This window comes from Cucumis sativus, chromosome 4, assembly GCF_000004075.3.
Source record: "Cucumis sativus cultivar 9930 chromosome 4, Cucumber_9930_V3, whole genome shotgun sequence".
NCBI classification, from domain to species: Eukaryota; Viridiplantae; Streptophyta; class Magnoliopsida; order Cucurbitales; family Cucurbitaceae; genus Cucumis; species Cucumis sativus.
Genome location: NC_026658.2, coordinates 1,395,833 through 1,447,884, shown reverse-complemented (window position 1 = coordinate 1,447,884; position 52,052 = coordinate 1,395,833). Strand labels below are relative to the sequence as shown.

Sequence of the window (52,052 nt, the reverse complement as noted above, 5' to 3'; positions counted from 1 at the left end):
AAAAGATATAAAGATTTGTCTCACATTTTAAAAATGATCCTTTACGTTGATATCAACACCAGACGAAATTAAATTATCAAAATGAAATGACATTCGCACAAATGCGGAATGACTAATCTCGTTCTTCACTTCATCCTCACTCTCACTTGTTTCTATCTTGTTTCCTTTTCTTCCTCTCACAAATTGCTCTTCTCTAACTTAGATCGCTCCTACTTTGTCTCATTGTCTCAACTCTTTTCTTTGGTTCGTTGTCTCGTCATTCTCCCCCTAGCCTTGGGCGTTTGCAAGTTGGTGCTAGTAAAAAAAGTCTTTTGTGCAACCTTTGGAGAAGAAGAGGAAGAAGAAGAAGAAAAGAAGGAACAACAAGGAAAAACCCTAATTTGCTTGGTCCACAATTGACAAAGAAGAAAAGAAAGAACAAGAGAAAAATTTGTAAATTCCCTCACCCGTGATATATCAACAAATTAAAAAGACAATGGCCAATCTTTTTAACAAAGATTATTGTATAATATTTTTCATTTTATGCCTTGAAAACAGGTCACTTGACCAATTTTCTCAACCTTATATAATGATAATCAAATCCAAACTAATAAGCTAAAAACATTAGAATTATGACCCAATTCAGACTTCCAAAATTATCATATAGAGATAAAAGTTGAAATTACTCACCAAATTTATAATTAATTTTTTAAAAATAAATCAAACTTCCTAAAACATAAAAAGAAAACATCCTTGATCCTAGTACACTAACATATTATAAAATATATGAAAATAATAAAGTCCAATGAAAAAAAGAAAACTTCTTTGTGAAAAAAAAAATCTCAAACTCCCACTAACGTAAGCACTCATTACTCCCATGAAAATTGCAGAGTACAAACCCCATGCATTTCTCTTACCCCAAAGGTTTCATCAGTGGATAAATAGAGATGCCATAAATTTTTAGATATATAAATATATAATAGAGAGAAAAATTACATATATATGTATGTATATTATACACAAACAAAATTTTAAAAATATTTATAAATATAGCATGATATACTTGCATAGGACAAATGCATATAATAGTGATCTATTTTAGTATATATAGCAGATAGATTTTGATAGTTTACTCACTATATATATCATTTTGTTTGTGCTAATTAATGGATGAGAAAGGGATGATGAAGGGATGACGATAGGGAATTTAGAAGCAACAATTGTTATAAAATAAAAAAGATTATTTATAATGTATATATAATCCCACTTTTGTTTTTCACTCAAAAAGAAGATGCGACTTTTAATATATGTGTAGTGGGAAGAGGCCATGCACAAATTCAATCCTTATCAATATATGATTTTGGTCCCTCACATTTCAATATCATTGTATATCTTTAGTGTATATATATATATATGTTATATGTACATACAAAATATACTTAGCTTGTATATGGTCATATTTTCTATATTCTATAATTTTTACAAACTATTTTAAAATAGAAATAGTTTGTACACTAATTGCAAAATTCTACTTATTAATCACTATGTGTGAGTTAATTAGAGATTGTTTTTATTATAATTAATTATAAATATTAAAATACACATAATGTTTGTTGATCACCTCTAAAGTTAAAAAATAAAATTGAAGATGAAAGAAAAAATTTGTAAATTGAAAGATGTGAGTATTCGACACACGTAAACATATACAAAATGATCTTACAATTTTCTTACCATTTTTATAAGATTAATGAATTACTTATTTGATTATCAATTAATTTTGAGAAAAGAGACTCCTGATAAAAAAACTAAAATAGAGATTTTAAATAGACTAAAAAAAATATTTAGAAATTTCAAATGGACTAAAATCGAAAAGTTTTCTTTTTGTCTCGGGGTATTTATGTAATCACACGTGAAGCCTTGAATATAAAAGTAAAAATATGAATAAAAGTTAAAAATAATTAAGATTAGTTTTCAACGTTTCAAAAACTTTACAGGTAAAAGTCAAAGCATTAATTTTTCTTGGCAAGTATGATTTTTTTGGATTAAATACTCGATCATTTCAATTTTATAGACTTTCTAATTAGATCGAGAAGACTAACCATTTTCTCACTAAATGTCGGTTTGAAGGTTCATGAACTCTTATACTATATATATATTGCATAAATATCGAGTTCCAACCATCTTAAACCTATTCAACAATTGAAAGACTAATACGTGTCTTATGAACACACATGTGAGAAGTTAATTTTCAAATTAATTCTGAAGTTAGAAATAAGAAACATATTAAATTAATTGGACAGAAAACAAAGCGTGAGGAGAGGGAGATGAAGAGAAAAAAAATTGGAGTCATGAGAAAGTTTTGGCAGAGAATGTTTTATGGTTCAGAAAAGAAAGATGGTCACAGCTTTAATTTTTTCAAGCATCCAATTGAGAACTGCAGCCATTCCATTGGCTTCGCAACTTCTTCTTCTTCTTATTATTATCATTCGAAAACATGGTTTCAGATATGTTTCTTTAAAAATAAGTCTTAGATAATTATGGTTTTGGGAACCAAAAATGTTGAAAAAGAGAGAGTGGGAAGCACATGGCAAATGAAGCCAACAAATGACAGAACTTTCTATATGTTTATATATATATATGACTCATTCAGAACAAAACACAATCATATAAACAAAACTATACACCCTTTGCTATCAATTAATTTATTCAAATGGTTAAAATATCATTTTAATGGTATGATTCAGTTCTGTGATGCATTTGTTCAATTTTTGTTCTTATAATGTTGATCTGTTCTTGATAAATTTTTTATAAGAGAAGTTGTCCTGTGTTGAAAATGTTAAAGATTTTGTATATGTAGTCTCCTCTTTGTATATCATTTTTTAAAAAATAAAATAAAATAGATTAAAAATTGAACGTTTGAAATATCAAAATTGAACTCGAACAAATTTTAAAATACATTGATATATAAACGAGATACTTTAATTTTATTATAAGTCAACTTCACCAACCTAAGTTTAATTTCTAACTTGTTTATGTTTATGACTTTTCTTCAGATTAAAAATTGGAGTCTTTCTTTAAGTTAAAACGGTCAAGCTTCTGTTTTTCTTTGATTGAAAATCTATTGTGATTGATCCAAAAATATTTACAAGATCCATCCATATATATCTAATTTATTAAGTTTAGTGGATATGAAGTGAGAATTGGATCAAATTTCAAGGTTTGAAGTTGATAATAAGCCTTTGTTGGTTGAATTTGAATTGAATCGTGTTGAAAAATAAAAAGAAAAACTCTATTTTCTATATTTTTGTATAATATTTTTCCTCTAATTAAATTTACTTCTGATTAACTATCGAATGCAATAAAATTTTAGGTTGGTTGTAAATATAAAACTAAAAGTATTATTTAGATCATATAACATACAAGGTAAAAGAATTTACAAATATAATAAAATTTCCTTCGTTCTAAAGTTTAAACTAAACTTAAAGATTTTGAAAGCTGTTGAATTGACAATATATGTTACTTATTTCGTATAAAATTACATTAATTACTCGAACATGGTTTGTTCTATTCGTTATATATATAAGTATGTATTTGAATTCTAAGAAGACAAGAAACAAAGAACTCGATAGTGTGAGATCAAATTCCAACATGATCGAGTTTAGTTCAATGGCTATAGATGATATCATTCTCGACAAGCTTCAACGCCTAGCTAGACTTCAAAGTCATTATCCAAAAAGATAAAAGAGAAAAAAAAGAGAAAAGTGACTTGCTAATAATTAAGTTAATTAGATTAATTAGTTTCATACTTAAAACAATAGCATATTAAAACAGGCAAATGATTTTCTGGAATTAAATTGTATATATATTTGTGTATAAAATATTAATTATATTTGACATATCAATCAATTGATATAGTTTAGTTAAAGAATATTTTATATATATGCAGATGATGATATATGGTGACTTTAATTGAGTTATTGATAATATATGTTAAAAAAAATTTATATTGATGATAAATTAATATTAAGTATCCATTTGATTTTAATTAATTATTAACTACAAATATATTATTTATATTTAATAAATTTCAACTCATACTTTACCATATTTCATGTTATCTTAATTACTTAATAAAAATTTTGTGGTTAATTATCAGCATTATTATATTCTAATTAATTTATTTTTAATTTAGAAAAATAGAAAAATTCTTATGAATAACGAAAAATTAAAATTATTTATAGAATATAGAAAAAAACTTAGATGAAATAGAAAATAGAACACCGAATAGAAATATTTATTTTATTAATTAAATATAACTATAAACTAATTAATGTTAAATTTTATTGATCTATTGCATTTAGAAAGGTATTGTTTAGTTGTTAGCTTATTATTAGTTGGTTTGATTAATCGATTTGGAAAGCATTTTGTAAAATGGTAAAGGAAACTTTGAAGTAGATAGTTTGTTTTTTTAATATATTATTTCAACTATATACATTGGATACACTAAAAAAAATATCATTTTTACTAATAATGGTCACAATAATTTATTTCTTTTCATATTCATAAATCATCATTCACTTTAACTTTTCAAAATTATAAACCGCCTTTAAACTTAATTCTAATTATCAGAACGAACCACACTAAAAAAATTATTCATATTTAAACTCACTTTTGATATCAACAAAAGCTAGTTGTCTCGAAAAATACAATTCACTTTATTCAAAAAGTAAGAAAAAAATCACTACTAGAAAAGTTTTTATCGAACAATATTGTTTTGACCAAGCTAGACAACAACCAAATTCTTTTTCTAAATTTTGAACTCGTTTGCAAGTTATGTAAAGTTGTATTTATTTTACTAAAATATTGGAAAAAAATTGGTATTTTTAATCTTAGAAAAGTCTTTTGGCTTTGAAAACTAACCTCATGCTAAAGTACTATTTTTCTGAAGTTTCTTTTTAAATTTTACTTTTATTTGTAGGACCCATTTGTGATGTTACAGAATTGCCCCTATGAAAAGAAAAAGAAAATTTGTTTTGGTTTCTATTATTTCTCTTTAATTTGTTGTTTTATTAGTTGAATTAAAGGAAATATAAATTGTTTTAAAAATGTTTGTGAAAGAGAAGAGGAGTGACAATTTGTGGAAGTCGAAAAAAAAAAATTCGAGAATTCGCTGAAATTCAGTTCAAAAACTAATAAGAATTCAACTTAAAACTAGAATTTCTTATAAAGAAATGAGGTTGAATCAATTTAATTGTATTAGGTCTATTTTTCCACAACATTTGTTACGTTTGAAATCTATCTAGAAATCACACAATAAACTCTCGGAATAAGAGTGATTTCATATTAGGTCAATAAACTCTCGGAATAAGAGTGATTTCATATTACTGACCTAAAAGCTAATTTATAAAGATGTTAATTCTAAAATATGAAAACTTTTTAACTTGGAAATAGTAATTACATTAAAACATCGTACTTATAACAATTTAATATTTATTTTTTTATTATATATTCCATTTAAAACCTCAAGACTATAAAGTATCTTTTTAACGAAGTGAGGATGAAGATGATGTAGGGGTGTCTACCCAGTAAAGATGTGCGGATAAACCAATTGATCTAACGTATATTTTTTTAAAAAAAAACCTTAATTTTTATTATTTTTTTTACTTAAAATAATAATAAGTTTAGAATTTGAATATTATAGATGAAACACAATCAACAATCACAATCACCTTAAATTCTTGATAATTAACCTTAATCAATTGTAGTTTAACCATCACAATTCAATTTTTAAGGATAATTAAAATGGACCATTAATTATTTGGTGATAAATAATAATGCAAAAGGGGAAAAGGCCTTTATGGTCATTTTCACAAAACAATTGGCATGAGACCCTTTGATCATTTATATATATTTTATGGAAAAACTTTTAATTATTTCCCTACTTAATTAATTTTCAAAATAAAAATATTAAGGAAGAAATTAAAAAAAAAAAAGAGAAAAAAAACTATTCAACTATCCTTATGATGTGGAAAGCTCAAATATTCAACTTATAAAATAAAACTTAAGAGCATATTTTATTTCTGACCCTTACCATCATTCATTTTTTAAAACCTTTATTTAATTAAGGGATAGATAAATTAAAACCTCAAACCCTTAGTTGGGAAATGTAGGTTTTAATTAATTAGTTAAATTATCGTGTTAAGATTCTATTACGACTAACTCCTCGGTTAATTGTGTTTGGATGAGAATAGTATCAAGTTGATTGACCACATGAAAGATTATTACAACGTTGTATCTAAAAAAGTTATTAGTTGCAATTATTGTTTTTCTTTATTTTCTTTGGTAACATTTATATTTGAATATTATTACACTGTACATAATATATATATATATATATATATATATATATATATATATATATATATATATATATATATATATATATATATATATGAAAAAAAATCACAAACGAGCCGTTTTGGTTGACTTTTAACTTTTTGAATATATATTACATCAATAATATAACTGTGAAGTATAAAACTAGTATCTTTGAGAAATATTTACAAAATATATATTCCGCTTATGGTTATAACAATTTACTTTGTTTTATAAAAAATATCGACGTACATTTCATTGAGAATAATGAATAATCGAATACTAAATTCAAATAAGTTCAGTACTCAAAGTAAACTAAAAAACAAGAGAACAAATGTTTCAATATCTCTTCCATCTCAATTTTTTAAAAAAAATTATAGACAAAATTGTTTGAAGACTGATTGGATCTTCAACTTGCTTTTAACCTACTCAATATTTGAGTCAAATTTCTAACTATTACAACTCACACTCTTAACTACAAAACCTTCATCGTCTATTATTTTGTGAACGTATCACTTAATTTTTCTTTTAATTTATAGTCGAGAGTAAAAGTAGTAAGCAAATTATAATAACATAGTTATAATTTATATATTTTTTTAAAAAATAGAGAAAGTAAATACATTTTTAAAGAAAAAGAAAACAATACATTCTCACAAACAACAAAAAGTTGGAAGTGCCAAAGTAGGAAACTATATATCTTTTTCAACCTATAAATTATATACACACACACACCACACCAACTGACCAATCTCTTTCTTTTTCTTTTTCTGCTTCTCTATCATCATAGAGAGAGAGAGAGAATAATTGATAATAATAAAATTAGGAAGAATAATTTGTAGGTGTGATTATTATTTAATTTTATACCTTCCTTCCCAATCCCCATAGACATGATTATATTCACACAAACTCCACAAACAAAAACCCTCATCATCTTTTTTCTCTTAATGGGTCTCTCTTTTTTTCTCCTCTCAAACAAACCCTTTGATCTCCTCTTCCATGGCTTCTCAAACTAACCATTTTTCTTCTCTTAATTCCTTCAATAATCTTATTCATTATCCTGTTCCATGGCTCTCCTCTCTCACTTTAAACACCTCCCCCTGATCAACCATACTACTCCTTCAACCACGGTCCCACCCGTTCCATTCCCGGGTTCTCCGATATGACAATGGTTGCTGCCCTAAACCACTTCTCCAAACACCATCACGGCGGCGCCGACCATCTCATGAATGGTGGTGCTCCACTTTGTAATCAATATTATTATTATTATTATTTAGGGTCTGATAATCCTTATCTAATTTCTCCTGATCCTCCCATGGCGGAAGGTGATTCCACTACTAATAGTCTTAATCATGATCAAGCCCCTTCTAATAGAGATGATGGTTGGCTTCAATTAAGTATTGGTGGCAGCGGCAGCGGTGGCAACGTTACCGGACTAAAACGCGATCAACGAGAGTCGATGACATCCGAGAGAAGCTCGGGTTTAGTGGAGCTAGATCTATTACCTGGTAGCGGACGAGATATCTCTATGAATTATTCTAGATGGGTTTCGGATTTCTCGAGCCCTGAGACTACTACGACGTCGAAAACGGAGACTGGGGCGGAGACAGGAATAGGGTTGCCTTTGTTTTTTGGAACTTCTAGTTCTTCCAACTTTGTACAGCAAGAGATTAATTGGGCATTTAGGCCGGTGACCGGTATCGGCACCGGTGTTCCTTCTTCTTCCTCCCCGTCGACATCGGCCGTGTCATCTTCTTATTCTCTACCGATGAGCGGCCGTCGGAGTTCTTACTTGGGAAGGCCATTAATCCAATTCCAGAGTCTTGGGGTCGACATGGCCACGGCAACGGCCGGGCCGAGTTCGGACGTCAGAATCATAAATCCTCCCCGCCGGCCCCATTCTGGTATATGGTTTACATTAAAAGCCTTAGAAAATCAGTAAGTGTAGAAAAAATTAAAATTTTAAAAAAGATGTATTTATATATATATATTCTTCTTCTTTAATTTCTTATATTAATTATTACATTTCATAATCAAATTATTCTCTAAAATTTTGATTTTGGTTTTGTTAATGCAGAGGAAAAGAGCCATTTTTGCCTCAAATATCAAAAAACTATCTGAGAATCAAGTGAGATTTTCTCTCTCTCTCTCTCTAATTAACCTAATTAAATTTCTCCTTTTTTATTTTTTATTTTTTACTTATTTATTTATTTGCCTTTGACTTTAATATCTCACTCTCTTCTTCTTCCCTTTTTCTTTCTCTTTTCCCCCTAATTTTGATTGAACTTTTAAAGTTGAAACCATAAAAGAATACTAAAACTTTTTGGATCAATCATCTTTTTTTTTGTTTTTTCTTTCGAAATGAATAGGGATGAAAAGATGACAGTTAGTTTGGTAATGAAGTACTTGGTTAATAAGCTTCATCTGGATAGCGAATCAGAGGTATTTATATACAATTAAACCCTTTTTTTTTTGGTTTAATTAATTTCATTTACTACCCTATGAACATTTTAGGCTTTTATTCATTAGATTTTAATTATGGTGGAATATGATTGATTAATTACCATTAATTAATTGCTTTGTAGTTAATATGATATTTTGCATTTAAAGGTATTATTTGGATTTATGGTTTGGTGTTACTAACTTGATGGAAACATCAAAACTAAAATAGGGCTTCATTTAGGCTGTTCTATATCTTCTATAGCTTCTAGGGAGGCTTCTAGGGAGGTTAATTAATTAGTTAATAGAAACCTTTTTCTTTCTTTCTTTTATACCATATAATATTTATATATGTGTTGTGTACAAAAACTAGCTTTTTAGTAGTTAATTAAAGTGGTTAGTTATTTATTATAATAATTAGATAAATAGAAAATTATACAAGCTTGGTTTTGCATGTTCTACAGTCTATGGTCTATGATTTGCAATATTTGCAAATCATATATATAGATAATTTTCTAACTTTATTGTTTAGTAAAGTTGGTAAATTTAAGTATACTTAGGATTACGTATTTTTTTTAATCGAGATTGGAGTATGTAATCTCTTGATCTTCGTGTATTATGTGTTGTTGAACTATTTGGTAGTATGTTTAGGGTTAATTAGGGTTAGTTTAAGAGGAAGTTTTATCTTGGGGTGAGGGAGACTTTAGTGTGTTTTATTGTATATATCCATATTCAGTAATGGATTCAAATGAAAGTCTTTTAGTAATTAAACAATTAAAATGTGTAAAGAAAACAACACCTTACAACCTATTTTCTATATTAGAAAACCTTAAAGTTAATTAAATGAATATTAATGGAGGAATATCACAGGCAGAAGGAAATGTTTATTAATTCTTAAATAATTTAGACAAAAACTTGCATCTCTATAGAACAAAAAGAATTATACTTAAAAAAACAAAGAAAGAAACAAAAGAGAGAATTAAATATTAACAAATCTTTAGATTTAAGAATGCTAGCTAGCTTGTCTCTTTTAATGTTAATTTCTTTTATGGTTTCTTTTTCTTTTTTGTTAGCATTTCTTGGACTAGAAGACTAATGTGTTTAACATATCATTAATATTTATGAAATAAAGAAAAAAAACATATAAACTCTTTTGTATATAATGCTTGACTCTCACTTGTTTTAATATTGCATGAAATTATTAAAAATTTTGAAGCTCAAACTAATTATATATATGGCCATCCTAATATTTCATAAAGTTTTTTTTTCTTTCATTTTTGTCAATTTTGGAAAATGATGTTTCTTTGCCAAAAGTTTCTTCTTTTAGTTCCAACTTTTCAAAAAGAAAATTCTTAAATCTTGATCAAATATAAAAATCCAAATAAAATTTGAAACTAAGTTCTATTATTATTATTATTTAAAAAAGAAAGAATAGACCCCTATTTTTTTTTTAGAATATATTTATAAGGTATTCTAGATGACTTAAGGAAGATCACATGGCCAAATGTCATAATTGTGCCCTAAAAAAACAAAAACAAATAAATAAATAATAAGGGAACTTCATAAGTTGGTAGCTTGTCATATGTCACATGTAGATGACCTTACATATTTTTTGTAATATTAATCTTTATTTCTATTTATACTATGGATTCTTGAATAATTAAAAAAAAACATATATATAAGGTACATCATTAGGTTAACCATTTTGTTAAAATAAAATCTTCAAATTTGTGTTAGATACAAACTTTTTAAAGAACAAATATATGGAGAAAAAAAAAAAAAAACTAGATGATGTCTATACATACACATGTAGCATTATTTAATAAATGAAAGTTTAAAGTACATATAAAAATTTTATAGACTATGATTGCTAACACATGTTTTTACCCCCACCCTCCATCCCTCTATAAAGAAAAAAAAAAAACTATCATTATTACTTTGCATTATAAAAAGTGTTGGTTAACATGGATGAATTAATAAGCAAAATTATTCATAGTAATAATATGGATATGTAATTTGATAAAAAGCATTTGTAACATTTATCATTATTATGCCTTTTGAGCTCACACTTAATTATGTAATATCAATGGTTCTTCGAACTAATAATTATTTAGAAAACAAAGATCACATAAAATATATATCCAAATGAAGAATTGAATGTTAAATCTTGAGGTTGATAACATGAGTTCATATCCATTCAAAGTTAAGTTATGATCATGCAAAAATATATATATATATATATTTTAAACGAAAATTCATACTTACTTTTCTGTTTTAAGTAAAAGTTAAAATTTTAGTATTGATTTAAACATAGAATAAAATATTCATAAACATACATTTTTTAAATATTTATAAACCATGGTCTTTTTTTTATTTGTGTCTTTGTGTTAAAAAAAAAAATCAAGGTCAATTTTTTAAGAACATAAAATATTTTGAATGCATGTGAAAGACAAAATATATTTAAATTTTCTTTTAAAAAGAATATGATGGATGGACATACACACGAACATCTATATTAGATATATACCTTCTTAACATATCTCATCATCTTTTATCTTTTTTTGTTGATCAAGATCTTACCATAAGTATTTGAATTTTAATTATTAGTTGATCAATCATTATCAATAATAATTACGATAATGTAGCTGCAAATTAAGATTTTACTCATTTGAGATAGAGTTCGTAAGAATGAAATTACCTAATTTATTTTTCAACTTACTTAATTTTAATAAAGAGTATAAATATTGGATAGCATGCATTAATTAAACAACTCTTACCATATTAAGAAAACTCTTTACGATAAAGTACATATAAATTTAACCCCTTATCTTGCAAAGTATGATTATAAGAATAATGATTAATAACTAGAGTTTAACTTTATAGTAATGAATTTTTTTGTTTTAATATTAATAAATGTAGTTCGATAAAACAAATAAGAAAATGCTAGAGACAATTAGCATTTAATTAAAATATTGGTTAAACCTTATTTCAACTATAATTAATTAAATTATAGTTGAGATAAATTATTATTAGTTAAACCCTATTAAAAAAGCAAATTAGAGTTCAACTTTAATTACTTCTAAACACCTAAAATTATTATAATTATTACTTCATTTAGTGCATTTCATACAATGCAATAAGCTTATTATATACAATAACTTTCATATATTATTAATACATGGGAGATGATATTGAACACACAAAAACAAAAATGCATGCTATTATTGTATCTATTTTGATCAAATATTAATTATTATACTTTCTTTTATCTGTTGTGTATGCATTCATATATTTTCTCTCTTTTCTTCTGCTTTTCTTCTAAAGTGCAATAATATATATATCTTTGTGGTGCATAGAGTTTCATATTGACTTGGATGCTTTTGTGTTTATGTGTATGAATGGAAAAAAAGGTAGAATTAGCTTAGCATGCACTCTTTTGAAGGCCCACTAACATACAATGGAAATAAATGATTGTATATTATGAAAAAAAATGATGTGTTAAATCGAGAAAGCGACACGTGGACCCGAAAAAATGAAGGTTTTTAGATATTAAGAACTATGGAATTTGTATTCGTCATGCTTTCGAGTGATTTAAGTCAGCCATGGAATTGTTAGAGGTTTTTTCTTTTTCTCTAATTGATTTAATTTTTGTGTTTCTTTTCTTAAAAATGATCACATTAGGTTGGAGGGTAGGGCCATATTTGATTGCACTTCAAATGTCTCATCAAAACCCCCCCTTTTCTTTTCTTTTAAGTGGTGCACTTTTGATGTTTACATGACCATACCACCAACCACACACATATTCCAACATATTTCAATCTTCTTTTTCTTTTTCAAGTTCAAGAAGATTGTAAGATATAGGGTTAGTAGAGGCATTATAATGTTACAACTAGGTTAACCAGACTATATGTAACAATCTTTTTTATTATTTAGATCCCATAAGTGTATGGATTCATAATCTTATTTATGATATAGAGACAAAATATTAGTGTGTTTTTGGAAATTTGTGTTAAGGACTAAAGTTATTAGCCTTTCCTTTTGGTTTTACACCTGTAGAGTGGCTACCTTTTCAAATAAATTTAGAATGGAGTTTTACATAAGTTTAGATTTATAATTATTTTTTTAAAAAATATCTTTTTCTTTATCTAATTTTGAAAATAATATATCTTTCTTATCTCTAAATATTAAAATGTTACACATTTAGGTTTAGGTTTTAAAGTTGATCTTACTTTAGCCCTTATGGTTTCCAAAATGTTAAAAATTTACCCTTACATATTGTTTCCATTTCATTTGGCCTTTAGGTTAATTTCGATTTTTTACTAAATATTCCTTTCAACCTTAGTTTTAATGTTTATTAATTAACTTTAAAAAATTATGTTTAAATTTAAAGTTTGATGAAAGATATTAACACTAAAGACAAAAGGCAAGTATTGCGTGAAAATTTAATCGTTTAAAATGAGAAAATATAGATATTAGAATTTCAAACATAAAAATTTTGACCAAAATAAAGAAAAAGAAAACATTACTAGAAAGTAAGAATCTTTGTTAAAACCCAAACTTTTTTTCTTTTTTTTTTTTCCTTCAATTTTTACTTGAAATAAATAAACAAAAAAAAAAAAAGTAATCAAATAGTTGTGCATGAAGATGAAAGGATAATGTGTAGAGCAGAATCATTTCAATTGGTTGAAAAAGAGCAAAAACTTAAGCATGAAAGGACAGATAAGAGCCTTTGACAATGATTGGATAGAGAGAGAGAGAGAGAGAATGAAAATTAAAAATTGTAAAAATAAATATTATGAAACTATAGAACATATATATATATATATAGGGCGGCTAGGTTGTTAATTAAAACTATATAATAAAAATAAACAAAGTATGTTGACCTTAATAAAATAGGGCTTCCATTCATGTAACGTGGGGGAGAAGTGCATGAAAAATTTATATCTTTTTACTTATCATAAGGTTTCTTTCTTCCCCTTAATCTTATTTATCGCCGTTCATTATGGGGTTTGGTTAGTTTTAGTTTAGGTTGATCATTTAGTTAGAATTATAATAATATATGTTTAGGGTGTGATTGGTATGATGAGATTTGGCTTAGGAGCAAAGTCTTGTTTGGGACCCAATAATAATTTAATTAACTTTTTTCCCTTTGGTTTCTTTGACATCATAGTGGAAGATATTGGCCACCCTATCCTATCCTTTCAATATATTGTATCTTTCCCACTACTACTTACAATTTTCTTTTTCTTATTATATCTCAACAGTACAACGTGACTAGCAGTTTTGCATCAGTGAATGTAGTAATGAAAAAAAAATCATGATTTCACCGTATAATCCGTATAATCTATAGTTTATATAAAGAAGTAGTGATAAATATATTGATATTTTTTTATAAACATAATCATATTTTTCACTTAAATTTGAGTCGTATTTTTTTTCTTCATCGTTTGACCTTCATTTAAAATTATAGTTTTAAATGGAGGGAGATTATGAAATTTATTTACTTGGCTAGTGTTTGTTTAATATTGATTTAAAGAAAGTAGCATGAGTGAGTTTTGAACGAGGTTTAATTTAAGAGAAGTGGCACTTTTTTTTAAAATATGATTTGCTTTAATTTATATGATGTTGATTCCTAGGCATAATGATTCTTTTCATTGTTTGATGTATTTTGTTTTATTTACTAGTGGATCAAAGTTGACTTCACTCATATAGGGATGGATACACACCTATCCCTAATAGAAGGATATGAAAATTTAGATAATCAAATAAATGGTTTAGATGTGGCTTAAAGGTGTTTTTCTTTTTTAATCTTTTGGATCCATCTTACCAAAGGTCATCTCCAGCATGGATTTTTTAAAAAGTGTTCGAGGTAAAGTTGATAGAACATAAAATTGACGTTTTTTTTTTGTTGTAGGTTTACAAACCTCTTGTTTTTTAACCTAATACGAGTAGAGCTACAAACTCCAACTCCAATTTTTTGATTCAAACACTATACTTATTAAGTATATTAGAGTGTGATTTTAGAGAGATTAATTTCAAACAATGAATCTAACGTGAATGTTTAAGATTATGAGAAGAGGTATTCTAATCAACTAATATATTTCGATTGTTTAGGAAAATATTATGCTTTAGAACAACTATTCCTAAAATTTATATATCCTCTCGTCAATCTAAATTTGGTTCAATTGTTTATAATTTTTCAAAAAAGTAATTTGGAATTACTGTTTGTGTTTTGTTTATAAGATTTAGTAATATTTAGATAGAAAAAAAAAAGATGAATTTCCAATTAATCTCTCCCACAAGAGAGATTATGAACCCTAATATTGTTTTTCTTTATCTTTTCTTTTTCCTTTTTAGGAGCATTCTTTCATTAAAGAGAGATTATGAGGTGAGAGAGAGAGAGAGATTATGAGGTGTATAAAAAAATGGAAAAAGATGTAATTATTAGAGCAAAATAATAAAACATGACTTCAATATTTGGAAGCAAATTTTCCCTTTAAAAAAACCTCCACTTGTTTGGGAATTTTTTAGGAATATTATTTCATTAGTGGGAGAAAATAAATCATAAAAATTATTCTCTTTTATCTCTCTACAGAAGGAAAAAAAAAAAAAAAGAAAAAAACTTCAACCATATAAATGAATGTTAGAATATAGAGTTTTATAATCTTTTAAAAACATAATATTTAATGCCTTAAGAAATTTGACATAGATAATCTAATTTTGATATTGTTAACAGCATTTCATATATCAACAATACTTCATTGTCAATGATATATACATATAAGTTGGGGCATGCATTATATTATATTCATTCACTTACATGTTTAATATTCAAGTGTGTCTACTAATTCTTGGCTCGTTTTTTAGTATTTTGATGAGTAAATGATGAAAAGTATATATGATGTTGTTTTTGGTTTTGAAATGCAGATAGAGATAAGATGTAGAGGGCAAGAACTTGTTCCATTTTGGACAATGCAAGATGTAAGAGATAGGATTTGGAATAATACTTCATCAAACTCACTCTTCACTTTGCTTCCTCAATCTTCAACCACAAATCACTTAATGCTTCTTCACTATGGAAGGAAGAATTAATTCTAAATTAAATATGGCTTCTAATTTATTATTTTTTTATTTAATTATTGTCCCATATGATTTCTCTTTTTTTCTTTTTTAAAGTTTTTTTTTTTGTGCTATATATACTCCCTTAATTAATTTGCCATATCATTTCAACTTTCTTTCTCATTTTATCTTCTAGATCTTGTTTTTTTTGTTGAGTTATATAATTAAACGTTTGTTGAAAAATTATGAAATTTTGACAGAATGATTTAGGGGTTTATATTTTGAGTTTGTGAACTTATATATATGTGTGTAGGTTTAGCTAATTTTATGTTTTGAGAGGATTTTTTTGATTATGTTGAGTATTGTTTGTTTAATTAGTTCACTAATCACAAGATGAAGATCGTATATATGTACCTTCGACTTCTAGGAAGGAAGTTTATCTCATATATTAATTCAATAATCTCAAGATAGAATTAATTTATGCACAAACTTCATATATCTAAAATCTTGCATAGCATAGGTCTTTTATTAGTACAACGGTATCATACCTGTGGTTAATATTACTTTCGAATGTCAAATTTGCTATACTCACTTTGGTAGTGTTTTGCATAAATATTCGATATATAAAATGGAAAATCTTCTGGAATTAGACAAATATGTGTTGGTCTATAGTAATTATTGAATCAATTGGGTCAAATCCCACAAGGGACTATGTTATGCAAATTTGATGAAACTAAGGGAAACGAAGACCTTGAGATCTTACACATTTCACACTACACACCTTCGGTACAAGAAATGGTCATTGTTGATTTCTGTGTTTCAAATTAGAAAATCATATTCGCCTGAATCTGTTGCAAAAATAAAACGAAATTGCATACCTATAACAAAATTGAAAGTTCAATGACCAAGACTCACAATAGGCCAAACCATTCTTTTTTCTCTTCCAACCATTCTTTTTCATCTATTCTTCCTCTTCATTCAACTTTCTTTTGACATTTCTTGTCAAGGCGAGTGCATGTGTCAACTTGAATATATTCACGGTAGCTAAAAGACACAAACGTCAAAGTAATGGGAATGCTTCAATGTTTGTGCCTTTTCATAAATGAGTGCCAGAGTGCATCTTGAAACCTTACCTAATATTTATACAGAAAGATGTGTAATTTTCATTCAACACCAATATTAAAAGCAATGAGAACAAAATTTATCTTTGCCACTGGTTGAATAAAAAGAATAGTTGAATGGAAGAAATGAATTAAGTAAATGTACAAGCTGTAGAAAGAACCTTCTGCGCCATGAGGTTTCCAGTCTGAACTCCAGCATGCCTCCACCAATTGCTCACATGTTCCCAAGCTCTTAAACGTCTTTAACTCTTCTTCCCTGTTTTGCTCCATTGTAACCAGTTGGATCTAGAGAACAAAACAAAACACAAGAAAATTAGCCGTGTTTAGATGAGACAACCCATATAGTAAAAGTGGAAGTATGGCCTATCGAAACGATTGAGAGAGAGAGAGAGAGAGACTCAATTTGAAAGAGACTTTTTCCAATTGGACGAAATAGAAAGAAAAAACTGTTAGAGTAACAGAGTATTCAATTCACACCAAGTAAAGAGTCCAAGCAAATACACGGCTTCGTCAAAGTTGGTTGGTTGAACTTCACTATTTACTATTTACAAGAGGAGAGTTACAAGTAAATCTACAGATGAACTGATTATTGTTGAAAGCTATGAATCTATGTCAGTAAACAACGCCTTGGAAACAGAACGACATGACTGATTTCCATCACCATCTCGGTTCTCTCTTTGGAATGACTGACTTTTTTCTGGGGTCTCACAAACCAGGTCATTGCTTTCCCTATTTGAGTACTTCCTCTTTGATGCTGTTTTAAGATGATTCGTCCTAGGTTTCCTTGCCTTCGTTTGTTTTGGCGCCCAAACTCGGTGCAAATCTGGTGCCCAACTCGTGAAAGATCCAAATCTTCTGGCCCTTTCTCTCATTTCTTGAGCTTTGATCAGTTTGCTAGTGTAGACATTATTGAGCCCTGGAAATTTTTCATTGTCATTTTGATGGGCTTTGTTTTCTACAGAAACTGGATCGTTGGAGCTATAGTTGTCACCAACTTCATCACTAAGTAAGTTGCCTCTCCAAGAATTATTGCTATCCTCACTGAAGAGAGGGTGATTGGTAGATTTATTCTCATCAACAAACAATAACAAATCCATTTTTTCATAGATCCTATGCACAACCTCTCCAAGACTTTGGCCGTACCTGAAATTTTAAGCAAAAATAGGTAAAGTGAGTTTAATGAAAATGTCCATCCATCAAAAATAAAAAATTGAATTTGAAACAAATCATCTGATCCGATCCCAGAGATCCATGAACAACCCTGATGCATATACATACAGGTGGTGCAATCATTTTGTAGAGGTATAAGGAACCTAACATTAAAGAATCAAATAAAGTCATTCTCGAGAGTAAATATAGCATATGCCGGTGTTTATAACAAGCGCTAAAGCCACGTTCCAGTGCAAACATGTTGATGATCATAACAAACACTAACCACCCAAACATTCATTTATAAATTTTCATGCAGGGTAGTCATAAGCTGAATTTTGTTGATTTGTCAAATCAAAATATGTGACCTTGTTCCTTGAACATTCAGTCACTTTTAACTTGGTAGTTCTTAAATCACCAATCAACCCAAGAGCTTAAGCTTATGGGTTAAGGTAAATTTAATAATATATCACCCACATTCCCTCTTACGTGTGGACTTGAAATATGTGAAAGGCCAACAAGTATAAATCAATTTTAATTGGGTATGAAACAACAATTCAAGGGTTTAAACATGACACCTCCAAAGACCAGCGGGTCTAATATCATCTTAAATCACCAATTGACTCAAAAGCTTAAGCTTATTGGTGAAGGTAAATTTAATATTATATCACTCAATAGTAGTGAAAAGAATTAAGGGAGTGTTTTTGTAATTGTAATCCAGAGGAGAATTTTGTGTGATTGTAACAATTTTTCACATTAGTGAATCGAGGTTCTTTGGGTTTAGGGTTTCCATGTAAATTATTTTGTTTCCTAGTTTAGTTGTTTTCTTTTAATTTCTCGAATATTGTGTCTATTCATATCGTGGGAGGCTTTTTCCCAACAATTCACCTTCCAAACATGCTTATAAAGTGGTCGTGAGCTCTATTTCTACAAGAGACAAGGGTGTTGTAAAGAGATCTAGAACAGAACAAACCATTGCTTTATAGGTCCATATACATAAATATATATACACACACATATATACAGATCTACATATATACATATATTATGTATGTATGTATGTATGCATGTATGAGGAAAAAGGTATATATTCATCAAAAGAGCCAAAAAGACACCACGGAAGGGCAGGAGTAAAGAAAACCTCATCCACAAAACTAATAAAGAAAAGCCCTCCAATTGTTAATAATCAAAAGAAGGCTATAACTACAAAAGACTTGGGTACGATTTGTGCGCCACCGAGAGGTTGTAATGCTGAACAAAAGCCCAAAAAGAATCAAGAGAAACAAACTTATCTTCAAACATCCTACTATTCCTTTTCTCCAGAGAAAGATCTTTACTTTATTAGGAATTTTAAGCTTCTAGTCTATGAAGCACAACACAGATACGAATGTGAGATATGGATACATTAGAACACAATGCTAGGTTAATTTCTTAAAACTAAGACAAGGATACGTTGAAGATACTCTTTATTTGTAAAAAAGATCTAAGATAATATGTAAATTAAACTTACTAAATGAATACACTAAAAAACATAACTTTGTTTGAAAGATTTTGTACCTCAATGTAATACTAAATGTAATAGATTAAGGCTCTGTTTATCTATTGAAAGGTTTTGTACCATAATTTTTATCCTCCATAGGAAGGGACTTTAGATGGAAGATATGACTCACTCCTCCAACGTGAAAACTTGAGGGTGAACTTGAGGATGGAGAAGTCTTCATGATTCAAAAAAGACTTTGTTTGGTTGAACAGGACAATGGAAACAAAAGTCACTAATATTTGGCTGAAGTGCTCTCAAGATACAGTACCAATCATCGTAAAAATTTCTCCTATACGAAAAAAGTGGGCGATAAGTCAATGGAAGCAAGAATGTATGGTGCCAAAGGTGGTCAAGGGGAACAAATGGGGCTACAGGTGATTTGGGGTAGGAGGTTCTGTTGGTAGTGCAATTGATATTTTTCTGAAGAAGGTTTTTGTGAAAGGTCTCATTAATCGAGGGGGGATGACGCGGATGCTTGATGGTAAGCTATTTTATCTATTTATGATTGACCATAATTGGAAAGTGATGAGGATGATTAGAGATGATTGGTATGGTTCAGTTAATTTTTAGTTTAGTTGACACTTTAGATTAATTAGCGTTTAATTGGAATTAATTAGTTAATTATGGAATTTCCTTGCAATGCTGCAAATAACCAAATTCGGATTGTAAATTAAAAGCTCTTGATCAATATTACAAAATTGAACTGTGTTCTTTAGAGAATTTCTCTCAGTTTAGGGATGGATTTCCCTAGTTTGGCCATGTACTTGACCTAATATACTTCTGAGTTTTATTTTTTAAAAATAATAAATAAATATACTTTTCTACAAAAACAAGTACCTGCTCTTTATGATTTTTCCAACATAATTTTTTATGCTCCAGTCTCCAAAAAACCCTCCCTCCAAATGGCATTGAATTGTCTCTAAAAGCAAACAAATATCTTTGACAAACTTTTGCTTCATAGATTCACTAATGTTGAGAATAATCAGCGACCGTAATATCTCCATTCGAAAAAAGATCTGCAATTCGTGTCTGGTGCTTGTTAAGAAAACTCCATGAAAGAATTGGATTCAGATTCGACTATCAATCTCAAAAAAAACATTAGAAAATTAGAAATAAGCAAAAACAAATGATTTGATCCAAGGATACTCTCTAACTATGTGTTCTGAGGTTTGTCCAGCAGATCCTAGACTACTCTCATCAAAGGAGAGGCCATGGATCTTGGGCTTGGTAGCCAAGTCTTCAGGCTCCCTCAGCAAGAGTTTATTTAGTTTTGTAGCAACTGAGCAACTGATACTTGAATCAAACTTTCTGGCAATTGGTTGATCATCTGATGTTCCCCCTTGCACTTCATGCTTTTCACTTAACCAGTATATAGCTGAACTCACAAGTCGCTCCGCCAAAGCACCCAAGTCAACAACTTCGGATTCGAGTCCTTGCTGGATCTTATTGGAAAGATTATTGAAAAAATCATCACAAGTCTCCAAATGGTGGTCAATGGTTGCTTCAGCCAATGTTTCAGAGGCCTTAGCCAAGGAATTTTCTTGACCCGATGATGTTGCTGGTTCTTTACTTTCTTCTTGCAACTGTACTAATCCATCATCTTTTTTAATGAGACTGTCCTGCTTTAATTGCAACTTCTCCGGTAACAAAAGCCCACATAAAGTGGATTTCCTAATTTGTTTTACCCAGCTTTTGAAAAATTTCAATTTCTTTGAGCTATTACAATATCTGCCAAAGTAAGCATTTTCAAGATCAATCTTCCCGTGTTCATATGCTACCTTGCAAAAATCTGCCCAAGTGAAGTTTTGGATTGATTGTCTAGACTTCTTGACTGCTTTCATTTTACCATCTCCATCTTGAGAACACTTAACAGAAAGAGAAGCATCAAAATCAACCATATTGCATGATTTGTTCAAATCACCACCAGGTTTGCAAGTATTGTTACCTTCTGCAGTCCCCATTTCTTCCAAACACATGTCCTCATTATTAGGGTCCAACATGAAAGGGTAAAATTCCTTGTCAATGACAAAGAGAAGGGCTGAAGAAACCATAAAAGGTTTTAAGATTCCTAAATGTGAACCACCATTGGCATTCGAAATAGACACTAATGCCCAATAACCTTCCTCATAAAGAAAACTCATTAGAAGCTCAAAAAAAGGAATAGGTTTTGGCATTTTACACTCATCCAGTTCAAGTGCCATCATTTCCAAAACCTCATCAGCAAAAAATTTTCCATTACTTCCCTGGATGATCTTCAGCGGCGTTTCTGAAGATTCAAGCACAAGAAATGGATAAGATAAATGAACCTTGTCACTCACTAATTCCCTACACTTCTGCACAGCCTTAACATTTAGCTTTACACCACCATCACCAAGCAATTCCAAAGATACTTTCCTTTGCACATAGCCATCTGATCTCATTTTCAATCCTCCTGGTACAAGCAAACGATCATTACATCTGTTTTCAGGCAATGTCTTCCATTCAAACAATTCAAGATTGCAAAACTTGCATTCTAGTGGCTTCTCGCTTCTATCCAAAATCTCAAGGCACAATCGAGCTTGTACTTTCTTCTGAAACTTATAAATGTCAAGATTTCTCAAAGGTAACCCTATCTTAGGGTAAATCAACCCAAAAGGAAGAAGAGCAGATCCCAAAACTATGGAGTTCATCGAGCAAAATCCCCATCCTAAATTTCTAATACCACTCTTTAAAAAACTATATTTCTCTTTCAGCTCATCGTTATTCATCCTATTCTCAGTAGACTCGTGGCTAACATTAATCCAACTAAATTGAATATCGCTCTGTGAAAATGCAGTATTCACACCTTCAAACAACTCATGGAATCTTCTACTAAACAAATCTTGATCTTTAACGCATTCATCATCCACAGCCACTCCAAGAAATTCAGGCAAACATCCAACCAATTCAGAAAACGGTGAAAATAAAACAACCAAATTTTTCCTCACACCAAGGCAATCAAAACTTTCAGAGGCCGATTCCAAATCTTCTATCACAGAGTTCCAAGTATAGTCATGCAAAAGTTGACGCATTGACGCCGCAAGCCATGAAGCCTGTGAGGCCATCAGTTCAGAAGCCTCACACAATGGAAATTGATGAAGTTTCAACAATAAATCAATGGCATTTGAGAGAGAATCGAAAGTCACAGTTGGGTGGTCAAAGGGGAGAGAGAGAGGGCAACTGGGAATCAAATTGCGGAGTTTGGAGGAGGAAAGGAGAGGGGAGAGAGATGAGAAGAAGAATCTGAAGGAGAAGAGAGTTGAGGATGAAAATGGCAGAAAAGATAGTAGAATTTTGGCAGTGGAAGTGATGGCAATGAGATATGAAGATGGGCTTTGGATATGGAGAAGTGGGTTGAGATCAACAAGGAGGATTATTCGGTGGGTTTTGGAGTAATCTAAAATTGGATCAAATGCCATTGCTGCTTCCATCTGAAAGAGTTCAAGAACGAGAAAGAAATTAAGTTATTCAACAATCACATGCATAAACACACATCAACAAATGATAAATTACTTCAAACATCACTAGTTTAAACCGAAAAAGGGTTCAAGAGGGTTAACCAATGGGTTCTTTAGCCAAGCTCGACTTTAAATAAATACAAATTCAGTCTGTCCAAAAGTAACCCAAACCTAAAAAACAGAAGAATTCCAAGATGAACAAATACTTCAAAACACTTCAGTTGAGTTGAAAGTGGTCTAAACAAAACATTACCAGTGACATCTTACCAAAAAAGGGCTCCAGTCCTTCCTGCTAGCAAATCAGGATACTCAAAGGGTAATCAAATTTGAGGACGTACGAGTGGGTCACGGCCAAAGGTCGTTAGTCAGCCAAGAAACGCATCGCATTCACCGAGACAGTTCCCGCTGCCGTCGCAGATCGGCGTGTGGTCCTCGTAAAAGAATTCTGCCGTTAAAAAACTGAAACTCACTAGCCGAGAAAGAATTCTAACGTCGAATGGATTGGTTGCCGGAGTTGAAGAAGATGGTGTACAATGCACCGGCGAGAGGAGACTGAAGCTTGGAAGCACAACAGGGAGAGAGGAAGAGTAAAGAAGGACGTTGGGCCACGCCGCCACCGTTCCTTTTCTTTTACAACGCTTCTTTGTTCTTAGTGATTTTATTGGAAATTTGACACATTTTTTGTTTTCGTTTTCGAAATTACATTTTTCTTAACTCATAAAGAAATGTGTTATAGTGTTTTTATTTTTTTAGAAAAATCAACCCTTAAAGGCACCCCAGATGGTTGGAGATGAAAAAATTGTGCTTTTCTTTTATTCGACATGAATGTACATTGTCCGAGATGACCTGTGAAAAAACTGTGCCAGATCTCAAGCCTCAGTGGCACGAGATGATTTAGAATGAAAGAATTTTGTTTTTATTTTATTTGATCTCATATATACATTTTCGCCTCCGAAATAAATACTTTTGCTTCTAGTTATTCGATCTCGAACCCTTAGTAGCATCGAGATAAAAGAATCATGGTTTTATTTTATTCAATTTCGGACATACATTGTCTCGAAATGACCTAAAATGGAATACTTCTATTTTTAGTTATTCGATTTCAGAGGTACATTGTCTCAAGACGAATGCAACAAAATTATATGAAATTTAGGAAAAAATAATTGTCATCTAATTTTACTAATTTGTTATATTATAAATATTTGTGTGTTTTATTATATTTAGGCAAATTACTTTATTTAAAACTAAACCCAAGTCCACCCCACTCATTGGCCCCAACACATGACCTAAAATGAAGAAATGTAAGTTTGAATTAAGGGATATTTGGATGTTTAAACCCTAACCCCTTGCCTTCCGTAATATCCAATTTTGTAAAACCCCAAAGTTCCTTCCTAAATAAAGCTCTTCATTCGCTGGTCGCAACTCAACCTTCTTCCTTACCTTTTCTAATGTCTTGGTAAAACTTTGCTTGTTCATCCATGGCTATGGCATTTTCAGCCACAGGCCTCGCTCAAAGGATTCCGTACACTCGCTCTCCGCTCCTCCACTGCATTCGCAAGGTCTCTTTCATGCTTTCCCTCCATTTACAAATCCTCTATGTTAGCTATGGTAGTTACTGAATACGTGAATGTGTAATTGATTGAGAGATTATTCATGGAGATTCAATTAGGGTTTTCTCCCATGGAATTTGAACTCCTTAGTAAAATCACTAGCCCGTGTACTCAGTTCTCATTTCTTTTCCGTTTTTTGATTTTGATTGCTGTTGGTGTGTTGTTCTTGTTTCTATTCTTGGGTATCTTAAATATAAAAAAAAAAATCAGCGAATTCTTACTCTTTTACTCTATAGGCGCGAGTTCGAAGCTCTGTAACCATTGAGTCTGTTGCTGAATCGGGAATCCTTTGCAAGGAGGAAGATAAGGATTGTATTTCGTTTGCATTGCGTAGAAAAGGTAAACGAAATAATTCCATCTCTTATCTATGTGTGTTTTTTAATTTTGAATTCATTTGGTAATTGAAGACATCAGCTTGGAGCCTCGAAGCTTTAAAATTATACTAACCCGACGAATTTGATTCCGAATTGAGAAGAAATAAAGCAGAGTGATAGCTCACTACCACAATGGAAGGCATTGAGTTGTGAGGATCTTGGGATTGATAGTTCAATGATTTCAAAGCCTACGCGACTGGTTTTAAATGGGCTGAGGAAACAAGGTACTGTTTGTTTCTCTCGAATGATGGTTTGTGTTGGTGATGCATTAATCTGGTGGCCAATGTTTGAACACTTCAATGATCTTCTTATTCCATAATCTGAGTTTGCAACCTTTTGTGAGTCTTGTTCTTCCTTGGTTAAAAATCAATACTATCACATGCCAGGTTAATAGGAGTATAACCTTGAGAATTTTATTTCAGAAATTTGAAATTTTATCAAAAGTTGTAGTCGTAGGATGCACAATTTTAAGCTTGATCTTCAACATTGAATACACCTGGATGCTCTTGGTGTTCAGCTAGTGTCTGCTGTGATTTTTCTAAAATTTTTCTTTTATTAGTTTTTGACCTACCTGATCTTTTTCGGTTTATTTTATGATACTTCTGACATGTAGGGTATGAGGTCTACCTTGTTGGTGGGTGTGTTCGGGATCTTATCCTAAAGAGAATTCCTAAAGATTTTGATGTCATCACTTCAGCTCAACTCAAAGAGGTTCTATCTATACTTTTATGATTGTTTCTACATGGAATTTTGTTATTTTTGGCACGATGATGTAGCTATCTTTGTATTCAGACAGATTCCTGCAGAATTTAGTTTCCTTTGAACATGTACTTCTCATAATCAACAGAAAGAAGATTTTGACCTCATAAATCATAACCTACTAATATTCTTCTATTTTAAATTATAAGAAAAACTTGGCTGATCTTTCATATACTACAATGTTCTCCAATTTTTTAATTTTGAGGGGGTAAAACTTGGCTGATAACAGAAACCTTGCGACTTTGTGAGATGAGAACTGAGGAAAAGAAAGACTGAATTATATAAGATCTGCCCCACGTGGCCAGTTTTTATGGCCAAGAGCTCTTTCAAGAGCAACTTCCACTATTTGAATAACTTTGAAATTCTCATAAAGATACACTTAAAAATTATCTTCTTATTCCTAAAAGAAAACTATATTTTTACCACAATGGATTGGTCTAATGGTCCTAGGCTTGTCAAAAAGTCAAGGAACAGATCAAACCATGTTGACTAGTGACTACCTACCTTGGATTAAAATTTATGTGCTGTTCTGAAAACCTAATATGGTATTACTTGAGATTAGGCAAGGTGCAAAAGAATTAACTTGGAGGTCAAAAAATGTGAAAGTATGTATATGAACTGAAAACATGGTTTGCAGAATGATTTTTTATAATTACGACAACTTAAAATTTTGGAATTAACTGAAAACATGGTTTGCAGAATAAAACATGGTTTGCAAAATGTACAATCCACCTAAACATTTGCTTGGGCCAGTGAATTTTCAAGTATCGTTTTGATTTATTTTGATGACTATACAATATAGATAGCAGTTGCGGTACTGTACAATAACCTCCAAATTGCAAGTCGCCTAATCATATTTCTCTCAGTTTCTTTAAAATGATTCTATTTCTGGTCATCCTTTACATAATTTTTTTATTGTGTTAATGTGTTATTCAGCTGAAGTTCATTACCATATGTAGGTGCGGAGAATTTTTTCCCAGTGTCTAGTAGTTGGAAAGCGGTTTCCAATTTGCCATGTAAATGTGCTTGGCACTATTGTAGAGGTTAGTTGATTTCTAGTTCTATCTGTTGGTGTTGCTCTAAAAAGGCTCCATTATGCAGTTCTTTGCTAATGGTTATCTTCAAGACAATTAATGCCTATATCTGTTTTTCATTTTTGGTGCATTATGAAGGTTTCAAGCTTTAGCACCTCTCGAAGTAGGAATGGTTTTAATAATTACATTAACAAACCTTCCAACTTAAGTGAGCCTGATTATATTCGATGGGAGAATTGCTCTCAACGGGACTTTACCATTAACAGGTTTAATCCCTTTTTGTTGTCTTCATTTTCTTTTATAAATAAGAAAACGGAACTTTGATATTTTATAATACTTATTTAAATTTTGGAAAAATATCAATTCATACCTCTTAACTTTAAGGGATGTCTCAATTAAAATCACGAACTAATAGTTGTATCAATTTAAACTTTGATCTTCGGCAAGTGTATCAATCTATAGCTCCATTACATTTTTTTTGGATAAACATGTTATGAGGTTTATAATTTTATCTACTAACCACTAAAATTTCATTAGCGAACTAATTTGGACTTTAAGTAGGATTATCTTTGACAATCATCAATGCATCAATGCTAGTCGTCTATTTTAATTTTGTTAATCTAGTAGTGGAAGAACTAAGAAGTTTACACACATGTAAAAGTTGATGAATTGACGATTTTCAAAGGTAGTTTTAATAAATGGTAGTGACAATTTAAGAGTTTAATCAAAACAATTATTTGTCTCACACTATATTTTCAAACAAAAACTGGAAGATTTAAATTGATACACTTACAAAAGTTGAGTATTTAAACCAATGTGATCGTTTGTTCACGGTTTTAATTCATACAACTCTTAAAGTTTAGGGTATACATTGATGTTTTTTCTTTGCTTGACTTTGCTTTACTATTGCGTCTCAGATGTTTATGTGGTTTGGTCGTAACCATTTACTGCATGTCTTCCAAATCCTTGCAGTTTGATGTATGATCCATACAAAAAGGTTGTATATGATTATTTGGGGGCAATGGAGGATATAAGAAAATCCAAGGTGCGCCTTTCTTGTACGAGGTTCAGTTCTAGAGTTTTTCCATTGAGTTGTTGAGCATGTGTAATTTTTGTTTCCTTACTTCTGGATGAAGGTGCGAACTGTAAAACCTGCAAATCTATCTTTTACTGAGGACTGTGGTGAGCAAATGTTTGATACATGTTAAAATTTTTGTACCATCAAGAAATAGTACCACGAAAATCATTTATTTTTCTTTTATTTACCCATAGGTGGCTTGCAATTTTAATGTACTGAACTCTAATTCCTCAGCTCGAATTTTACGTGGGGTAAGACTTGCAGCCCGATTAGAATTTCGTTTCTCCAAAGACATAGCACTTTCCATAAAAGAGTTATCTTGCTCTGTGTTAAAACTTGACAAGGTATCTGCCATTCCAAACAGGCTAATTGTGGTTTTGGCATCTCCTTGGGCCAACTTTTAATTTATTTTTTAATGTTACAGGGGAGATTACTTATGGAAATGAATTATATGCTAGCATTTGGGTCTGCAGAGGCTTCTTTGAGATTATTGTGGAGATTCGGACTTCTCGAGATTCTTCTTCCGATCCAAGTATGGTTCTTGTTCTATGATTTCTTTTGTATGTTAAACACAACTTTAGTGCTGTAATTCTTCTCTCTTGTCTCTCTTTTCCTTGTCCTAATTAGTTATTCTATCTTGTAGGCATCATATTTTGTTTCCCAAGGATTCAGGAGGCGTGATGCACGCTCAAATATGCTTCTGGTTAGGGCTGCTTATTGTTCACTATTACAATTTACAATGTCTTGTTTCTGTCTATGAGAATAACCAGATATTTTTTCTTCTTTTAGAAAAATAGAACCCTCCAAGGGATGCCAATTAAGTGATAAAAGAGAGAAAACAGTCAAACTCTAGACTTTTGAGGGGTCTGGGAGTCCTTTTCCTTCCACAAATCTTGCATATTCTCCTACTCTAAAAATATTTTAGGTCATGTCTTTAACTTTCTAAAAGACCATTGACCCCAACAATGGTAGAACCTTACAATAGATGGCATCCTCAAGTATCTGAGTCAGCAATCGAGACATCTACCACTGTATCACTAGGAATAATGGAGTGTTTAGGGATGTGGTGAGCCCTTGAGAAAAAAGTTTGGTCTCTTGCGATGTGAGGTTTAATGCCTCTGTTTGGGCATTGGTTGTCAATAATTTTTGTAATTATCGGTTAGGTTTTATTACTATCGATTGGAGCCCCTTTTTCTGTAGTAGTTATTAGCCTCGTTAGCGTGGGTTGCTTTCGTGTATGCTTGTGGTCCTTTTGTTTTGTATTATTTCATTAAGTCTCAGTGAAAGCTTGGTTTCTTACGAGAAAAGAAAAGGCAATAGATCACACATTGAAAGATTCCTGCTTGATGCCCACATCTCTGTTCCCATAGACTTACATCCTCTCCCCATACAATGTTTATTATATTCCCATCCTTATTCCTTCCGGAACATGTAAAATGCATAGGTTGTTTTGCTTGGTTTCTCTTTCCTATCAGAATCTTTAAATTTAAGTACATTTTCCTTGATCTTGCTTCCTACTAAACTAAGATTGGCTAATAAGGTGGCACAATGCTTTGCTTAGTGACTAACCTGGTTACGAAAGATACTGCTGTATTGGTAATTTGTATAAACACACGGATTTTTATTTCCTGGTAATTTCTTTTTACCTATATACATGAAACCAATTCCCTTTCTTTGCAATGCAGATTTTGTTTTCCAACCTTGATAAATTTGTGGCACCCAATCGACCATGCCATAGCAGCTTATGGTACAATTCATTTTTTGAATACTATCATTACATTTAGTTTATTGGAAATTTATTTAATTTGTATGTCATCGATATAATGTTAAGTCATTGAAATGTCGAGTTATTTGAATTATTTTATAAATCTAGGTAACAAGTTAATTTGGCATTTTAATGTCGTAGAAGCTGTAGTTGAGTATGCAATAAATGGTTTTTCTGGAGAAACCAAAGTAGCAACGCTAACACTTCAATTTTTTGGCTTAGGGGCTAGTGCTCTTCTTGTAGCCCAATGATAATGGATAAAGAGTGGAACTCAAGTTCTAAATTACTGTTTAATGGAAATGAAGTTTACATCGTTAATTTTTTCTTAGTTGATATGAGTTAGATGTAGCTCAATCCATAAAAGGTCCTTCAAAATCTATTGCATGATGGCCAAGATTATTATTATTATTATTATTATTGGAAACAAATGTGTATAATTCAAGCAAAATACAGGAGAGAACAATCTGACGTTGAGGGGTGGAGAACACCCCCCTTCCAAAAAAAAAAAAACTACTGAATAAGAGCCTTTCAATTGTTAAAATTCATGAAAAGGCCATAATTACAAAAGAATTTGGTGTAATTCATACACCACCAAGAGGTTGTGTGTTGCACAACCATCCAAAAAGAATTAAAAGAAGCACACTTATCTTCAAAAGGTCTGCTATTTCTTTCATTCCATAAGCTTGGTGCGAGAATCACATTTCCATTAAATTCTGCCCCTACCAGGACCGTCTTAGGCCTTCCATCATCCATGATGAGCCATGATTAATTTAATAAAAAATACAACAGCTTTTATGTTAGATGAGGTTTTCTAGATCATCTCCAAGATTTTGTGCTTTATGTCAGGATTGCTCTCTTAGCATTTCATAAAGCTTTGGTTGACCAGCCTCAAGATCCAGTGGTTGTTGCAGCGTTTAGCCTTGCTATCCATAGTGGTGGATCTTTGTATGAAGCAGTTGAAATAGCTCAAAATATCTCGCAGCCACACGTGTCATTTCATGAAATAGTAGAAAGTAATCACAAAGAATCAGATTATTCACTGGTGGAACAGGTCATTGATCTTGCAGACTCAGTGAATTCCGTGTTATGGAAGATGACCAATAGCCAGTATGTTTCACGAGCTATGATCAAATATCCTCAAGCACCTTGGTCAGATCTGGTGAGTCTCAAAATGTTTCATCAATAATTTGAATTTGGTTTTGGTTTCTGGTGATCACAAGTAATTAAGACTTTATGCTTTTCAAGCTATGCTTGGAGTGGTTTTAAGTTCTAAGAGTCTAAAACCAAACATCAAAGTGGCAATTTTTAACAAGCTGCATATAATTAAATTACTTTGGTTGAAAGTAATGATCTTAGGAGCATTCTCAAACACCTTAATTGAAGTTTTTTGGTGTGTTACCGTATCAGTGAAACTCCATAGTCCATACTTCTGTTTAGTAATTAGAAGAAATTGAATATAGTTGGAGCTTGAATATTGAGCTGAAAATGTGGATGTTGTGAGTTATCAATTGATATTAGTTCCGTCGTATCAACCGATCAGCTTTTGTGTTTGAACTCCTTAAAGATATTTATCTTTAATTGCTATATGCACAGCCATTTTAATTGATTCGCACAGAATTTATGAAGAGCATAGCATCTTTAATGTTATAATCCTTTTGTTGCTTCCATCTGCAGGTATTTATCTCACAGTCTTTATCAATTAGCGTATGCAAAATTTTTGACTGTGTTAGAAGGGGCAACGAAACTGGATCAGTTCCGAAAAGAAGTAGAAGAATTAACCATGATTCCTTGGCTATGGGCAACTTATCAGAGGTTCGACATGTTTTTGCTAGGATTGTTTTCGACACAGTTTACCCTCGTAACCAAAACGGACAGTTCAATAATGTTGAACCAAATGAGAGATGAATAGATCACACTCATGTTTCTTTGTGCAATATGACAACACGAATAGATGACTGATATTAAGTTGATGGGGAAAGCGTTTAGCTTGTCGATATGGAGGGCAGAATGATGTCTTATCAATCTTCCATTGGTTGAGTGGGTGGAGGCCATATCAAGGGCTTAAAAGTTCAACAAAAACTTCAAAATGACATTTGGGAATGGTGTTGAAGTTTGGGAATAATGTGCACAGAGGGGAAGTGGAACGAATTGGCAGTTTATTTGAACTGATGATCTGAATCAACTTCCCACTTGAGGTTCTGTAAATTAATTACAATAATGCAAGAGGCTGAGTGGCATAAAGTTGATGTGTTTAGTTGCATCATCTCACAGTTTCATATAGTTTAACATCACTTTGTCAAAACCCTTCCACCTTTGACATCCAAGCAAGTTTTGAGTGAATTGCTCGGTTACTGTTTTGGTCCTTGAACTTTCGATCTCGTACCTTAAATCAATTTTTAAATTAATTTCTTATCGTTCTTTTATTGTTAATCTTTTCAATGAGAAATGGTTAAAATGCATTGTTGAATAAGTTGTATTCGTATTATTGCTCTCTTCCTCATCCAATGGATGTTAACACATTATTAGTAAATCATGCAAATCTATGTAAGTTGTAGCATACTCTAACCTTTCGATTAAGAATAAATATCAATTAGGCTGCTACTAAAACAATCTAATACAATTTAGTTATAAAGTCATATAAGTGAATAACACAAATGTTCAACTCAAAGAAGTGTGAAACCACGTGTCCCCACAAATAAGTTTCCACTTCAACAATCTTTTTGTCAATTTTCAAATTAAACTATACACAAAACACCAAACAATTCTAAAACAAAAAGAATTGACATATTTGAATAGAATTAACCTAACATTTTGCAAAATAACAATAATCAAAACTCTATTATACTTAAATTTGTAGGGTAATTAATCACACTATACTAGTATTCTTTGTTCCATGAAAACTTATTATAAACAAAAATTTCATGAAATGAAATGAATTATTAAGATCTGATGTATCTAATCTTAAATTAAGTGTTATAATTCTTCCTCTCATATATTTTATTAAAAGATTTATTGGTTAGGCATTAGTTTATTTATTTTTGAGTTATTTTACTTCTTTTTGTTTGAACAAAAATCAAATGTATATATTTACATACACTCTCACATAGACTTTTAGTAAGTCTAAAACTTCTTTTAAGAAAGCAAAAGTTTGTTTAGAAAAACATAATTATTTGTAGACTTTTCTAAACTACTTTTGATAATTGAAAATTAAAAAACTTGTTCATAATTAGTTAAAAGTATTTTTTTAAAAAAATAAAAATAAAAGTAACATCTTTAATCCTCCATACATAAGCTAAGCTCATCGCATTTATGGTTCCATCACAAATATATATATACACATGCATACACTTATACAATCATAATCATCATTACATTAAGTAACCAACAATGGTTTAATTTAAACTCTTAGCTTATATAAAGTGTATCAATTTACACATATTGGTACGTTTTCTTTAGATAGATATTATATGAGACTTGTGATTTTATTGATTAAACTTTAAAGTTTGAACTAAACCAATAATTAAACCACGTTGAAAAAGTGGTCAAATGAGTAGGTAAGAGTAGTTATCAAAATTGAAATTAAACTAAAATCTTTATTACCAAATCAATAGTTTAACTAATTATAATTCTTGCCCTTTTCAAAATAAGTCAATTAGTTTGTTTAATTTGTATACATTTTGTTTTAAATTTATATTTGTTTTGTACGTATATGGCTCGTAAGCTTGAATCCCTAAAATTTTAATTCCTAGTTTGTAATCTTTTTTACGTTTTCTAACATTCACAAACCTATTTGACTCAAAATTGAAAATGAAATGTGAATTTAAATGTAAACTTCAATTTTATATCTAGTAGATCACCTAATTTTAAAAATATTCAAACATATCAAATATCCAATTTACACTCTTTAAACTTTGTGCGTTGTATCAATTTAAATCATAACATAATTATCATATATCAATTTAAATCTTAAAGTTTTGGAGTTGTAACAGTTAAACCTTAAACTAATAATTGTATCAATTTAACCCATTAGTTTTTATAAGTGTGTTTAAGCATTTATATAAATTCAAGATTTAAACTGATATAAACTTCAAAACTGACTGATATAAACTGAAACTTTTGTAATGAATGTTAGAAAGGGTTTTTAGATTTGAGGTAAGAAAGCATGTGAGAATGATGAAAAGGAAAGAGCCAATAGAATGGCTATAAATGAAAAGCAAACAAAAAGGAAAAAGAGAGAGAGAGAGAGGAGAAATTTGTAGTTATTTGATATATACATTTGTCATTAACTTAGTTGGAGCTTTGGAAGGTGGAGTTTTTCAACCCATATTGGTAATTATTTTAGTCATAGTCTTAGGTTATTTCTTTTCACCCTTTTAGCCTAAATAAAAAATCAAATATATTAAATTACAAATTTAATGTTTTCAAAAAGGTTTAATAGATTTTTTAAATTTTAATTTTATGTCGAATGAGTTATTCTATACATTCAAAATTTTGAAGAATTAACTAAAATTTATATTTAATGGAATCAACTTTCAATTTTTTATTTAGTAGGTTGAAAAAATCGTTAAATATATGTTGTATATAAGTCACGGGAGTGAAAAACTCAATAGAGCACCTTCCTTTGGTTCGATATTGTCGTTTGAATGGACCCATGTGAAAGTACTCTCACGGATGGTGTCGCTGAAAGTTAGTCCATTAGAGTATTTAGTTCAACTAAACAAACATAAGATGGTTAGAGGGTTTTTCGTTGGAGAATACTTACTTTTCTCATCTCTTTTAAGTTTGTCGAATAAAACTATTGATAAGACACTTTCTTTATTTACATGTAACATCAACAATGTTATGATGCTTCAACTTGCTTTTCCATAGCCCAATCATAGAGTTCTATAGTTAATGCTACAAGGAAATTTGAGAACAATTCAACGTCGGTGATAAATATTAATATAAAAGTGTATCAATCAATCACTATCATCAATAAATTCTAAAATTTTGTTAAATTATTTTCATTGGTCGTTCGAAGTCGATTTTTTTACAAAACTGATCCCAAACAGACCATAGTCAATTTAGCAAAGTATCAAACTGACATCAACAATAATGAATAAGGGTCGGTGTCGGTTCAGTTTAACACTTAAAAATAATTTTTAGAAATTCTCGATTTGAAACTTTTCAAAGCTAACTTCGACCGATCTCTCTCGTTTTTTAACCAATCGACAACCTATCATACTCACTCGTAACAACGTCTTTATATTTTAAAATTTAATTAGATAAGAAAGTGAAAGTTTGAAATTGAATTGAAGTAAAATGAAAAATGGAATAGAACCCCACCTAATAAAAAATAGTGATAGGGTTTGATTTGCGGAGTTTATGGGCACATTCCCACGCTTTTCTTTTCTCTTCTTTTTCCCCACTCTTTTCTTTTCTTTCCTTTTGTTTCTGTTTGGATCCATTTATTTATTTATTTTTTAATTTAACTTAATTAATTACTTAATAACACAAAAACACAAATAAATAATTAATTACTTTGTTTCAGTAACTAATTAATTAAATAATTAGACCATAAAATCCTTACATCAAACTGTGTGTACCAAATAGCATACAGCAGCATGCGCAATATATTCATATCTTCACCACTTCACCACTTCACCACTTCACATTCTTATTATACCCTTTTAAATTGGATTTCCAATTCTCAAATTAAAAATGGTTTGATTTGTCATACCTCACTTGAAAGCAAAGATAATGGTGAATTAATTTATATAATACTTAGCAACTTATATATAATCAATGAATCACCCTATCATATTCTAATTCCTCATATCAACTATTTTGTCAGCTTTCTATTCTTTTATTTACTTATATATTTTCACTTTATGGATTTTTTTTTTCCTTTTTAATTACATGAAGAAATGGATAAAATAATATTTTAACTTTTATAATATAATTAAAAGTAACTCTACGACAACTCATTTTTTTTTTTCATTAAACAACTAATTGTTTCCATCAACTCTGCCTTCTGCCTTCTGCCTTCTGCCTTCATCAGTTAATGAAAGAAACGAAACACAAAAAGAGTCAATGGACTTTAACATTTGGCTATTTTGTAAATATTTATAATTTTTTTTTTCATTTATAGAAAAAAAAAATATATATTATTTAGTATTTAATGTGGCTGGAGTTAATTAATAATGAACATGTGGGTAATTAATTAAACTTAACATTATTTTAAATTCACTAAGTTGAATTTCATTTTTGTCTGATCTTAGACATTTCTTTTTAATTTATATTATGGTTAAATTTCCTAGGAGTTTCTTAACTTTACCCAATGCATTTTTCAAGGTCATATATTTTATTTCAACTAAAAACTAAACTAAAATTTATCAATTAAATATTGAAGAAGTATGTTTAATTAAATTTATCAATTTCCATAAAATAATAGGAAATTGTAAATGAATGAACTCAAAAGAAAAGATGAAGAAGTAAAAGCAAAAGGAAAAGCCTTGAGTAATATTTGGCCCACCATGTTCATGTGTTCATGTGTTCATGCGTTCATGTCCATTCTCCATATCTCTTTTTCTTTCTTCCTCCATTTTTGGTGAGGTGTTTACTCCAAGAATGAGAACCAAAACAAGTTTGTTTTTTTGGATTGGATCTAATCTTATATAGTTCCATATCCAATTGTTTATTTTTTGTTATAGATTAATGACCTTTCTTGTAAAAAAGAAAAAAGTGCATGATAAAATATTGGAGAGATGATAGAGAAAAATTAGACCAAACATTGATTCAAAGAGACAAACTTTAACACTTTTGTTTGTATTCATCATTCTTTTTTTTTTATTATTTTTATGATTTTATTCTCTCCAAATAACTAAGTTACCCACTAACTCACATATTTAATAATTCATATTTGTTAAAAAGAAGAAAAAAAAGTTATGGTGTTTTTATTATTGTTTCCTAAAATTGATGTCACTTTCACACAAAGACACATTGTAAAGTTGAAAAATAGAACCACAAATACCCAAAAACTAACACCTTCTCTATCTTGGTAGTTGGGTCTTTGGCTAACCTTCTTTCTTTCTTCTTCTTCTTCTTCTTCTTCACCTTTTCTTTTTGTTTCTCTTCATTATTACTTTCTTTCTTTCCTTACTTTTTAAATCTTCATTCTTCTTCCTACCTTCTTAACCTTTCCAAGCTCTGTAGAATCTAAATAAACATTATTCTAAAATATATTTACGATTTAACTTCATTTAGTTTTGAATTAGTTAGTTGAGTATGCGTAAAACCGACTCAATTTAGTAAATAAGATATCAATTATTGTTATTGTTGTTATAATGGTTTGATTTTGTAATTCTATCATTCTTGAATTAGGAAAAGGAAATAAATTGTAAAACTGCTTTAGACTATGACGATGGGTTATAATTGCACACTTTGAAAATTTACAATGCTCGTACACATTTGGCTTACATTTTTGTGTTTTTAGGTTCAATTTCAACAACTAATATAAGCTTTTAAGTCTAATTTTAATATCGTTAAGTTTTATGGCTCAATTTTTATAGTTGAAAATTTGAAGGTGTAATTATAACAATTGTCATCGTTCCATTTAGGTTTAGTTTTCATAGAAAACAAATATAACATAGCTATGCACACAATTCGTTTGGTTCAAGTAATTACAAGAGTGGCTAGCATGAAATTAATTAAACTCGTAGTCATTTAATGCCATTATCGAGTATGTTTAATTAATTCTCTAAATGTTAGCGCATAAACTAAAAGTCACATTCTATAGCTTTACAAGAATGTTAAGAAATATACCAACCATGTTCTTGGGTGGAGGAACCGAATTACATCATTTATTGTCTCATTTTATGATTTTCTTATATATCAATGACTTTTCATTCCCACACCTAGTTAATTATAATTATTATCCACCTACCCAAATGATGATGGTCTCAACTCGTGACTAACTTATACACAAAAACGTCCACCAATAACATTTATAGTTCCCTACTTTACACTTGCTAATAATTCATTATGAATGATACTAAAAGACATAAATGTACGCATCAAATCAGGTAGACATGGTCCACCAAGATTATAACGTACTTAAAAAAAAAAGAGACCTCACAAGGATGCCCTAAAACACATCTCAATTTGAAAAAAAAGGTAACTTTTTAAGCATTACACATTACATTGCATTGCAATTGATGGTAGTAGGAGGCATTGGTGTTTGAGTGGGAGTTAGTTGGTAGGCCACACCCAAAAGAGAAAAGAAAAATTTGACATATTATTTTGGAGTGGGAAGTGGGGTTAGATAGATATGATAATATAATGTTTGAATATAGTTGAAATATAATGAGAAGGGTTTGTATATGTATATGCAATGGGGCCATTAATATTTGAAGCATGCATGTCACATTATATTCTTCATGGATTTATATGGGTTTAGGGGGTTTTTTCTCAAACATTCTCAAGTGCCAATCATTCCCCAACTTGACCCCATCTTCAACCATCCCCACAATAACACACATTTTAATTCTATTCATTTCTTCTTTTCTTTACTTTTTCCCTTCTCTTTCGTTTTTTTTTTTCTTTCAAAAAAACTATATTTTTGTCTTTGAATTCTCTACAACTCTCGAGAATACTTGTAGTTAGGTCTCTCAATTTTCAAAATGTAATGTTTAGTTCTTTAAGAATAGGTTTAGATCGTTCTTGAATTACTTTTATTAATAAAAGTTTAGGCTGCATAATTGTAAAAGAATTTGTAGATATAACAAAATTTAGAGACGAAGGTTTGGAAGTTGATTAGTTAATATACTATCAATGATAAATTATATCGCTATTATATATAGTTTGTTGGTCCATTCATGTTTTTTTTTAATATACTTAAATTATTAGTACAAAAAGTGTTACCTATTTAAATAAGAGAAATTGCATTAGATGACAAAAAAAATTAGAAAAAAACAGCTCATAACACATCTTTTTTGCATATTGCAAATTTGGTAAATATGACAGTAATTTGCTTTTAAATTTGCTAGTTTTGCAAATTTAAAAGTGTAAGTGACATGAACTCTATTATCATAAATTTTTTGTTATTGTTGCAAACTTCCCTTTGAATAATCCTAAAAAAATTTAATACACGAACCTTTTAAATCTATTCTAAAAAAATTATATTTTAAAATTTTAGGAACCAAATTATATACTAACACTTAGTTTAAAAAATTGCCTAACAAAAGGTTGGAGAGGAAGAAGAAGATATTTTTGTATTTTGTTTGATGAAAGAATGTTCACACTAAACAAAATGATTTAACATTTAGCGTGAGTCAACTGTTCAATTAATCCATTTTTCTCGATAATGTTACTATTTCACTAATTGAAGTTGGACCCACGCTAGGGAGCATGACCCGAAACAATAACATACAATACATAACCATATATTATATATATATATATGCTTTTATGTAATAATTAAGTGTGCAAACTTTTTCTTTTCTTTTTGAACTTCTAAGAGACTTGTAAAGAAAGCAAAGCTCTCCAAAGCCTTTCCACATTTTGTATTCTACAATCATACAATGGAGAAATTTGGAAAAGGCAAAAAGAGATAAATCAAACATCTTTCTATTTCGTAATTCATAATAATAATAAACTTTGCTTTTAACACTTTAAAGTGAATATAAATAGTTTTGTGCATTAATTTTGGTGCATTGGCAGTTTCCAATTTAAAAGCCCAATTCCCAGAGTTATTATTATTATTATTAATTATTGTGGGTTTGGAGTTTGAATTTAGTATTTTTCCAGAGTCAAACTCCCCTATTTTTAAAATCATTTCCCATTCACCTTTTCCTTTTCTCATTACACAAATTGGAAGATGTTCAATTGGGACATTTTTCAACATTAGTTTCTTTAAGTCCCACAATTTCCTTTTCATTTTGCAACATTTTTTCCAATTCAATAAATATATATGGATTGAGCTGTGGCTTCATCTACTTTTCTTTTAGACACGTTACATAAACTTGAAATGTTTCAAAGCATGGCAATAGCAGAAAGGATTTCCAATATAATATGCATTGTTTTCCTTCTAAAATTCATTTCAGCAATAAAGGAGGTGATGGGACCTTTTTTTCCTTTTCCTTTTTGTACTATCAAATTTGATGGGTCTTGAATTTTTCTTCACAAATAAACAGTACTGTCCTCTCTACTCATTTTCCAATTAATATTACATATCACTGCTCCAATCTTCGTTCCCAGTGAGTGCAGTGTTAGGGTTATTGAAGTTCAATGCATATGAGTTACTAATTTAACTAACCATACAAAATAAGTAAGGTTGAGTCTTTCATTTCCAGTGTTCAAATTAGTTTACTCTCAAACGAATGTGTTATTTTGTTAGAATGGTAATATCGATTCTATAAAAAGATCATGAAAAACAAAAAATACATAAAAGTATAAGAACAAAAAAACACTTCATTTTTCAAAACAAGTTTTTTTTTTTTTTTTTCCAATTGATTGAAATAGAGAAATATCGTTTCATGTTATGTCATATTCTATAACATGATAGTGACAATACATACATTTATTATTATTATTATTATTATTATTATTATTTTAATAAAATATAATTTTGGTATCTCTATTTTAAAATTCATTCAATTTTAGTATTATTTATTCTAACTTTAGATGTAATTTTTTTAAATCATAAACATAATAAATACAATTTATCTAAATAAAAACATTGGTCACTTGCTATATCATTGAACTTAGACTATGTTTCAATAAGGTTAGAAAGGTAATATTGATTCTATAAAATAAAAAGCCCTAATTCATGTTTTATAATATCACATTCATATTCACTTTAATTTTAAAGGCTATTTTCTAAGTATTTATTTAATATTCACTCATCTTTTTAGATATATGGTATGGTGGTTATGTAAGAATGATATGATTAAGAAACTTTGAATATAGTAACAAAACTAGTTAATTGATACACTTTTATGATAAAATAAAAGATAATTACTAAAGATAAATTTGAATGATGTATGATTGTTCATGAATTCAAAGAAAACATTATTAGTAGTGACAAATTAGAATAATTTTGAAGAATTGTGTTTTGGTATGATTTGAATGGTGAGTGAGAGAGAGGATGAAATATTGAAGTGGATATAAAGGAACCATGGGACATGGTGGGGCTTTTCTTGTAGGTTAGTGAAAAAGCAATGAAGCAAATAGGGGAAGGGGAAGGGGAAGGGGAAGGGGATGACTTCTTTTTCTTTTCTTTTTTTCTTTAATAATAATATGGAGATTATGAGATTTAATTATATTTGAAAATAATATAAACTAATTACGAGACGAAATTTGAACCTTCAAAGTAGATGTCTTAGTCAGTTAACCCTAGAAAGGAGTTGATCACGAGAAGTGACACCACTAACGCTGATGACGCTTCCTCCTTTCTTTATTCAACTTTTTAAAAAGAATAATACGAGAGGAAAAATATTTTTTGAATCTTTGAATATTAGGATTTAATAATCAATTTTATTTTTTATATATTTTTTAATATTTAAATGTACATCAGATAACTTATTTTATGTGACAAATTGATTTCATTAATTTCTGATGTTGATGATATTGTCTTCATTTTTTAAGACAAGTTTTTGGAAGTATTTTGAATGGAAATTGAAATTCACATTTAATGTCACATGTATATATTTTTTTTTATTAAAAAATTTAAAACAATACAAAATTGTAAATTACCAAACATTTTATTTTAAAAAAAATAAGATTTTATACAAATTCAATTCAAGACGAAAAGAAATATTAAATTATAAAATATGCTAAAATATCATATAAAATTAATGAGACTAAATCAAAATAATACATAAGAGATTATTATTAAAAAAATTTAAGTATTTGTTTGAAACCTAAACAAAATTTTTTATAAAGAGTTTTTAATCGATGACAACGAGTCTAAATTGTAAACTTAATTAAATTACTTTTGATCATGCTTCAACATTAAACCCTAATTTGATTATGATTGAGGCTATCTACTATTATATCATTATCTTCTCATTGTTATTGTCGTTATTGTCGTTACTGTTACAGGTCAATTAGTAAGAGTAACTGTAACATATTCAACAGTGAAAATATTTGATATACGAGGACAAACACAATCAAATTGTTCACCTTCAACTCTAGAGTTAAACTAATGCACTTGTTGATTATAAATTTAACTACGTAATCGACATTTTGTTAATATCACACATGCATAATAGAAACGAGCAATCGATAAATAAGGGTAAACAAACGGGACCTACTTTTGGAAAAGAAAACTAATGGTTGGGATGGATAAGAGTTTAGTAGGAAGAAGGTATAGTTATGGGGAATGAGAGAGTGAAAAAATGAATGATGGAGAAAATTTTACATGGGAAAACAAAAAAGAAAGGGAAGATCTTTTACCACAAGCCTCATCAAGCTGACAAAATTCCTCTCATGTCATGATGTATCATACCCACTTTTTCCTCCATTTTAATACTTACTTTTTTGTACATTTCTAAAGTCTCATCATTATTGCACTTCTCTCTCTCTCTCTCTCACATTCCACCATTCCCTTTTCCTTCCTTTTCTACTTCAACCATACATTTTCTTACTCCACATTTAAGAAATGTATTAGATTCCCTAAGTAGAGGTGTTGGAGCTACGAGTTCGACGATTACTCTATATAATTTTTAACGTACACGAAGAAGAATGAGTTGAAATCAAGCTGCTCACCAATTTGTTTTAATAAAATCAATTTAAAGGTAGATTGCGAGTATGTATGTTTGATTTTGTCAAGAGGGTGACAAGAGTGTACTTGTCTAATCCATGTATTATAAAAGTTTTTCTTTTAGTACAAGTGTACACCATGCAAGAATCAAGAATCAAACTAGCTTAAATTGTAAAAATGGTTAAAACCATTAAACCTATTTGTTTAGTGTAAAAACTAAAATTTTTTGAGAAATTTTCTAAAACTAAAATAAATTTGTAAAAGAGATGTTTTTAAATATAAGAAAATAAAGGAAGTAAAATTGTAATTAAAATAAAAAGGAGTGTTAAAAGGTAGAGAAAAATAAAACAAAGGCTAATCTAACCTGGAGAATATTTACACAGAAAGATGCATTTAAAAGAAAACAAAAACTTACAAAGAGCATCATCATCATCACTATCCTGTTCTTGTTCCTGTTTCTGTTCAATCCTGCCACACTTTGTTTTTATAAATTAGAGTGTTGTATAAAAATCAACCACCAAGACAAAAGAACAAAACAGTACTCCTTTCCTTTGCTTGTTCTTCATTCATTGGATTTACAAAACTTACAAACAAATCCAAACATTTTTTTTGAATATCCATTAACCACACACAAAGAGAGAGAAAGAGAGAGAGAAGAGAGATCTTGAGTTGAACAGTGGCCATGTTCCCACTGTTGGAATTGCAAAAAATAAAAATAATGGGGACCCAATCTTTGAAATTCATCATCATTACAAAACAACAACTCTTCCCCTTCTTTTTATAAAACCATTCCCATTTCTTCTTCTTCTTCTACCCCCATTTTCTTTTCCTTTCTCTCCCATTTCTTCTTCCCCCATTTCTTCACCATGTCTCTGTTCCCCTTTGCTTTCCTCTTGCTTTTCTTCCACTTTCTTCCTAAAGCTTACTCTTCCCCTTATCTTCTTGACAAGATTTCTTCCTTACCCGGTCAACCCCTTGTTGGATTTCGTCATTATTCTGGCTATGTTAATGTTGGTGATCGTAATCAGAAGGCTTTGTTTTATTATTTTGCTGAAGCCCAAGTCGACCCTCCTTCTAAACCCCTTGTTCTTTGGCTTAATGGAGGTGATTTTCTGCTTTTCTACAGACTTTTGGGTAATGGGGTAATCCCCATTTGGGGTTTTTCTTTATTTTTTGTTTATTCGGGTTGTTGTTCGTTGCAGGTCCTGGATGTTCTTCTTTGGGAGTTGGGGCATTCTCTGAAAATGGACCGTTTCGGCCTAGAGGGGAGGTTTTGGTTAGGAATGAGCATAGTTGGAATACAGGTTTGGATTGTAATGCCTGCTAAAGTGTTTGATGAAATGAGTTTGGTTTGCTTTTTTGAAGACTTTGTGAGTGTTAATGGGTTGTTGTTACTTTGTTTGTTTTGATGTTCAGAAGCGAATATGTTGTATTTGGAGACGCCTGTGGGAGTGGGGTTTTCGTATTCAACTGATACTTCTTCATATGAGGCTGTGGGAGACAAAATCACAGGTGGGAATATGTGAATATGAAGTTGTTTGGGATAATTTTTTTTGGTTCTGTAATTTTGTTTTTCTGTAAAGTGAGATGATGGTAGTTTCCGACGTTGTTGAAAATAACTTCCTACCTTCATAAGATAAAGACCACTTCAAGGTCAACTTCTTCAACTTCCTAATTGCTTGGTCCCTCTCTTCTTTTGTTTGTTAGTAAGTGAAAAATGCTTCTTTGCCTTTTCTACCTTTTCCCCCCTTTCTTTTCCTTCTCTTCTTTTAATTGTTTTATCATTTTTCTTTTTCTTTTTGGTGGAAACTGCACTTTTGCCATTTTCAGTGACACTGTTCTAGTAGGAAAAAGAAAATTACAAAAATAACTGTAGTAACTTTCATTTTGAATCATTATTATAACGTATAAGTTTAGTAGTGCTTTGAAAAGGAGCTATTAAGGACAAAGGTTTGATAAGGTTTTGGAGTAATGGAAAGTTTAATTGGTGGTGGGTTTTGTATTCTTCCTTTAAAAAAGTAAAAAAAAAAAAAAAGAGAGAGAGAGAGAGAGAAAAAAACTATCTTTCTTTTATATGTTTTGTTTCTAAGTGGATGTTTGTGATGCTTATGTTTGATATATCTGCAGCAAGAGACAATCTGGAGTTCTTGGAGAAATGGTTTGTCAGATTCCCACATTACAGAAACCGAAGCTTGTTCATTACAGGAGAAAGCTATGCTGGTATGATATCATTTCTCCTCAAAATTACATCTTGAATAGAAAAGCAAAAAGGGGAAGAAAAGCAGAATAATAATCTTTTTCTTGATTTCTGTAGGTCATTATGTTCCCCAACTGGCAGAGCTTATGGTCCAATCTAACAAAACTTCATTCAACCTCAGGGGCATTGCTGTAAGTAAAAAAAATTCAACCCCGTTTTTGAAATCTAAACTACCAGGACCCCTAACAAATGCACCGTTGATATCAAATGAGCTCATACATGAGCTTTGTTCTAATATCGTGTTGGAGGTACCTCTAGATTCATTAACTTAACGAACTGTTTATATGTCCATTTGCAGATTGGCAATCCTGTTCTAGAATTTGCTACTGACTTCAACTCAAGGGCTGAGTTCCTTTGGTCACATGGATTAATATCGGATTCAACATTTAAAATGTTCACGTCAATGTGCAACTACTCTCGTTATGTGGGTGAGTACTACAGGGGGTCTGTTTCACCCATTTGCTCAAGGGTGATGAGCCAAGTGAGTAAAGAAACCAGTAGATTTGTTGACAAGTATGACGTTACCCTTGATGTGTGCATATCGTCTGTGTTCTCTCAATCCAAAATCCTCAACCCTCAAGTGAGTAGTGAACCAGTTAATTCACTTCTTTTTCACTTTCTCAGAATCTAACTAAACTTTGATTCCAATCTTCTTCATTGTGTGTAGCAAGTAACCGAGTCGGTTGATGTCTGTGTGGAGGACGAAACAGTTAACTATCTCAATAGGCAAGATGTACACAAAGCACTTCATGCACGTCTAGTGGGAGTGAGGCGATGGGCTGTTTGCAGCAGGTACAGACTTCTTCATACTAACAATACTCACCAAGAATGAAAAATCTTGATGTATTTTCATAAGAAGCTTGATGTTCATTCAGATTGACATTTTTCATTTGAAATTGATAGCATACTGGATTATGAGCTGTTGGACCTAGAGGTGCCGACTATCAACATCGTGGGAAAACTGATCAATGCTGGAATACAGGTGTTGGTCTATAGGTATGTGAAAGTGAAACTTCTCTTGGGGTCATTTCATGATACTTGTCAATCCTAAAGCTGTTAAAGCTGACTGTATCAAACATCTTGTATTTTCAGTGGAGATCAAGATTCCGTCATTCCACTCACAGGTAGTAGAACGCTTGTTCACAAACTGGCCAAAGAGTTGGGACTACAAACAACCGTACCTTATCGAGTCTGGTTCGAGGGGCAGCAGGTAAATCTTGTTGCCTAACAACCCCATAAACAGTTCAAGAAAAACTTTCTTGTTCTTGACAATAAAGTTAGAATTATTTGAGATATGAGTGAATTTGGATGGTTCTTGCTCTTCAGGTTGGTGGGTGGACTCAAGTTTACGGCAATATTCTTTCCTTTGCCACAATCAGAGGGGCATCACATGAAGCACCATTTTCACAGCCTGAAAGATCATTGGTGTTGTTCAAGTCATTTTTACAAAGTCAGCCTCTACCAGAAGCTTTCTGATAGATAATTCAGGTCGAGCTCGTGATCGAAGAGAATGGAGTTCGATTGCTTAAATAATAATTTGAGAGTGAAAATTTATTTCCCATGTGTATCAACACTGGAATGGAAGATTTTTGTAAAGGTCATCAGTCAAAAGGAGAAAATTGTATTAGAAAAGAGGGACGAACAGCGCTCTTTTTGTCCTGTTTCATGAATTCTGTAAATTCTATATCTTGAGTCATCTTATTGTGAAAGCTCATTCGGACAAAAATGAGAAGCAGTTGGAACTTTGGGAGAAGAAGAGAGTTTCATTAGCGATGTATTTCAGATTGTACAACATTTTCTGCCAAGAATTTTCATAATATTTAACTGTAACTAGAATGAAATGGAATGTGTTCATGGTGTTCTTAGCGAGTGTTTAAAATATTGAGAAACAACAGTGGGAGCTTGGACTTGCATTTCCATGCAACTAAACTCTAAAGCTAGGATAGGTTTTGACAATAGTACAGATGTACAAAGGCTTTGCTCATGTTCCCCATATTCTCCAGTTCTTGTAATGTGAGAATGGTGGTCTCCATCTTCTGCTCTGTTTAATGCAGGAATCGAGACAGTTGCTGGCTTTACAGCTCGCACCCTAAATGCAAATTATATATTCAAATGCTCCAGTTGAAAGAAATATTAAACTTGACTATCTTAAATTTAATACAAACCGGCATCGAATTTGACAGGAATATTTGAGTAGCTCAGGAGTATATTCTGTGTGCCCACTGAAATTTTAGAACAATGGAAGTGTCATGAGCCACTGAAGTGCAAATTTGGCAAACATAACCATTTATACATTGGAAAATTCAGTTACCTATAACTTGGGAGAGACATTTTGATAGCTGGTCCCATCCATTTGCTGAAAGGAACTGCCAATATCAGCTTGTTATCAGAAACACAAGGAACTTTCAATTTGAACAGGAAAATCCAACCAATAAAAGTTTACTCACTACTCCTTGAAAGTTGGGACTAGGAAAAGAAAAGTTCATAAACCACAATGGTGCGCTTTAACATGCAAAAAGAACTGTCCACTAATCTTTGAAATTAAGGGATATAGATCAGAACACATTATATCAACCACTAAAAAATTAACTAACCTTTTTGATGTAGGGCATCCTATTTTATGGTTTTCCATGGAACATGTTCAATGTCCCACATCAACCGCAAAGATTATCATAGATAGATTTGATGCAACATGGAAGATATAATCAGCAAGACATACAAGCAGAGAGCTGTACATTTTTTGACAACAATCCTAGAGCACTGAAGTTTTCAGAATATTCAGTGTTAGTGATGCCACTTTCCTAAGAAGATCAATAAAATTCTATCAGATGATAAGGATCTGAAAGACAATGCAGAAGAAATATGACAGAACACATCAAAGGTATGACGTTGATGAAGAGTAGTTGAGATGAGCAGGGCTAATTTTTTCTCTTTCAAAAGAAGTATTAAGCAATATTGGCTCCATAATTAAGCAGCTCACCAGAAAAAGAAAGGTTGATATTGCAGACATCCATTGAAGTAGGACCCTTCACTTCAGCCACTTGGACATGCTCCTGATTCTTTTGGTTGTGGAAATTACTATTCCCACGTAAGAAGCTGAGAAGTCCTTTCTCACTCTGATGCTTTGGAACTGCCTCAATCCTCTGTTTCAGATGACGACGTCGTTTCCGTTTAATACATTAGTTCTTGTTGATGTTGCTCAAAATGTTAAAAAGTGTATAGAGATAATAGTTGAGTGAATCCCAGCTGATCAGGAGTATATGTATATTGTTTGAAGGTCAGATGATTATTGTTATTGCCAATATTATAGAGAAGAATAATTACTGTGAGTGGATGTTGCAATACTTCTTAATAAAAGGGTCACAGCATTATAACATTGATCAAGCATGTATCAAGGAATTACATATTGAAAAACCATAATATTTAAAATTGTAGCCTACCTTTGTAAACCTAGCAACTTGACTTGGAAGCCCTACTTCCTGCAAGAGAGAAGAATGCAATAAAGTTAATAGAAAAATGAACCCAAAAAAAAAAAAAAAATAGTAGGATGTCGGGCATTGCATGTCATCCCTCACAAAAGATCAAAATCAATATTATTCTTGTTGGTGATTTATTCTTCGTTAGTTCTATAATAACCAGATTGCACTCATCTCTATGCATCTCCTTAAACCACAAAAGAGAAAAAACAATCTTTTTTAGACACTTGGGTGGACGACACAACGATGTGTTCAACTTCGGTTGCATCAAAGTATTTTTCAATTCTTCAAATATATCATTTTAGACAGGTTTTATGAATTGTCAAACAAGACTTGGTCTTACTCTACACCCAGGCAAAAGAAGCACTTTAAAATCTAAAAATGGGCAACAGACTATAAAAATTTCAGCATTGGGATAAAAGGATGGGGCAATATCGATATAGATAGTGAAGTCATTGAAGGAAAACCTAAATGAAAGAGAGAGGACACTGCTGATGGTGCTAGATAACTCAACCAAGCTTCACACTCCATTTATAACACCTATATATATAGCTTCAATAGCTACCTAGTACTTTGCCAATTGTTTTATTATTTTTTTCATAAAACAACTTTCATTAAATATATATATATATATATATATATATATATATATATATATATATATTAGGACAGAAAAAACAACCAGCCTAACAAAACGCCCCTACTAAAGGAAGAGGGTCCAACTAAGAGAAATGTTTTCTAAAGGAAAAAAGAGCTTCGAAAACGAAGACCAAAGAGATGAAATTTCATCGGGGACCAAATCTCTTAAGGGTCCCTTTCCCACCCTCTAGACACCTTATCGTTCCTCTCCCCAAAATATCTTGGTTTTATGGAAACTGAAAGTCTACAATATCTAACAAGGACGGTGCTCAAGAATTCCTTCTTACAGAAAACTTTTAAGCTACAAGTATAACTTTGAAGAGAAGTATGAACTATCGTTGCCATAAAATTATGGCAAACATTTGGAAGTCAAAAGGAGAATGCTATCCACTTCTAAGGTCTGGGTAATCCATTATGTTATCACCTTGAAAAGTTGGAATTAAGACCATAAGACATATTTTGAATGACTAAACGGGTGTTAAGGATCCAACTTGAAATTGGTGGGAGTGAGCTATTAAAGCTCATGTCATTTCTTAGGCTCCAATTAGAATAGTCGTATTTACAACCATTTTAGTATAACCTACAATCATCTATAGTTGTACTATTTAAAACCCCTATTTGCTATCGTGTACTGTTTCTTACCCATCCTTCCTCTCCCTCTTATGTTAAAGTGTTTACAATTACCAACTCAGACTAAAATAATCTTCACCCCAAACACAAACTATTACAATCCAAACTAAAACAGTTTGCACCCGAACACATGTCACATACTATTATAACTATCAGGCTATAACAACCAACTTAGCTTGCTTAAAAACACCTTTTCAAATACTTAGAAAGTCATTCTGAATAAAGACTAAATTTCAGTAGCACCTAAAGTGTTATAAGATGATGAGCCAATGAAAAGATGGAATTTACAAAATCATCCTATTGTGTATGTCTATTGATACTCTCGATTCTCGCTCCTCACTCTCGTAACTCATTGATTTTTTTTTTTTTTTTTTTTGAGTTTTCACTCCTCTAAAATGTTCGTAGTAATTAGTGGTTAGAATTTAAAAGAAAAAAGGAGAAAAAAAAAGAGATTTACATTAGTAAGTCACTGAATGAGGAAAAGAAATAAAAAAAAATAGAAAGAACAGCAAGCAGAGGGGATTGAGAGCGAGAGTTGAGTATTACCATACACATTAGAGTAGATTATGTAATTTCACCCAATAACACAAGGTCATAAAACTTAGGGCTATTTTCAAATATAGCAAAATGAAAAAAAAAAAAGTTTACAAAATATAGCAAATAATCACAATCAATCTAATAAACCGTGATAGAGTCATTGTAATATTTTGCTATATTTGAAAGTATTTTTAAAAGTTTTGTTATTTAAAATGATTTTCCTAAAACTTGTGTCCTTTCAGAGTGGGCTTGATTTCATTTGGGCCTTACCAAATGGGTCATGTATACATTGAACCCTAAAGTGATGCATGATAACTTCCATTTCTACCAGGCTCTACTATACCACACATATATGTACTATGAAAATTAAAAAACTTCTCCACTTTTGCTCATTGGATAAACCAAGAATGGGATATGAGTGTCTTGGGAAAAGTAGTATATTGATAATTTGGCATATCCCTCCACTCATATATATTGGGGGTAAAGAATGGTTAGAAGAGACTACAGGGCAGATGGAGAACAAACAATATTCAGAATGTTCAAATTACCACAGAAACAGACATGGGATGATAACAAGTTCACAAAAATTTGTTTCAAATTCCATACAAATCAAGCCTCAGAAATCAATATCAACAATCCTTCAAATGCCATACCTTTCTTCCATGATCACAAGCTTCAGCACTGTTCACTAGAACCTTAGCTGCCCATCTGCTTTCATAAAAGAAAGCCAAGTAAGAATCAACAATAATGTAGAAGAAAAAAAACTAGCAAGAAACAAGACATAGGTCTACCCAAATTCTATGTTCTTGCAAACCCCTTTCATCTTATTTTATACTCATCATTCAAACTATACCACCACTCCACTGCAGACCAGACCCAAGCCGGTCCAAAAAAACCCAGCTTCACTTAATAACCGGTTCAACCAGAACATTGATCAAACTAATCAACCAAACAAAATTACAAAAGTATGCCACTAAACATTCAACCACTCTCATAATCATCAATGGAACAAAAGGGTGATAGAAAAAGCATACGCGCAAGAGGTTGGGCGGTTCCAAACAATTCCAGAAATTACTACAAGCTGCCAAAACAAAATCAAAACATGGGGTTCTATATTAGCTAAAGCACCAAATTTCCATTGATTTAGTTTCAACAAAGAAAGAAAGATGAAGGCAAAGAGAGAAGAAAAAGAAAAAGAAAAACCAGACCTCATCAAAAGTTCCTGCTGGACTGTCATCATAGTTAGCAAGAAAAAACCCACCAAGAGTATAACTGTAGAGGGAGAAACAGACAGCAACAACACATTTTAAGCATACATTAAACAAAAGCACACTACTAAATCATATCAATCCAGCCACATTTCATGATTTCAACACACCCATTAATTGTATCTTCAATTATCAGAGAAATTAAACAAAATTCACAATGATTAAAGAAATACCCAAATGCTTCAACAAGTCTCAACTCCTTAGGAATACAAGCTCGAGCAGTTGTAGCCTTAACAAGATGGAGTTGATACAAGGCCCTGAGAAATGGGGAAAAAAAAGAAGAATGAAGAAAAAGTAAAATGGAAGTTTTGAATTCATTAATAATGACCTTCCTCTGAACATCCATGGAGGTTTGCCATAGCCTGATGATGAACATTTTTGGTCTCCAATTTCCATGGAAGTTCAGTGTGGAAAGGAAGAAGAGAGAAATGGGATTATTATTATCCAATTTGAAGGATAAGATATGGTCCATAATATATGGAGGTTTGTAAACGTGGCACCATTTTAAGCAACATCTTAGTCTTAGTCAGCACATCCTTCCTTTTCTTAACCAAACTTTTTGGCATTTTTCCAAAAATTAAATTATATTACATTCCATAATTCTTCAAAAAGTTAAAAAAATTTCTTTTCAATCTTAAGTAACTCCAACATAGTAACAATTTATTACGTCCTTTTACTCAACAACATCACGTTTATTCATCTATAATGAAAATTAGTGTTGGTGTCATTGTAATGAAATTTCATCTAT

The 52,052-nt window shown here is 30.8% G+C and overlaps 5 protein-coding genes across 13 annotated transcripts; 3 read left to right on the top strand and 2 right to left on the bottom strand.

Moving 5' to 3' along the window:
- Positions 1–7,138: 7,138 nt before the first annotated feature.
- On the top strand, positions 7,139–16,147 carry LOC101223230. 2 transcript variants are annotated; one of them, XM_031884042.1, is made up of 4 exons: positions 7,139–8,289; positions 8,429–8,479; positions 8,721–8,793; positions 12,472–12,793. In XM_031884042.1, exons 1-4 carry the CDS (start codon positions 7,514–7,516, stop codon positions 12,481–12,483), a joined length of 912 nt encoding a protein of 303 aa, XP_031739902.1. In that variant the 5' UTR covers positions 7,139–7,513; the 3' UTR covers positions 12,484–12,793. The 2 variants fall into 2 exon arrangements, with proteins under 2 accessions (XP_031739902.1, XP_004152316.2); XM_004152268.3 differs by lacking the exon at positions 12,472–12,793 and adding an exon at positions 15,718–16,147 and having other exon boundaries at positions 7,140–8,289.
- A 380-nt stretch (positions 16,148–16,527) lies between these two features.
- Positions 16,528–23,809, bottom strand: LOC101202960 (hypothetical protein). 6 transcript variants are annotated; one of them, XR_004216021.1, is made up of 6 exons: positions 23,389–23,809; positions 20,806–23,108; positions 20,497–20,688; positions 17,448–18,113; positions 17,132–17,255; positions 16,528–16,982 (listed from the first exon to the last, which is right to left on the bottom strand). XR_004216021.1 is itself a non-coding variant. In XM_031884041.1 (5 exons), the coding sequence occupies exons 3-5, from the start codon at positions 23,106–23,108 to the stop codon at positions 17,570–17,572; spliced, it is 3,039 nt and encodes a 1,012-aa protein (XP_031739901.1). In that variant the 5' UTR covers positions 23,238–23,306; positions 23,389–23,809; the 3' UTR covers positions 17,369–17,569. The 6 variants fall into 6 exon arrangements, 4 of the variants coding, with proteins under 4 accessions (XP_031739901.1, XP_011653016.1, XP_004152317.2 ...); XR_004216020.1 differs by having other exon boundaries at positions 16,537–17,255; XM_031884041.1 differs by lacking the exons at positions 16,528–16,982; positions 17,132–17,255 and adding an exon at positions 23,238–23,306 and having other exon boundaries at positions 17,369–18,113.
- A 665-nt stretch (positions 23,810–24,474) lies between these two features.
- Positions 24,475–32,222, top strand: LOC101203603 (poly(A) polymerase I). Of its 2 annotated transcripts, XM_004152106.3 has the most exons (14): positions 24,475–24,694; positions 24,982–25,084; positions 25,221–25,343; positions 25,733–25,830; positions 26,838–26,921; positions 27,051–27,178; positions 27,885–27,957; positions 28,049–28,094; positions 28,225–28,334; positions 28,415–28,522; positions 28,634–28,693; positions 29,676–29,737; positions 30,602–30,914; positions 31,430–32,222. In XM_004152106.3, the coding sequence occupies exons 1-14, from the start codon at positions 24,614–24,616 to the stop codon at positions 31,658–31,660; spliced, it is 1,620 nt and encodes a 539-aa protein (XP_004152154.1). In that variant the 5' UTR covers positions 24,475–24,613; the 3' UTR covers positions 31,661–32,222. The 2 variants fall into 2 exon arrangements, with proteins under 2 accessions (XP_004152154.1, XP_031740541.1); XM_031884681.1 differs by lacking the exon at positions 24,475–24,694 and having other exon boundaries at positions 25,153–25,343.
- A 10,974-nt stretch (positions 32,223–43,196) lies between these two features.
- LOC101204091 (serine carboxypeptidase-like 45) lies at positions 43,197–46,595 on the top strand. The gene is made up of 10 exons (XM_004152108.3): positions 43,197–43,601; positions 43,700–43,801; positions 43,914–44,009; positions 44,625–44,717; positions 44,812–44,885; positions 45,053–45,334; positions 45,422–45,546; positions 45,658–45,750; positions 45,847–45,964; positions 46,081–46,595. The coding sequence occupies exons 1-10, from the start codon at positions 43,364–43,366 to the stop codon at positions 46,228–46,230; spliced, it is 1,371 nt and encodes a 456-aa protein (XP_004152156.1). The 5' UTR covers positions 43,197–43,363; the 3' UTR covers positions 46,231–46,595.
- On the bottom strand, positions 46,516–51,786 carry LOC101204328 (protein NEOXANTHIN-DEFICIENT 1). Of its 2 annotated transcripts, XM_004152109.3 has the most exons (10): positions 51,633–51,786; positions 51,478–51,561; positions 51,245–51,308; positions 51,071–51,117; positions 50,690–50,744; positions 48,195–48,233; positions 47,735–47,897; positions 47,066–47,120; positions 46,920–46,976; positions 46,516–46,843 (listed from the first exon to the last, which is right to left on the bottom strand). In XM_004152109.3, the coding sequence occupies exons 1-10, from the start codon at positions 51,698–51,700 to the stop codon at positions 46,606–46,608; spliced, it is 870 nt and encodes a 289-aa protein (XP_004152157.1). In that variant the 5' UTR covers positions 51,701–51,786; the 3' UTR covers positions 46,516–46,605. The 2 variants fall into 2 exon arrangements, with proteins under 2 accessions (XP_004152157.1, XP_011653014.1); XM_011654712.2 differs by having other exon boundaries at positions 51,478–51,740.
- Positions 51,787–52,052: the final 266 nt, after the last annotated feature.

Bases quoted from the DNA above. Each gene is read 5' to 3' on its own strand.
- LOC101204091 (XM_004152108.3), top strand. From the start codon at position 43,364: ATGTCTCTGTTCCCCTTTGCTTTCCTCTTGCTTTTCTTCCACTTTCTT. The intron at 43,802-43,913 runs GTTTGGATTGTA...TTTGATGTTCAG, and splicing joins TGAGCATAGTTGGAATACAG to AAGCGAATATGTTGTATTTG. The intron at 45,547-45,657 runs GTACAGACTTCT...TGAAATTGATAG, and splicing joins CGATGGGCTGTTTGCAGCAG to CATACTGGATTATGAGCTGT.
- LOC101203603 (XM_004152106.3), top strand. From the start codon at position 24,614: ATGGCTATGGCATTTTCAGCCACAGGCCTCGCTCAAAGGATTCCGTAC. The intron at 28,523-28,633 runs GTATGGTTCTTG...TCTATCTTGTAG, and splicing joins AGATTCTTCTTCCGATCCAA to GCATCATATTTTGTTTCCCA. The intron at 30,915-31,429 runs GTGAGTCTCAAA...TTCCATCTGCAG, and splicing joins AAGCACCTTGGTCAGATCTG to GTATTTATCTCACAGTCTTT.
- LOC101223230 (XM_004152268.3), top strand. From the start codon at position 7,514: ATGACAATGGTTGCTGCCCTAAACCACTTCTCCAAACACCATCACGGC. The intron at 8,290-8,428 runs GTAAGTGTAGAA...TTGTTAATGCAG, and splicing joins TTAAAAGCCTTAGAAAATCA to AGGAAAAGAGCCATTTTTGC. The intron at 8,794-15,717 runs GTATTTATATAC...TTTGAAATGCAG, and splicing joins ATCTGGATAGCGAATCAGAG to ATAGAGATAAGATGTAGAGG.
- LOC101204328 (XM_011654712.2), bottom strand. From the start codon at position 51,680: ATGTTCATCATCAGGCTATGGCAAACCTCCATGGATGTTCAGAGGAAG. The intron at 47,898-48,194 runs GTAGGCTACAAT...CATCTGAAACAG, and splicing joins AAGTTGCTAGGTTTACAAAG to AGGATTGAGGCAGTTCCAAA. The intron at 47,121-47,734 runs GTGAGCTGCTTA...TGATATTGGCAG, and splicing joins TATCAACCTTTCTTTTTCTG to TTCCTTTCAGCAAATGGATG.
- LOC101202960 (XM_004152269.3), bottom strand. The intron at 20,689-20,805 runs GTATCCTTGGAT...AACAAGCACCAG, and splicing joins TCAGAACACATAGTTAGAGA to ACACGAATTGCAGATCTTTT. The intron at 18,114-20,496 runs GTACTTGTTTTT...TTAAAATTTCAG, and splicing joins GGAAAAATCATAAAGAGCAG to GTACGGCCAAAGTCTTGGAG.